General features: G+C 25.9%; 3 protein-coding genes across 3 annotated transcripts; all 3 read left to right on the forward strand.

Annotated features, from left to right (window-relative positions):
- The first annotated feature begins 5,572 nt into the window (after window positions 1-5,572).
- Window positions 5,573-12,637, forward strand: LOC145839065 (rho GTPase-activating protein 19-like). Its single transcript, XM_082946675.1, has 5 exons — window positions 5,573-5,626; window positions 7,300-7,592; window positions 11,074-11,632; window positions 11,819-12,006; window positions 12,293-12,637. Exons 1-5 carry the CDS (start codon window positions 5,599-5,601, stop codon window positions 12,635-12,637), a joined length of 1,413 nt encoding a protein of 470 aa, XP_082802801.1. The 5' UTR covers window positions 5,573-5,598.
- A 12,954-nt stretch (window positions 12,638-25,591) lies between these two features.
- On the forward strand, window positions 25,592-31,097 carry LOC145838602 (uncharacterized). Its single transcript, XM_082946221.1, has 6 exons — window positions 25,592-25,682; window positions 26,437-26,523; window positions 26,843-26,933; window positions 27,239-27,307; window positions 29,957-30,239; window positions 30,554-31,097. The coding sequence occupies exons 1-6, from the start codon at window positions 25,654-25,656 to the stop codon at window positions 30,739-30,741; spliced, it is 747 nt and encodes a 248-aa protein (XP_082802347.1). The 5' UTR covers window positions 25,592-25,653; the 3' UTR covers window positions 30,742-31,097.
- Window positions 31,098-34,216: 3,119 nt separating this feature from the next.
- LOC145838393 (stomatin-like) lies at window positions 34,217-37,988 on the forward strand. The gene is made up of 6 exons (XM_082945976.1): window positions 34,217-34,289; window positions 34,345-34,427; window positions 34,877-35,080; window positions 36,489-36,544; window positions 36,947-37,025; window positions 37,776-37,988. Exons 1-6 carry the CDS (start codon window positions 34,217-34,219, stop codon window positions 37,962-37,964), a joined length of 684 nt encoding a protein of 227 aa, XP_082802102.1. The 3' UTR covers window positions 37,965-37,988.
- The last annotated feature ends 34,101 nt before the right edge of the window (window positions 37,989-72,089 follow it).

Here is a 72,089-nt window from a genome sequence, read left to right on the forward strand (position 1 = left end):
ACAGCAATACAATAGGAATGTGAAATATTTAAAAATCAAACAAATTTGAAAAATCAGAAAAATAAAAATATTTTTGTTGCTGACAAAATAAGTTTGATTTTATAGTCAGAATTATGATAAACCTTCTGTTAAACATCATGGTTATTTTTTGTTTAAGCAGGAAATTATGGTATTTGTTACTACTTAAAAAACAACAAAAACACCAAATACTTATTCATTAAAAATAATATTGTTTTGTTAATTTTCAAAACCTATCAATATAGTTATACCAATCAAAGAGAGAGTAATTAAAAGTTTTTACTAAGTAATTTTAATGAAATTTATCACTTCAACAGTTTTAGTGTCAATTTAAAAGTAGTGTAATTATTTTTCTATTTGTGTCAACCACTGGGTTTTAATCTTGTAAAGTTCAGACAGAAAATTTTTGGTATTACCACTAGAACCCTTATGCCATCAGGTCACATCCTCAAATTTTTTAACATTGAAAGCATTTAACAAAGTTAAAAAAAAAGATTGTTGTCATTTACTGTGTAATATATTACTGATATACAGTAATATATTACTTATACTGTATAATAATTAAAACAAATTATTTGTTTTTTAATGTGTTATCTCAGTAATACATTAAAGTATTATAAGGTGTATGTGTCTTTAATGGTTCTACTAAAGCCACTGACAATGAAAGCAGTCAAAAGTTCTAAGAAGAAGTATTATAAGAATCAAACTGTTTTTATAAAAGACACTTAGCCAAAAATTAAGATAATATTACATCAGATGAAGATGAATTAATATATGCAAGATGGGAAATGTACTTTCAAAATAGTGAAAATTATTTCCCACCAATATTTACATAGTAATAGTTGAAACTGTAAATATTAAAATAAAATCCCTTTTTTAATTATTCTGTTACTGTTACTTTTTTATTAATTTTTCGTTTTTACCTGCACACAACAGTACTATATAATTTGTAAGGTGACTTGCAATTGTTTTTGATTTTGAAACCTTAGACAATATTAGTTCATTTTTTACTAAAAATAACTTTGGCTTTCATATGAAAGCTTTAAATACAACCTACAAGCCAGTTTTTATAGAATTCAAAATTATTATTTAATTTTTGAGATATTTTATTATATGTAAAAAGTTTCCGATACAAACGTATAGACCACAAATATTTCAGGGTCAATTTTCTATGAAATTTGAAAATTAACTAAAAATCTCTCTCCTCCTTCATTTTTCAAGCAATCTTCTTCAAATTTTCAGGAAATGTTTCTTAATATTAAAAGAAAAAAAACGTTACTTATGAATTTAAATATTTAAAAAAAAAATTTTTTTATTAATTCCTAATTAACACTTTTTGTTATAGTAAAAAGATTAGATTGTGAAAGTTTAAAGAAGATTGCTTGAAAAATGTAGGAGGAGATAGATTTTAAATAAAATAGTCTTTTATTGCTATTTTAGTTTTCCCTTCCCATAGGGAACCTATTATGCGGCCCGACTTTGACTAGTCATATCCTAAAAAATAATTCAAAACTTTTAAAACTATGAAAAGCATCTTGAAGCTTTGAAAAAACTTAATAAAATAAGATAAACTTGTAAAAAACATGGTTAACCCCATATGGCTTTAAGTTCCTTCCTATTTAAAAGAATTGCCTGATAACTTGATGAAAATTTATTTTAAAAAGAAGGTGGAGATAAGTTGTGTGAGTTTTTTAGCATTGTAAGAAAATTGGCCATATTTTTTCATTCCATACTGTTGTATTGGGTTTTTTGGTAATTACCTAGGTTGATGTCTCACCAATAATAAGCTAAAATTGTATTAAAATAAAAGAATTTTAACATTAATTTTACGCAAAAAATCAATGATAAAATCCTTATATGATAAAAATCCTAATATTAAATTTAAAAAGATACTTTGTATTAAACAAGCTATATAAATACATTGTAAGAATTAAATTTAAATACTACAAACTTAAATATTTTATTGATTTTATTTTACAATATAGTAATTGATATAAATGATTGTTGATTTATGTTGTAAAATAAGAGCGATTAAATATTTAAGTTTTATTAGTTTATGATAAATAAGTTTAGTTTTATTTATGTAATTAAAAAATATAATTTTCTAGCCTGAAATTATTGTTTAAAAAGACATTGAACAGAATATAACTTCAGCTTGATATTGGTGCGACATCATCTTAGTTAATTACTGATTTTTTACAAAACTAGTTATATTTAAAAAATAAAATTAAGTTTTTTGTTTGTTAGAAAGTATCTTATATTTTGCAATCTAACCTTTCAAATAATGTCAAGTGTTAATTTTTGAAAAATAAAATATTGTATACCCCTATACCCTTATGAAATCAAAAAAATAGTTGTAAACTCACATATTATATATCATATCCAATATTTTAAGAAAAAGTATTACATTAAAAAATGAAATTAACTTAATAACAAACTAAGTACAATTGGTATTTTAATTTCTCAGGAGTGAAAGAAAGTCACAAGCATTTTCATTTACTACTTCAAGAAAATTACTTATCTTTCAATTTGATTTTGACAAAATACTATTTCTATGCAACCTTGTTTTGCTATATCTAGTGCCAGTTTCTAATCTATGTAAGTTTTACTTAAGACATTTTTTTCACCATTTTAAATTCCAGAAAGTTTAAGTTTCAAAATTTGGTTTGACAGATCAGATTTACATTCTCATTGACCTCTTTTATCTTTTGTGGGCCAGATTCAACTTAAGTTTTGTAAAAATTTGCAGAACATAATTTCACTCTTTTGAAAGTACATTTGCTACCTTGAGTGTATTTTTTAATCCTCATCTGGTGTAATAATATCTTCATTTTTGGCTAAGCGTTTTCTATAAAAACAGTTTGGTTGTTCTAATATTTCTTTTTACAAAATTTCACTGCTTTCATTGTCAGTTCCTACGAGTTTATCAATATCTCAATGTGTGGCATTAATGTTGAAATTTTAAAAAAGCTCTAAATGTTGTTAACTAGCACTGTTTAAACTTTTCTTAAGTCTGCTTTTAGAAAGTCATTTTTGATAGTTACATCAATAAATTTCTTCCACATCTCTTTAGCATAGTTAGCTGATCTAGCAGAGTTGCAGGTCTGCCATAATGAAGGCAAACTAATTCTCTACACTACTCAAAACCTTATTTTAGTTAGTAGTTTCTAGTTTTCATTGTCTAGCTCATAGAATGATAAAACATTAAAAAATAAAAAAGAAGAATTTGTATCTGTTTCATTACTTGACAAACAACCATGCAATAACTCCCAAATTTCATGGTTATTTTGAGCTTGTTAAATCAGGAGGAAAGAAAATAAATTTATAACCGTTAGTGGCTTTTAACATACTTGTATAAGGTGTAGTTTAGGTAAATAAAGATTCCTTGACTACTCACTGCAATTCAAGTATGTTGTGTTTACAATGCTACTTATGCAGCAAGTTAGTATGAATGTTTTGAACAAAAACTTTTTCAAACTATAAATAAGCCACAAACTTTTATGCATTATTTTATTTTTAACTTGTAGCATTATTAACACAACATGACTTGTGCAAGCAAAAAGTGTAGCATGATGGCTTTTAAAACTCTATTATGAAGGTTGCAAGATCAAAGATTAGTGGTGGTCTCATGTGCAAACAAGTAGGGTTGCCAAAAAACCTTAAATAAAAGAAAAACCTGAAAATTGAAAAAAAAAACAATCTTGAAAAACCTTGAATTTCGAACAAAAATAACTAAAAAAACCTGAATTTCTCATCAATTTTAATATTTAAAATGATAAAATTTTGACTAGGTACAAAAATCTGTTGTATACAACAATTCAATTTATTTTAAAACAAATTTAAAGTAGCATTATAGTATCTTTCCAATATTTTATTTACAACTTAAGATAGTTTTTACTTAAAAATTAATTATATACAAAAAGTGTACAAAAATACTAGTACTAAGACCTTAAAGAAATCTTATAATCCATTGTCAACTCTGAAAAATTTAATCATTATTCCTTAAGATATTTAGTGAATTAGCATTAGTAAACTCAGAAGCTAGTATTTTTTCCAAGTCCAAAGCTAATTTTTTTGGTGAAACTTATTTGTAGGCAACATTTATTTTAATTAATAGTACTAATCGATATATTATCACTAATTTTAATTGAATTTTGTATAAAACAAGCAAAAATAAATTACTATTTAAGATTAATTATTAAATGAGGGCCTAATTTATGGTGGCAATTTTACCTGAAAATCTAGAATTCGAAAAAAAATCTCCAAGTAACTACAAAATTCTTTTTTTTTATTCCAAATCCACTATCCTTAAACCAAACCCAAATCACTATTGTGTTATACTTGATAAAGTTGTAATTTTTTAAAGCCACTATAGTTTGGTAGCAAATAAAACACTAAATTTGCAATAACATTAAAGTTTATTTGAATTAATATAATAATTCAGTTTTACTTTTTTAAAAAGTTTTTGATTCCACTTATTTTATAGATTTAGAACTTACTTTGTGCAGATGCATAACTGTTTATAATGTGTATTTGTATTAATCTGTATTAAAACTATAAATGTACCATTTTCAGTTCATTTCTTTTCTCAATTTAGTAAAACTGTTAAATTTATTAACTTAAATCATAATGGGTGTAGAGGGTAAAACATTATTTTTTACGAAGTTTACCATTGATTCTTATACAAAAGCTTAAGGTATAAACTATAAGTTAATTTTTAAACAATATAAAAGTTTTTATTAAACTTTGAAACATTAAGTTTTTTATGAAAAATTCTGATACAAAAGTTTTCGATCTAATGGACCCTATTTTTCATTGCCAGTTTTCTGATATTTATAACTTGACTATAAAATATCTTCTTCCTTTGTTTTTCAGCTAGAAACCTGAAATATTTAGAAAACATTCACTGCATATTTTAAAGAACTTTTAATGATTGAATTTCAAAAGTATTAGAAATGAAAATTATTACACAACAACAAAAAATAGTGTTTTATTAAGTAAAAAAATATTTTTTGAAAAACATTGTGTATTTAAAGAAATAAAATATTAATAGTAGAAATACTGTAAACATTTGAACAAAATTGATTAAAAAATCAAATATAAAATAGATTTATAATGAAAAAGTATATTTTTCAGGTTTGATCTCTGTAAAGTACCTATTGAGCTTATTGACTTTGATCACTTATATCTCAAAAATTACTTTGAGTATTAATACACTGTTAAAATTTCTTATATTTAGGATAAAACATTACAAAGTAAAATAAAATTGTAAAAGTCAAATTAGACTTATGCACTTAAATTTGCTTGTGATTAAATAATGATATTTCAAAAACTGAATTATCTTTATATTTTAATTATTTGTAGCTATCTACAAATTTTAAGAAAACAAAGATTAGTTTATGTAAACAGCAAAGAATAACACTTTTAAATATAGTAAAAACCAAATGGTTTTTAACATCACAATTAAAATTTTTCAAATGACAATCTTGATATTTTCAAATAGTATGATAAGTTTTTATTCAATGATAGTCATAAAGTCTGAATACAGGTCGAACTATTTTTAATTGTTTTAATTTTGCAATGGAAAGAATGGACACTCAGGATCAAAGTAAGTTTTTTGCTTTTAATAAAGCTATTATTTTAATCCTAACGTAAGTTAGAACTAATGTGCTGTAAAAAGTACAATATTTTTGTTGCCTTATTATATTTAAATGAAAGATATGAAAAATAGTTTTCTTTGTTTTTAGTTGTAGTAACTTGAAATTATTTAAATTGAAAAGTAAATTTTGAACTAATTTAATTAGTATAAAAGGAATTCACTTTGTTTTGTTAGAAAATAATCTTGTTTACTTAAAACTAATATTTACTGCGTTTAGCACCAGTTTTAATATTAATTGGTTAAAAGCTGTGAGCTTCTCTTTGATTGAAGCTAAAATATTTAAAAAATTTTTAAATCTTTTTAACAGTGAATTTATTTTTAATTAAAAAGCATCTCTTTAAAAATATTTCCTCTATGCGTCTACCCTTTGCACCTTTTCTCTCTAAAATGATATTTTTTGGTATTTTTAATTAAAACTAAAAAAAAATCAGCTGATGCAAATTTAGTAAAGTATGGTTATTATGTACTTACTCAGTTGCTATACCTCTAGTTTAATTAAAAAAATTGTATGTTAGACCTTTTTGAACAAATATAAACATTATATAGGTCTGTTAAATTATTTTCAACAACAAATGAAAAATATTCCTTCAAAACAGGTATTTAATATGGTAAATTAAAACAACAAAAATTTTACACCTTTTAATTATCAGTTTGTATTATTTTACAAAGTCACCTCTTATAAGTTGTGTTTTTTACAAGTTTTCTTTTAAATTTAGAGATGCAGTAGTTAAAAAGTAATATTTTGTTAAAAGTGTTTATAAAGTACATAAAGTGCTGCTAATTTAACTATAATAAACCACAACAGCAGTTTATTTATTCTCCAGTTTACTAATTACCCATTAACAAAATTTTAACTTTATCTTGCAAGTTAACCTTCCATAAGTTTATTTCATTTTAAGTTTATTAATAGTTCAAAATATACTTTTCAATTTAAATAATCAGAATGCCTATAAGTTAAAACACTATTTGTAGCATAAAGTTGCAATAACAATTTTATTGATCATTTTTTTTATGAAAAAACCTAGTAACATTATTAGTGACTTAACATTTAGCTGGTGATTGATGGTCATAGATGGTCATTGAAATACTTTGCTACTAGCAACAATATTTTTACACCTAATTCTCAGTTATACTACTTATACCAGTAAGCTAACCTTCGATACATATCTTGAAAAACAATACAAACAATAGTTGTAAACCTTACAAAAATATTTTCATTACCAGTAACTAAGATCTTTTTAAAGGATAACTCAGGATAACTTAGGGTATTTTGAATTTATGTTAAGCTCAGGGTAACTCAGGATAGTTTTTATTTTCTAATAAAAAAATCAAGATAGTTTTTTAACAGTTAAAAATGTTAAACCTTAGTTGATTTAGTTACAATATTTTGTTCTTTTATAACCAGTTTTGTTGAAGAATATGATTTTTTTAATTTTGAAAAATAAAAATAAAAAAATTGTTAAAACTCAGGATGACTAAAAACTGTTTGAGCTTGTTCATGACAGTTTTTGGTAACTCAGGACAATTTTTTTGACTCAAAGAGTGGCAGTTCTGTGAAATACTAAAGTACAAAAACTCTACTTTACACTTTTTCACTCTAAACATTTGTTTTTTTTTCACAGACACACCCCAGCAAACACCTAAAATGAGACGCCAGTACTCTGACCCTGACTTCCTCGTGATTAAACTCAAATACGAGAACTATGACGCGTTTGAAGAGCTGGTCATCAGCCACATAACCCGGCACCTTGACCTGCCAGGGACCATGCTGGAGACCATTAGAGGGCAGTACGACCCGAGGGTTGACAAGGTTAATAATGAGAAGAACGCGATGCAGAAGATAATGAGCAAGCTGACTTCAAAGAAGAAAGAGGATAAAGAGGAGATTGATATCAGCGAAGATGTGTTGAAACAGGTTTATTATTCTCCACTTATTCTAATATAGTTGTTTTTTTTTGATTATATACTTTTTGTTACTGTATTTGTAAATTGTCTTGAAATCCTTTTAAAATTAGCCATTTTAATAAACCTATCAATTCTAAGTTAACATAAATTAGAAACTATTGGAAAACTAAAATATTTTACACATTCAAAGGGTTTGATATTTAATAACAATTTTGGTATACGTTATTTATTTTTTTATTTTGAAGATTAATATTTACATAGACTATTGTTCAGTGAATTAAGTTAAATAAAAATTTCATTTTTTTTCAAATAAAAAATATTTTGATTTTAAATCAAAGGTTGTTTTTGACAGAAAAGTTTAACTTTTTTTACAATATTAATTTTAATCCCACATTCTAAGTAGTTTAAAATTTTATTGACTATACTAAAAAAAAAATCGAATTTTTATATAAAAATTTAAATAATTAATTGCGAAAAAGGCTTTACATAGATCAATTTTTTGAAAAAATTACTAGAAAAAATAGTTAAATGATTTACCAACCTTATTTTTATCATATTAGTACTTTTTTTTATTTAAAAATTTTAATTTATCTAACATATCCATTTATATTTTAAAATAGGTTATCGTTAATCCTACAATGTTTTTTGTTAAATATCATCAAACTAAAGCCATAAAGGGTCAACCATAGTTTTAACAAGTTATCTTATTTTAAGAGTTTTATTACAGCTTATCAAAATCTAATAAGTAAAAAATAAGTGTTATTTTCTTAAATTTGTATATTGTAAACTAGTTTATTTTTCTAACAAAATTACAACATGTGATTTATTTTAAATTTTTAAAGATAGTTTCCTTAAACTTTAGTTCCCTAGTTAAAAAAAAATGTTTTGCTTAATTTCAAGTTTTTAAGAAGACTGACTGTTATTTTTTTTTTGATACTTCAGTAATTGAATAACGAATATTAACAAAAATCAAAGAATAATAATTATAGAAGTTAATTAATTTTTTTATCAACTCTTAAAAAGTGACTTCTAGTTTTTAGTTTAAACTTTAACATGAAAGCCATTTATTCGTTTGTAAAAAAAAACCTTGGCCACCTAAATGGCCGTGAATCATTTTTAAACAGTGTTTTTTTTTTGTGACAAAATATTTTAAAGCCATAGGTTTAGGTGGACTATCTCAGACCAGATCCTAATTTTACTACATTTTTCAGTTTCAGGGCTGACTGTTTATAAAGGTAACTATTTTAAGTCTTCAGACCACAAACTCTTATTTTCTTAAACAAAACTGTTTAATTTTATTAAATATAATATTACGAAGCTCATGAACTAAAACAAAAATGTAAGTAATAAACTTAAAAAAAAAATATTAAGTAAAACATAATGTTATTAAAATGAAACTTGAATATGAAAGAATGAAAAGAATTAAGTTATATATGTCTAACCGTACAAACTGAGACTGTTAAGGTTGAAAAATGTTGCATTCTTTTTTCAAAATACCAAATGTTCAACTGCTTTAACAAGTAAGACTTCCTCTGAGCTCCACTTAAGTTTAATGTAATAAGCTTGCATCAGTTATAAAAGTCACTTAATCTAATTTGCTTATTTGAAACACGTAATTTCTTCTTTGTAGCTCGTCATTCAAAAAAATAGATAAACTTACAAAAGATGAAATTTCATTGCAAGTAAAAAAGCATGAAAGTTTTTATTTAATGTAATCAAAGTTTGATACTTAAATTTTAAGTAATTAAGTAACTTTTAGTTTTGATTTTATATTTTTCCATATTACTACAACTGAAGTCAAGTTAAATAAAAAGTATTAATATATATTTTTACTTACTTTTTTAACCTTAAAATCCTAAACTTTTAAGAAAACATACCTTATATACTTTAAAGAAATTAATGTTGGACTTACGAAAATATTAATAAATAAAAAATTTTGTTTGAAAAAATAGTGATTTTTTGATGAAGCTCTTCCTTTTTAAAATTAAAAGTATTCCTGCATTAAAAAAAAAATTATTAGTAATAGACTTACTGTGAAAATTTAAAGAATGTTGATTCAAAAATTAAGAAGAAGAAGTTATCTAAGTAAATAGTCTTTTTTCGCAATTTTTGTTTGCTTCTTCTATATGAAACCTCTTGAGCCGACAAACTTTGATCGCTCATATCTCGAAAATTATTTTGAATTTGGTAACAATTAAATGTATTTTAAAACTTAGATAAACCTCTACAAATTAAGATACACTTGTGAAAACTAACGTGAACCCACTGTGGCCCTAACACCAACATTACTTTCAATTTTTTTATTCAATTACTAAAGGTAAAATGTTAAATTAGGTAATATTACTATATTACTACGAGATTAAAAAAACTAAATTTTAAATTAGTTTTGATATGAACTTTTATCAAAGTGTGTTTTAAAGAAATATTGTTACGAACTGAATAATTTCATTATTACAATAGTAGTTAATAAACTTAATTTTATGATATTTCGTTGAGATTAATTTATGATAGGCACACCAAACTTCAAGTATACTTTTTAGAATTATATAATTTGTTTATTTTAATTAATTAAATTTTAGTTATAAAAAAAAGAAGTACTTAATGTACTTCAAGTAAACGCAACCAAGCATAATTTTGTGTATGAATTTTTACATGAATTAATATTCTAAAAAGTTGTTACTCATGCGGTTAATTAGTTTTGAATTAGGAATTAGGGTTTTATCCCTTATTTAAAACTAAGTATTTTCGGCTAATAAAATAAAGGATTAAAAGGTTATAGAAAACTTGAGTACAATGTATTAAGGGTTTTTGACCAATTTCGACTATGTATACAATCAAGGGGTTTTTGCAAGATTATCACCCGTGAAAGTTTTACAAATAACCAATAAGTATGTTATTCTACACAAAAAAGTTTTAAAAAAAGATCAAATTCATAGTAAGTATATTTTTTCTTTGTAAAAGCTAAATATAGTTTGTTTATGTTATTTGATAAAATAAATAGTTTTATTTTTCAAAAAGTTGTACATGTTCGAAACTTACAACTATAATTTTAACACTTATAAATTGTATATAGCCAAAATGAAATAAAATAGACAAGTTTTCTGGTTAGTGTAAACGATTCTGGTTTACTTAAGTTAATATGCTATTTTTATTATTTTTACTTCATACTAAGTTTATTTAATAGCGTTTCAATATCATGTAATTTGTAAAGTCTTTTGTTTTTCAATTCTTTTGTGGCACAAAATACTTTTTGCCACTTGGTCATTCATATTTTCAAAAAAAGCCCAAAAATATTTTAATTTTTTATATGATTATTATTTTATTTGTAAAACTTCTTGATGGATATCATACAATAAAAGGTTATGCCAGTAAAGCAATGAGGCCAAAATCTTATTAAACAAAATGTGCGAAAAGCTATTTAAGATGAAAACATTGAAAATAGTTCATGACAAGTAGTTTGAATAACACATAAATGAAATAACTTCCCACAGATCGGCCAACTGACGGTGTACTTGGAAGACCACCTTGACACCGAAGGCATCTTCAGGCAGCCGGGAAGTTCCAACCGACAGAACCAACTAACAACAGCACTCGGCACGAATGCCCACATAGACTTCAGCAAGTCGCAGTTCAAACCGGTCGACGCCGCCTCAGTACTGAAGAACTACTTGAAGCTGCTGAAGGAACCATTGCTGATCCCCACCAAGTACTTCGAGGCTCACTTGCAGGTGGCAGAGTTCAACAGAGCGGAACGGAAGGACAAAGTGACGGAGTGCTTGCAGCTTTTACTACTACTTCTTCCAACTCAGTACAGGCAACTACTGCAAGCCATATTCGACTTGCTGTACAAAACGGCAAAACAACAAAATAAGAACAAAATGTCAGCTGCAAATTTGTCTACAATGTTCGCCCCGCACATAATATGGCCTCGTAGCATGAAGGCGGAAAACCTGAAAGAGAAAGTCACAATCCTGAACATGTACGTGGCATTCATGATCAGACACTCCCAGAAAATATTCAAAGCTCCTGCTTACATAAGAAAATCAGCAGGTCAGTAAAGTGCAGTGTTATTAACAATATTTAATTATGTTTTATTTGATTAGTTTATTGAAGGCGGATTGTGAACCTGAAAACGTTTTAAAGTTATATATGCAATGAAATTTGTAGATTTTTCAAAGCAATCGTTGATTTTTTTAAACTGTTTGAGAACTGAAGTTGTTATACTTTTAATTTCAGGTCAGTTCTTCCCATTACCGGAAAACTGCCTTTCTCCCCAAGTGACGTCCACCCGTTTGGTGGCGCCATCGTCGGCGATGAAACTAAAGGGAGCGTACAAGCTCGAAAAGGAGAAAGCGACCAACGACGCCATGAGCACACTTTTAACAGAAGCGTGGAAGGACCCGAGCAGTCCGGTGAACAAAAAGGTTTGTAACATGTCTTCATTGACATATTTTCATTAAATAAAATTATATACTTTCATTATATAAAATTCATTATATAAAACTATATGCTTTCATTATATAAAATTTTATAAAAATCAAATAAAGTTGAATTTTCTAAATGATTACTTTGATGTTTATCAATGTTAATACAATGATCAAGTGAGTATTTTAAGTAAATTTTTGTAGATAGTTTTGCTATTTTTATTGCTATGTGTTGAGAATTTTAATGTTGAACTTTAATGCTGAATTCTCTTAATACCCTGAATAGGTGCTGAAGATATTCAACAAGCACGAGCAGACCATACTGAACAACACTCCCACCAAAGAGGTGAAGAAAAAACTGTTTGTGGACGAAAAGGACATCAGGAAGAAGAAAAATAAGTTGGAAAACTTGTCTGGTGCTAAAAAAGACTCCAAATCTGCGGAAAACTTGTCTGATAAGTCTTCAGAAGCAGCAGGTAATTTGAAGGAATCGAGGAAGCGGAGCCAGAGCACGCAAGTTTTGAGCAAATTAAAAGTTGCCAAGATTGATAAAACTAAAGATGAAAATTTTATAAATGTATCAGTTACTTCGGCTCCGGTGAAAGGGAGCAGCTCGAGCCTCGAATCTTGATTACAGTAAGTTGAATGATTGGAACATATTTTAGAATTTTTAGAGTATCTAGTTCAGTATGAAACGACTTTTCTTATTGATATTTGTTTTCACTTTTAAAACAAATTAGATTTGGATTATTGTTATCAAAAAATATACTAATAAATGTTATATAAAGAGCTTGTTTTTTATATGAAGTTTAATGTTACTAATGCTTTAATTTAAAAGCTATCTTTTTAATGTTTGTATGTATAATGGTTATAACACATACACAAATTAATTATTAAAGAAACAATTAGAGGTCTAAAAGGACAAAAAATATAGTTTTAAGATTAATTCTACTTTATTTATATAAATGATTTTGCTTCAACCATTTAAGAAAAATAATTTAATTAATAATAGACAAGTTTTGATTGATAATTTAATTTTTTTTTCAGCATAAGAAAGGGCCACATGACTATTTGTGCAAAGCTCTCCGTCCTCAAGGTTTAGAAAGGATTGCAAAAAACTCGAACACTTGTGAAATTTGTACATAAATTGCAATTTTTAATCCAGTTCTGTTTGTGCTACAAACCTCGTTTTGTTGTCTTTTAAATTAAAATGTTGCATAATATCAGTTTCATAACATAAGTCTTTTATAAAGCGTGAGTTTTCATTTTTACTTCGACATAAATTTAAACACGATATAACTTGCCCAATAATTCTGTTTGACTTTTTTTTGTGATAAGCTCTCAAATAAAGAAATTGTTTTTACGGAGTTTGTCTTTCGATTATAAGTTTATTTCTATCTGTTAGTAAAAATTCAGCCAACATTTAGGTATATTTCAACTTATTATTTCCACCACCTGCATTAAACATTCTTTATTTTCAAAAAAAAAGTTGAACTTTTTAATTGTTTTTGTTAAGAAATACAGTATGCTCTTTTTCAACTTGTACTTTTCATTTTACGAGTAACTAAACATGTTTCTTACTATTGTTTCTTATTTTTATCTAATGTATGTTTCCCAGTTAATCCTAAAAAAATATTGAAACACTTGAAATTAAATCAAATTATTAAGTTTTATGTTTGAAAATAAAAATAAATCAAAAATACTAGTCTGTATACAAAAAATAATTAACTTTTGAAAATGATCAAAAGTTTTTTTTCTTATCGTTTGCTGAGGCATTTAGTAGTTTTTAGACAAATCTTACCTACAGTAAATTTAACAAAAGTTAAATATGTTTGTTTCTTTTTCGAATAAAAACTGTTTACATTACTTAAAAGATAGTCTGTTTTTATTCATGGAAATTTTGAGTAAATTATTTTGTTCCGGAATTCTGTTCAGTTTAAGTTTTATACTGCTGAATAATTAAAAAAAAAAGCTGAATTATATAGTATTTTATTTATCAAGTAGTATAATATTTAGTATTTCAAACACTAACATTTTATGTTTTAGATTTTAGTATCGGTATTTCGTTTGTATGCTTATCAAAATAAAAGCAATAGTTAAGTTGAGATAAAATATTTGATAAATTTTCTTAAAGAGAATGTAAGTTGTACTTGAAAGTTTTGAATATGTTTTATTGAGTTTATGGCTGACACTAATTTACAAGCTGATATACTATTTTGGTAACCTTTCAGAACAAAGCCGAAAATATTATTCTGAAATATCTACAGGGTTGCCACTTTACCTGGAAAAATCTGGAATTTGACAATTTAGGCAAAAAAGAACCTGAAATTTTAACAATTTTCACACGTTCAGTAGTAAAATTTCAATTTGACTCAAAAAATCTATCATATAAATAAAAAATTTTTTCATCATCAAAAAATTTTTATTGAAAACATATTTAAAGTAGCTTTACAGTATCTTTTCTATGTGTTAATACTGTTTAACGCAGTTTCTTACCTTAAACTTAAGTTTAAACTAAAAATAGACCCAAAAGTGTGTACTTTCAAACACCATCCTGAACATGTAATTTTTTAAAAAATGAGTGGCAACTCTAAAAAAAGTTATGAAAATATTTAGACTTCCTTAGATATTACCTTTTTTTGTACGGAAATAGAAATTTTTGTGATAATATAAGGAATATATATATTTTTTTTTTATAAATTTTATGTATGTTTTAGATTTAAACAAAAAGTTGAGTTAAAAAACTATAACAAATCTAATAGGATATTACAAAATATTTTGTTTAGATTTATTTTTGTTCTCATTTTAAACTAAGTGAAATAAATCAAGAACAAAAAATAAAATATATTAGATGTAAAATAAACATTTTTAAGTTTAAGGTTTTATCAGGTGATGCGTAATCAAAAGAGTATGGTATTTGTCAAATTATTATTTATTATTTTTAATAGCTCTTTGTGTACTTATCCACTATATTGATATTCAGAAATAAAAAGCTGAAGTTTTAGAATTTTTAAGTTGGTAGATAATAAATTAGGCCTTTTTTACACTATTTTAAATGTTTTTTATGATAACTTGATTTACATAATGATCTACTAGAATACTCAGCATCCTGCATAGAGTTTAATACTGTCCATACAGGGTTGCCACTTTACCTGGAATTTGACAATATTGGCAAAAAAACCTGGAATTTGAAAATTTTTGAAAAAAAAAACATGAAAAAACCTACAATTTTGAATAAAAATCACTAAAAAAACCTGGAATTTTAACAATTTTCAGTAGTTAAATTTCGATTTGACTCAAAAAATCTGTCATATGAATAAAAAAAATTTTCACCATCAAAATGTTTTTTATTAAAAATATTTAAAGTAGCTTTACAGCATCTTTTCAATGTTTTTATACTGTTTAACGCAGTTTCTTACCTTAAACTTAACTTTAAACTAAAAATGTACCCAAAAATGTGTACTTTTTTTTTAATCTGGAAGAAATTTTGAAAACCTGGAAAAAACGAGTAACAACCCTGTATCTACTGATTAGTTAATCCAAAAGATTTTATTATTAAACTCATTTAATTTAAGTTTATTAACAGACCTACATTTTATAAAGCTCTAGTTAAAATTTAGTTTAAGGATATTCAACTTAGTGTTTAATAAAAAACGTTTAATTTATTAGTACTACACTGTCATTTTCAAAATTGTACTAGAAAAACCAGTCTTCTAAATGACTTTATTTTACACTTAAACCGGTATATTGTACACGTTTTAAATAGTAAAAATTTAAGCTGATTTGTTTACTTTTAAAAGCTTTTTAAAGAGTACTTGATGTTACATTTAGTACAATTTTGGTAAATACTGAGCATATCATATTATATTATAAGTAACATACTGTTTGGCTACTTGAACTAGATAGTTTTTGTTATTGTGCTATCAAGATTTAAAGTAACAAAGTATAAATTGAATATGGTCGTGTGACTTGACTTTTCTTTCAATTTAGCAATATGTTGTCACTCATTTGTCAACAACGATTTTACGCATTCTGAGTTTTCAATAGTTCTTACTAGTTCATGTAATTTTAAGAAAATATTATAACTATGTATATAAATCACTGAATAATTTTTTTACAACTTTTTTATTTAAAACATATAACTTTCTATTCTTAAATTATGTTCATTGAATTTAAACACTCTTGAACTTTGTGGGATACTATTTTGTTTATGTTATAAACCAAAGTAAATTTAAGTGAATTAGGCAGACTCTTGTCCTCTTCAAGTACTAGCTTTGTTTATTAAGTCACCTTAAATTAAGCTTAATGCAAACCAATTTGAAACTTATATGATTACTAATTAGTGTTTTGCCTAAAACGAACATAGCTTAGATCGTTGATATGATAACAAATTTAAAAACTATGTTGTAGATTTATACACAGTTTTTAAAATAGTTTTTGGCAGTTAAAGTTCACACAAAAACAATAATCTTAAATATTTTCTTACTACAAAAATTTTAAAAGTTTAAAGTGGAACTAATAATTTAATAGTATATATAAACAAACAACAATTAAATTAATATTGTTTTTCAATTTATTCTAGTTCAAAGCAAATAGTCTTTAATTATGAGGTAAACTATTTTTATACACATTGATCTTGGTTGAGTTGTTTAAACACTATTCATAAACGTCTTTTTGGTAGAAATTTAAAAATAATTCCCAAACTGTTAGGCATTGCCCCTTATCAATGACAGTAACCAAGTAACTTTTTGGCGCCATACTAGTTAATGTCCCTGATAGTCAAAAACGACTTTAAAAGAAAACATTTCCCGTTCTGGAAAAGCTTGATTGAAATTTCATCTAGTGCAAATTTGCCTTATTATTTATTGTTGAACGAAAAAAAAGCTCAAAAAACTTTGCCCAAGGACTCGGAGTACTAAATAACCTTTCGGTTATCGAGTCATACACCAGAACAGTTTAACGTCATGTCTAGGACCATTATCTGATTTATTTTAATCAGCAAACCCATTCCCAGGAGTCATATCGGTAGTTTTAAGTAGTTTATAAAAAATACTTAACTAGTACTCAAAAAGCAGTATAAAAAATTACTTAACTATAAGCACCAAACCTTCCTCATATGATTATTTTAAGCCAAATTATCATTAGGCTAAAACACATGTAAACTAGTGCTTGTTTTATTCAATATATTGTTTTACTTTGTCTAAAAGGTAAAAAAATGGTCTAAATTAAAAAAAGTAAAACTTACTATTAAATAAGTTTTTATACATTTAAAGACAAAAACTAAAACAAAATCACGACTTTGTGACCTAGAAGTCTTTTTGTACACCAGGTCCTTAGAACAATGTTGTTAAGAACTTTTGTTTTGTTTTTAACAAACTTGTACTAATACTACATTTGAAATTAAAACTATAAATTGCATAAATTCTGGTAATTGTTTGGAAATTTATTTTTAATAATTTAAAAGAAAAGTTTATTTTAAAGACAAAAGATTATGAATTAAGTTTTAATAAGTAGCAGTGTTTAATAGTTAATTCACAAATAATATGTAATTTAAGATATTTGATGATAAGTTTATTTGAATCTATAAAAATAGGCTTAAAAAAATACAATACATTATTTACTTTTTAAGCTATAATGTATCTAAAGAGTTTTATGTTGTTTAAATAAATTTATTTGAATTTATTAGAATAATAATCGCAGTTTTAGTATCCGAATTTTTAATAGATATAGTTTCAATAGATCTCTAAAAGTTATTATTCTTTACACTAGCTACTTTTAGTTACCAATTTTTATAATCAGCTTATCTAAACTATTGAACTTTAAATATTAAACTATTTATAACATTTATAAATATATAACTATTAAACTTTAAATATACAAAAGTGACAAAAACCTTTAATAAAGCAACTAATTATCAACTCTGTTTTCAATAGTACAGCTAAGTTGTACCTTGCATTGACTTTTTTTAGTATAACACTATAATTTTCATAATAACATAAAAACATCAATAATTTCCAGACACAAATTAGCTTAAATCTGATTTATAAATAACTATAACTGTAATAACAAAATAATGATCACATAAATTATACGTGTGAACTTTTAAATGAAAACGCAGGTAAGGCGGTAGTTTAAAAAAATATTTTTTAAAATATGTTATAGTTAGTTTTGTAAACTATATGCAAATTAAAATGGATTTTTATTTTTACTGTTGTTTTTATTATGCAGAAGTTTTTTATGCAGCATAAATTTAGAATATTGTTTTCTCGATTAGTCACTTTGAGTCAATACTAACTTAATATTTTCAAATGAAGTAAGTTTAATTTTTAACAGTCTCTTTCAGATAATTAACAAAAAGGCTCACTTGTTATAAAAGACGATTTAAAATTACATAGTTTGTTAAACTAATTTGCATGAAAATAATTAAAAAAAGAAAAAATAAAAAATAAAAACAGAAGTTTTAAATCTTAATAAGTGTTGATTAAAACATAACAATGAAAATTCGCAAACTTTCGTGATAATATGTATCTACTTTACTCAATCAATCTAGTTCTAAAACGGTTTGTAGGGACAAAGAAAAGAAAAGTATGTCTAAAACATTAGAGCTTTTGTAAAAATTTGAACTTCACAAAAATAGTTTATTCTATCAATTGAAAACCAGGCTATAGTAATAAGTTCTACTATGTTTAATTTTACTGTTTAAAAAATCACATTCCATAACTTACAAAATTAATTTATTATTTTAGTGGCGTACGATAAATATAAGTTTTATAAATCGTCAATGTGAGATTAAAATATTATACAATGTTTATAAAACGAGTTATAAAACTTTCATTAGTCTAATAGTTCGTTTTTAATTCAGAAACTAAACTTAAACTTCAAAACTATTATCAAACATCACCAACTTTATTTTAAATAATAAATTGTATACTTAAATGTTAAAATAGGATTGTAGATAAAATAATACCAATTTTTCAAACTTTAAACTAAAATTTTAATAAAAAATAAACTAGTTACCTTAAAATACTAGAATATTTAAGTAATAATTAAGCTTACTGAAAGTACTTCAATATATATATACTGTTTATTGAACGACAAAAAAAAACGCTCAAAATATTTGTTCCTAGGACCTGGTGCACAAAGAACCTTTCGGTTACAGAGTCGCACATCACGGATACCTTTTAACGTCTTGTCTAGGACAAAGATATACGACAAAGATGTATAAGATACAAAGACAGTTAAATTGTTTTTATTATAACTAAAAAGAAAAGTAAAAAATAACTGTATGTTTTATTTTATAAAAATTGACAGAGGTGTTATAAGACCATGATTTGTTTTCTTTTATGTTTTTGCTCACCTTTGTCGTATTGTTAGCATGTTAGCCTCAAAAAAACGCAATTCTTTTGTGGGTAAACCAAGCCAAACAAAGTAACAATTGAATATTTCCAGTGCATAGTTGATACAATTCAGTTTTAGAACTTTAAGCAAAGTACATAGGTTATGAAATGTGGTTGAAATACAGTTTTTTTTAAATCGTACTTAAATAATAATTTTAATGGTTTTAGAATGTTTTTTGAAAACTTAAACGAGAGTACAGTTTTTTTTTGTCGTTCAATAAACAGTATATATATTGAAGTACTTTCAGTAAGCTGAATTATTACTTAAATATTCTAGTATTTAAAGGTTTATTTTTTCTTAAAATTTTAGTTTTAAACTTGGCAAAAAGGTATTATCTTATTTACAATCCTGTTTTAACATTTAAGTATACAATTTATTATTTATTATTATTTAAAATAAATTTGGTGATGTTTGATAATAGTTTTGAAATTTAAGTTTAGTTTCTGAATTAAAAACGAACTATTAGACTAATGAAATTTTGATATAAAATACCAAATTTAAAAAATAATCTAATTAAAAAATAGTAATTTTTTTTTGTTTACATGTAATTTGCTCGAGATTTATAAGTTGTTAAATTGTTGTTTCATCTTGTTTTAACCAGAGCAGTCATACAACACATTACATTGAAGAAGATATTGTTTTTTGAAAAAATACATTTTGCACTGATGTTACCTTAGAATGAAACAAGGTTTTAAGTTATGATAAATTTTAAAATAATAATAATGTACATTATCTTTTTAATTTAAATTAAGAAATGCTAAAGTATAATTTTAAATTTACAAATTGAAAATTATTTCCTGTTAGCTTTTTAAAGTACAACCTAAATTAATGTTTGCATTAATTAGAAGAATAAAAATGGTACGATATAAGAAACTTTTATTTTAATTAATTTTATCGTATTTAATCACTACGTATTTTAGAAAAGATATAAAGTAGAATTAAACTTAGCTTATTTAATAGATTTGTAAACTAGTCAAATTTTCAATGTTTTGTTCTTTGAAAGTCTAATACAGGCTTTTGTAACAAAACAAAATATATGTTGTTTAAAAATTATTATTAAATGTGTTAGGGTGATTGTGGATTTTGTTGTAAATTAGAAAATTTAACGGAAACGTTTATTTAACATACATTGATAAGTTAAAAAAATGCAGATACTTACTGTAAAATTTTAAATATTATTCCTAAAAATGAAGGTATTTTTTTGATACTAAAATAATAAACGTTAAGTTTTAATTCGTTATGTAATTAAACTGTTTTATAAAATCAACATTCTAAAAATGACAAAATACAAACCTACTTAAAGTTGTTTTTAGATGTTATCAAGTATAATTAGAGCTAAAAATAAAAAATTCTCATAACAATGTTACATTTAGCTTTTGTTAAATAACAATGAAACATCAATATCAACGATGACAAGTTTTAAAAGAAATACGTAAGGCGTTTGTGTAAGGATAGTCTTTATTTTCTTTATTTTGTTAAAGTAATTCAGCTGATTAAACGCTACATTAATCCAGTTATTTTATAGTATTTTAGGTTTACAAATGTTTTAGTCTGAACATTGTAAAGTTTTGAAGATTTTTTCTTCTTTAAATTTAGTAGAATCTTGAGGGAACTTCATATTAATTTTAATTTTGTTAATATTTGTTTTTAGATTTAATTTTATGTTTTAAATGTTGAATTGTTTTTAATGACGTATATAAATTAGACAGAGAATCAAAAAAACAACACTTTGAACATTTTTTTAACTATAATTTTTTTCTTCAATTCGTTTAAAGTTTAAAATAGAAAATTTAAAAAAGCTACAAACATACTATAGTAGAAAACCACAGTCTAACGTTTCTGAGTTGTATGTATTTATTGTCTTTCAAACTGCATACTCGATACACTTTTAATGATTTATATTTAAATAAACAAAAAGTATGTCGTTATATCAGTAATTTTTTATATTAATTTTTTTATGAAATCAAAATACTGTTTAACAAGAAGCAGAAAATTCACAAAACACTGCTAGAAATAAACAACAAAATGATTTAAACTTGTTAGTTTATTTAAATTTCAAATGAAAAATTCTACTGCAATGTCTAATTGTACCTCGATTTCAACAAACAGCAAGTAAAAAAGTGCAAAGGTTATATTTATACAGCGTGTTTATTTAGCTGTCGTCGTACAATAGCAAAATTAACCTAGTTTAAGTAAAACAACTAACATAAGGAGAAACATGTTTGTTTAAGGTTAGCCCTTTTAATTAAACTTGTTAGACTAGTTAATGTTGATGTAGACAAAGGTTAGTTATAATTATTTGCTTTAGATGTATTAAAAATTCTAACAGCACAAATTGAGTTAGTATAGTATAAAATGTTATCAGTAAAAGCAGTAATTGGAATAAATGTTAAATTTATAAGCTAGGTGTTTAAGTTTTCAGTTTAATAGAACTGACCAATTTTGTTTGAACCCAGTAAACAACATGAACTCGGTTGTAAGTGAATTTTTACTGCGCAAAAATGAAAGCTAAGTTGTTGAACTCAAACCACTCAAAGCTATTGAAATCTCGGTTGTAATTTTAAACCACCTTTCATCTTGAGTGGATTGCTTTATTTTTGTATTTTTTTTCTTTTCACAGAGTACTTGAACTAATTTTTAAGAAATGTTTGAACGTTTCATAGTAGTTCTATTATAATTTTTATGCTAGCCTTATTTTTTACTGACTAATCGTTAAGCATTAAGAGATGATAGAATAGTTATAGTATTATTATTGTTGTTTTTATATTAATAGTAGTATGGTATTGTTGTTTAAGATACACAAACAAATATTAAACCCTCTTACACCAATAGAAAGAAAAACGTTTGATGTGTCTAATTTTTAGTTATAGCCTCTTTACAACAATTTTTTTTTCTGCAGTAAGTATGTATGTTTTTATTTAAAGAACTAACAAACCTTAAAGTAATTATAGTTAAAATAACTTTCTAGTATATGGTTGTTTTAAAAATTACAAAAAAAGTTAGTTACTGTATGATGGATATACGAAGTTATTTTAATACACTAACACTTTTTCAACTGATTTTTGTGTTAGATAACTTTTTTCAATTAAAGTAAATTGTTTTTAGAAAAAAAATACATTGGTAATTTAAATACTTAAGATTATTTTTAAAATTTTTTGTTGCAATTCACTTTAAAAATTAAGTTACCCAGAAAGGTAAATATGTAGGTTTTAATTAAAGAAAGTTTACGTTTTTACAATAATCTTTTAATTAATAACTTTGGTATAAAACATTTATTAACTAAAGTAAGTGACTTTAATTAAAAAAAGAGATAATTGTCTTTTAAGATAAATGTATTTATGTTAATTCAACTACTCAAGTACTAAGTACGTCAAGAAAAAGTATATATTTGTTTTCTTAAGTGTTAAAGTCAAACAAATAGTTAATCTTACTTAACATTTATTATAATTTAGGTGACAAGGTTTTTGAAACAATTTTCGATAACAAAAGTATAATATTCTTATTGTTTATACAAATTTGATTCAAATTTTTTTTCTAATGTTTTAAATTTTGGAAGTGAAATCAAGTAGCTAATCATATTAAATACTAAACAACAAATTGAGTAACTCATGCTAGCACGAAAATATTTTAAAAAAGTTTCAAAGTCATGCATTAAATAGAACTTTAAAAAAAATTCTGTGAGTAATATTGATATTAGTACATATTTTATAGATTTTACTTTGATTCGCTTAATCTTAAAACGAAATTTCATTATTTTTATTATTTTCATGTTTTGTGCTCAAACGTGACTTAAACAAAAATAAAGAAGATTAAAATAAAATGTGTTCAAACTGAGTTGTTTTAAGATGTTATCGGGTAAAATTAAAGATTAAAAAACAATGGTTGTCATTTCAATCTGACATCTAGCTATTGTTAATTAAGGACGAAGTAATTCTTAAAGAAACATGGCAGTTGCTACAAAGATACGTTTCTTATGTTTGTATAAGGTTGGGCTATTTGTAATAATAGTTTAGCTGGGTGAATTATATGCTTAAATTATACTTTCACAAAAACAAATTTTAGTTAATTTGTGTTCACTTCTTTCGTAATCAAAAAGTTTTTTGAAAAGCTTAAACTATTTTAGTTTTTCGTTTTTTTAGTTTTTTTTTTATCGAAATCTTTATCAAATTAAAGTTGTGAAATTTTATATCTGTTTATAACTTTTTCGATATTTTTTTTAATAAGATTGATTGTTTATAATCAGAAGTAAGAAAAGTTTAGCTTTAACATTAACTGAGCAAAAAAACTAGTTGTTGCAAAGCTGAGTTCTAGGTAGATTTATTTTTGTTTACAAAAAAAAAACATACATTGTACGTAAATAAGATTTAGACAAGTCCGCATAGAGTACCCTTCCCAATCCTACTAAACAAACTAAGTTCATCACTATAAACTATTTCAAAAATTAAATAATAAGTCATAACAAAAAAGGTTTATTTTAAATTGAACTTTAATGTTTTTTTTTTTCATAATACAACAGCAACAATATCTTTTTTTGGCTGAGATTAGCAGTTTGAACTTATATGAAAACATGAACCACGCAAAGATGAAAGCTAAACAAACACTCAAACCTTTTGTATATTCAACCCGATACAATTGTACATTTAACTCGATACTATTGCACAATTTCAAACACCATATCGATACTATTTTGTAATTTGGTTGTAATTTTAACCGCCTTTTGTTTGGAGTGGAATGCTTAGTATTTGGCAAAGTCTGTGTTAGAATAAACTGTATTTGTTTAAGTTTTGTTGTAAGTATAATCAGTTCAATATTTTTTATCTAAATTTAAGCTTGTGAGTTAAAAGTATTTGAGAAAATAGCTTTAATAAGAAGAACTTTATTACTTTAATGTAATTAAATTTATTACTTAAGTTCTGTAAGTTTTATTTAAACTTGTTTATAAAATTTTTTACTACTTACTTTTAATTGAATTAAACCTAGATTTAGTTTTATTTAATTAGTCGAAAGAATGTTTTTGACTTGTAAAAAAATGTATTAAACAACAGATCTTTACTTTGTAACTAGAAACCTTAGAATAAAAAAAAATTCTTTTAACAAATTTGCTTCAAAAACGTGATAAACCATTTAAATAATCTCCATAGTTTACTCTTATAAGCTGAAAAATTTGCTTTAAAATTATACTATTTATGTATATATTCATTTTCTAATTATTTCAACCATTAAGTTTTATATTCATTAATTTAGTTTTTATAACTTTAAATATTTACGTAGTTTTGTCACGCTTTACTGTTCTACAGTACTTACCACAAAAATGTTTTTGTTAAGTATAATTTTATAACTCTCTTTGATAAAAATATTACCTCACTTTAACTATTAAAGAAATATAATATCTGTTTAAGAATTTTTATATTTCTAAGAAGCAAAACGATTTAAAGTTTGAACAAATTCTATAATACAAAACTTATTATATTTTTCTTTGCGACAATTAAATCTAGTTGAATGTTTTTCACAATGTCGAGCTACAATACATATTTGTTTTAAGAATAATAAATACAGTGTATTTCACAATGTTTGTTTTTACAAGTAGCTACACGACTTTGCTTTGATTTTGTTTGTTCAAGTGAAATTAAGTAGCTGCTAAATACAATGTAAACAAAATAGAAAACAATAAGTTGTTAGACAAATAATACGTGTTAGCAACACGAATAGAAATAAAAGGTGTAAATTGTTATTCAAGATTTGTATTGTTAAAGTGTTTGTAATGTTTTAGCTTACGGTTTAACTTTATTTTTAATCAGATTAGTTTTATAATGATCGTTTGATATTTTGCTTTTGCAATGTATCAAGTTTTTTGTACGTTTTTTGTGGCATTTACAAAACAGTGGTTAAACATTAAAAAGAAAACAGCAAACTAGATTTATTATAGCATGATTTTATTTTCAAAAATAGTACAAGTGTAGAAATAAATTACAAAAAACTATTACTTAACTTGAATGTAAAAGTTAACAGAGCCGTTTTTAAAATAATTTTACAGATTTTAAAAATACTTTAATAAAAAGCATGGGTTCCCAACGACTAATTTTTAGCTCTATAAGGCGCATCAGAGAATACAAAGACGATTATAAAGACCCACATAACAACATTACAAGGTACAGACAAAATGAAAACAACAAAAAAGAAATGTTCCCAAACATCGTAATTGAAAATAAACAAAAACCGAAAATAACAGAAAATGACAAATACAATGACATGCAAGAATACTACTCGACAATACTCAAGTAAGTTTAAAATCTAACTACTTAAAATATTTTAAGGGAATAATCTTGGATTTTTATAGATGAGCTTTAAAAAAACGAATAAGCGGTTTTTAATCTCCAAGCGAGACTACAGTTTTATTTTCTTCTCAAGCAACCTTTATTCGGCTTTGACGCAAATACTTAAAGGCCAAAAAGGTTTACTACAAAGTCCCAAACACACTTAAGCGACAATCAGCCACAGTGAACTTGGTTTTGTTTTATTTCCTTTAGAGAAAAGTCAACTTCAAGTGCTTGGAACTTACTTTTAAATTTTGAGAGACAAGATAATCCCTTCAACTGTGTCAGTTATAGGCTTCATTAGCTCAGTATTAGTTTGTACTTGAAGAGTTTTATTTCAGCTTACTTGATTAATTGAAGTAATCGTTGCTTAGTAATAAGATTAAGAGAATTGTGTAACATAACTACAAAAATCAAATTTTATGATAAAGAATTAATAATTTTGAAAGTAAATTTTATCAAATACAGTAAAACTAATAAAATAGTTTTTTAGTGTAATATTTTTTGATATTATTATAAAAGTTTTTTTTTTCAAATTTTACGTCTTATAACCTGTAATACTTATATTAGTTTAGCATTTGTCCCATACTATTAAGTTTTTATAAATATTTCAGAAGGAGTACAACTGTTACATACTAAGAGTTTAAAAAGTGTTCATTGTGTTATTTTTTTCACCAAAAGCGGTTTTGTTTATTAATGTTTTATTATTTTTTAATAGAAATCATAATACAAGTCCATATGCATCTTACCTACGCCACTTTATGAAAACAAGAGGCTCGAGTGATATCAAAAAAGAAGAATTTAAGTAAGTTTTAGATTGTTTATACATGTGTTTTGAAATTTGTTAAGGTTTTTACTGTACAGGACAAAGTTTTCAAATATAACTTAATATTATTTGATATATAATTATAAAAGTTCTTAAAATATGTTCGAGTGTAAACTTCAGCTTAGTGAAATAGTTAAACTAAGTTTTTTCTTAGAACTAAAAATCATTTATAGCAACTAATCGTAATTAAATTTACATCAAAAAATTAAATTTATAACATAACATTTAACTAGAGTATTTATTTCCTAAATTGTTGGTAAATATTTTTGCAAGTGAAACCTTACAGTTATTTCTTTAGAACAACTAAACAAGTTCGACCTTATTCAGTACAATTTCATCCAAAAAGAAATATGACTTCTCTAACAAGAAGAAATCAAAAAGATTCAAAAGTTTGTTTTATTGTGTATATGTGCAACAAAGTATAAAAACAAATGCAGTAAATGATTTGTAACTACAAAGAATTTCAAAGAGTGTAACAGCTCGCGTAAATTGAAACATTTTACAAGTTTTAAAGACTTTTAAAAGTTTTACTTAATCTTTATACAAAAATTACTTACTTGTTAGTACATATTTGTACAATGTACATCGATAAGCAAGGAGAGTTTAAACAAGATTTTAAAAACAAGCTATTTAAAGTTTAAATTTTATGGTGTTTAAACAAATTAAGTTAACAAAGTTAAAAAAACACTTGTAGGCATTACAAAAGAAACCAAATGAAAATAATCATGAGAGACCAAAAAACAAAATGAAATATTTAGAAAAGGTTAGAGAAAATAGTTTTTACTAACTAACCTTTAAACATTTTATATACTTTTTTGAAACTTAGTTACAAACTTTTTTTCTAATGTTAATTTATTTCAAATTTTTATCAAGTATTTGCGATTATATTTTATATTACATAGAATGCTTTATAAAAGTTTAAAACTTGGAAATAGTTTAAAAAAGGAGCTAAAAGTTTGACGAAGTATTAATGCAGTTTTATTATGAATAAAATTAATAGTATTAGTAAAAACTTATTCTTATTTATTTTATACAAAAGACTCAACCAAAAAACTTCAACTTCTTATTAGCTTTTTGTCTAAGATGTTTGTATCTGTTTAGTAAAGTAGTTATTTAAAAAAAAAAACAAATTAATCTAACAAAATATTTTTACAAAGTCCCAATTGTTTGCTTAATGATTAGAATTTATTTTTCAAAAAATCTTTCAAATGGATAAAGTTTTTCTAGATAAGTTATAATTTTTTGAAAATGAGAATATTTAAACTTTAAGCTACCAAAGCAAAACTTATTCTTAAAAACTTATAATGGTGTACAAGCAGTAAATGTTTAGTGTAAAGGTCACGAAAACTTTATAATAAATTTAAAAGCTGTCATTAGTCAATTAATTCGATCGTATAAGTCATAAATAAGTTGCCTAGTAAATAAACATTTCTTTGTTTGTTTAAGCATAACTGTACCTTGAGAAATTTGATCAGTTATTAGTTTGTTTGTATTTGTGATTAGTTTGTAATTGAAATTAGTTAAAAATATATTTGTTCGTAAAACATAGCTATACTTAAAAACTAAAAAATTGAGTGAAAATAGAAAACAAATTTGACCAGTTTATTTTGAGCATCTAACATTAATATTTTGTGTTTAAAACATCAAAGTTCTAATAAAATATTTTTGAAACTTTATAATTTTTTTATTTTAACAAATTTTATAAAGATAACTGTTGCGTTGTTTCAAAGCCTTTTTATACTTTATTTTATATTTTAAACAAAATACACTAAAAATTCAAAGGGAGCTTCTAACTATCAACCTTGTTTGAATAATATAAAGCCCTTTGATTCACTGATTAATAAAATTTATATATTTAATATTCTAAATTAATATAAAGTAAAAAAATATTTATATATAAGTTATAACTGTTCAAAATATAGGTTTAATTGTTTGATAACAAAAGATCCTAGTGAAGTAACTTCACTGGAATATAAATAAAATAAAAACAAATTATACAGTAATCTTCCTTTATTCTACCAACATATGTTTCTGTGTGTTAACGAATCAACACACTTCAACTGGGTTCTGTAAAAAAATAATTACTGTAATAAGAGAATAGAAGCATAGAATAAAGTAGGTGTATACATGTTTTCATTAAAATAAGATATTTTCTACAGATAATAGTTATTAATAGGTAAAGTACTTAATTTTAAATCCGACTGTTATAAAACTATATAATATTTGTGATTATTAAGTCTAAAATAAGTAAAGTAAGCTAAATTACACAACAAAACAACAAATCATAATATAAACAAACAACTCACGTTAATGGGAAAGATAACTGATTCAAATTTTATTGTTGTTAACTAATGAAAAATACATTCATTACAACTAACAATTACGTCACAATGTAAATGAGGTTATTTAAACTATTTAATTTGTATTGCAAAGAACATTAATTTAGTTTTTATGTAATCTACTTTGAACAAAAATAAAAAAATAAACATTAGTTAGTGAATCAATAGAATTTAATAAAACTTAACGACGGTGAAGGCAATAAAAGTCACAGAAACTCGATGTAACATGTATATTATATATAGAATGTTTGTAATGATTGAATCAAAGTTATATAGAATTAGGAAGCAGATTTAGTTCAAATGTAAAAATCAAAAATGAAAAAACTAAACTTTAAGAATAAACAAAACACAAAAAAACAAAATTGTTATTGGGTTTACAATGTTCTGACCGATAATTAATTTACAGCGACATATTTAAAATTATAATGACCTAAATTAAACATATATTGTATTTTATAATTAATACAATAATTAATTGGTAAAGTAGGAGTCGGCTGTTTAATTTAAATATCCCATACAGATATTTTAAATATTTAATAAGTAAATTGTGTTATATATGAAAGTTAAAATGTAAAACAACAAGGTAGTCATATGCTAAGTATAAACCTGCAGTAAAAAACCTACTAGCTCTCTTGGGCGAAGTAGGTAAAAAAGCACGGTTTATCTGTGATTTGAATACAGGCTTCCAATTAAACTTGGAACTTAACATAAAAAGGTGTGAAGAATTATAGTCGGAGGGTAAAGTGAATATATGAAATTTCGGAGAAATAAACAATAAATGAATAAAACTATATGTTACTTAGGATATATAATTATATTAATATATGTTAAGTGAATGTGAGTGTATGTGGAAGGTGAATGAAAAGTATGAAAGGTGAGAAGGCGCCAAGGTGTTATTTGAAGAAGAACCGTCGGTTGTGTGCACAGTCTATTCACTCATTACAGTAATTATTTTTTTTACAGAACCCAGATTAAGTGTGTTGATTCGTTAACACACAGAAACATATGTTGGTAGAATAAAGGAAGATTACTGTATAATATATATAAGTTATATATAAATATTTTTTCCACAGAACTCCTCGGAAATCTACTTGGCACGCCTCAACACTCCCTGGATGACAATGAAGGGAAACCCCCTGAAACTTCAGCACCCGGCCCACGTTGCCAAGTGCCTCCGTGGCAACCAGGTCGGCAGGGCGACCACCAGGTCTGCCCCTCCCCCAAACACGTCGCGTGTCGGGGTGTACGTGATGACGTCACGTAACGATGTGACGTCACAAAACGGTTTTCATGGAAACCGCGAAGAAGCGTTGCAAGCAACGAGGCTTTTAATGAAGCAACAGCTGCCACCTAACGGTAAGAAAGTTTCTGTTAGTTTAATGTTTATGGTATAGTTTAATATAGTAGATTGTAAAAAGCAGTAATGCCATAGTTTTAAATTAGTTAGTTTTTCTAAAAGAAAAATATCTGGGTTAGCTGTAAATCTAGAAATATTTCTTAGTTTATAATTTATTTTTGATATATTTAAACTTGCTAAAAATTTGCAAGTTGAAAGTTGATTGTCAGCGTAAAATGTGATATTTGATAAAAGTTTTATAAATTTTAGCGGTACACTTTAAAGATGTTAACTATAAACTGATCAACTATAATTGTTATTCTTTAAATTTTAGGTAAAGATTACAAGTACTCGTCACAGTTAAGAAAATCTTTAGAAAAAAGCAACGTTGTTGATTTTAGTACTAGGAGAAATAACCTTAGAAGTAATCATGTTGAAAAAATTCCTGAAAGAAACAGTCTTCCTGAATTTAGGAGAAATAACCCGAGGTCAATAGTAGTAAAACTGCCTTCGTCTTTTTAGTCTGCCTGTTTTAACAATTGTTTTTAGTAATTTAAATTTATAACACATTTCATGTTACTTTTTCTTAAAAAGGTGTTTTATTGAAACTTTTTTAAGTGTGATAAACTTCAGTTTTTTTATATTTACAGATAGTGTTTAATAGTTTTAAAAAAGATACAGCGATAGAATGTTCAACTCTTTAATAAAAGAATGTATTAAATAAACTTATTTAAGTTTGAAAAATCCAAACACAATCATTTGTTTATCGAATTTATACATTTGTAATGTAATAACTTAACTAGATATAAAATGTTTTTAACTTGATTTATTTAAATGAAAAAGTTTTAAAAACTAATTTTAGTATTAAAGCAGTACTTAAAACGAAACCAACTGAAAATTGATTTAAATTTTTTTTTTCTGTTCTTATATTACCGTGCTTTAATAAAGCGCAACTTTAATATTTACTCATTTAAATGTTACATGTTTTTGTTATAATACGTGTTAGCAATACTTTTTTGTTTTCTTTCAATCAATTTGTGATTAAAAAAACCAAAAACATTTGTAAATGTCATATATTCAACAAAGTAATATACAAAAAAAAAAATTTTCATGTAGTCAAATTTTATGTCGTACTAATGATGTTTTAAATATCTATTTTAAACATTAAGTATATTGAACAGTATAAAACTTTCTTTAATAAATAGCAATAAATTTGTGCTTTTTTTTATATGATACTTTTACTCATTTACTGTCAAAAGCAGATTTATATACATTTATTTAAATTAAACATCATTGTTTCACGTCGTAAAGTTTTGTCATTGCATCAGTTTTAATTAAAACTAAAAACTAATCAAATGTTGCACTTTTTCTTTATTCTTAAACAAAAATATATTTAGCTCAGAAGTTTTGATTTTCTTACTAAACTTTGATACCAGCATTTTTTTTGTTTATACGAAATGAATTGAACCTAAACAAATTGTAAAAAGAATTACAATATAATCTTGAATATAGTAAGTACTTAGAACGAAATTTGTTTATGCTTTTAAAATGCAAGCTCTCAATTTTAATAAGTGTTGATAAAATTAATAGAAATATGTTTAATGTGGAAAGCCGAAAGATAAAGTTGCAGACAAAGTAATGAACTTTTAAGTTCAGCAGATGTTTTACTTGAAGAAAAATGAATATTTTTTTTTGTCAATTATGGATATGTATATGTATTTATCAGCCAAACTATATTAAAACAAAGTATAATCAATCAAAGTTTATATTTTTGAATTATAAACTTTAAAGGATTAATAGAAAACTATTGCTGAAAATCAAAGAAAAGTAATAATCTTAAGTTAAAGTAGAATTGATAAGAATGCTAAGGATAAACAATAAGCATAAACAAAATATTTAAAAATTAAATAAAGTATAATTAGAGCTTTCAATTTTTTTAGTTATCTAGGTATGAAACCTAGGTAGTTTGATCTTTTGAGATTTGTTTGTTCAATTGAAAACTTTTAAAATAATTGTTTGCAAAAACGAACGTAGTTCGACTATTTTTATTTGCTAGTCTTAGGTTAAATGATTTAAACTATTTCATCTATTACTAATAGTGCAGAATATTATTGTTGTTTTTCCATGAAACTAAATCAACTTCTAAAGTTGAATCTTTAAGACATAATATTTACTGACATATATATATATCTAAGTTTAATAAAACAGTTTTCTAACGCCAGGTCATATTTATTATTCAAATATCAAGACATACATCTAATCATGTTAAACTTTTTAGTTTTATACAAAAGAAAAATTACAATTTAATTTAGTAAAAAAAAAAACTTTTTTAGACCACAAAAACTAATTTATAAGTGATAATGAGTACTTTTTTTTTTCAAAACTTTGTAAAATAAGTTACTTAGAAAGTACAAATTCATTTTTTAATTATAACATTTTAATAATATATTATTTTAATTATATTTCCTGTTAAAAGAGTAAAAAAGAAAGTCAGTAAAATAAATGTGTTGCTTTTTTCTCACACAATTACTTCTTTTCGGTGAGTGGAAAGTTTTTATAGCTGTAAAAAAGTACTGTAGTATTTTGAAAAGTTTTTACAGCAAAATAAATTACCGAGACTGTAAAATTTAGAAGAGAACGTTTTTCCTTTTCTAACTCGTGACTGAGTTCTAGTAACAATCATAAGACATATCTTTTATGTATCAGTTCAGTTTCTAGATACGCTGTGCTTGCTAGTTTGTTATATTAATTGTGTTAGTTCTATATTTAGTTTAAAAGCTCCAAGCCGTTATGGAAATTTCCGAGTCGCATAAAAAGAAAAGAAGAACAAGATTTAATCCAAGTAAGTGTTGATATCAAATGTTAATGACTTACGTTTTGCTTATTCTGTATAAAATAGAAATTTTTGGGTAGTTTTATTTAATAATTTTTCATTATTTAATTAAAATATTTATTATTTTTCACGCTGAGATGTTTAACTTACAAATATTAAAATGTAATAAGGTTTATACACAATTTAAAACACTAGTAACATATAAGAAGAAGTTTCGATTAAAAATAAGCAACCTGCTATATAATCTGTTGTACGAAATTTTAAACACTTTAAATGAATAAGAAAAGCACCGTCGAAAGTCTGCAGGGCAGAAGCCTGAACTTTTGTATGCCGTGAGAAAAGCTCTAATTTAACAAACAAGTTTTTGAAATTCAACTAGTACTTTCCTAGAGTTTTATTAACTTTATGTTAAACAAGTTTACTTTTTACTTTTATATTAAAACTTTAATTGCAGAATTAGATCACTAAATTCACTATAAGCGTTACATAAAATTAAAAAGTATTAAAAAGTTTCAGCAGTTTTCTAAAAACTCTTTTTTTTACAGATAAAACGTTGCAAAAGTATGGAGTGCTTGGAAATATTATTCTTGGTTTGAGCTATGTAGCCGCTTTTATTGCTTTCCCGTTTGGTGCTTGTTGCTACATTGTTAAGGTTCGTTGTTTTATTTTTAACTTCTTTTGGACTTGAACAAGTATTTTATATTTATTTTTAAGCACAACTTTCAATATTTTATCTTTTTATTTTACTTAGATTTTATAAATTCAAAACAATATATTTGATAAAAAAATATAAGTCTTATCGCTAGTAGAATTTAAGTTAATATGTCTTAAATAACTTTACGCTTGTCAATTAATCTGTACTAAAATTACTCTAACCATTGATTTTAACAATTTTCCCAAAAAATGTTTTTGTGTTGTTTTAAATATCCATACAAAATACTAGCGTACAGTACATATAAAATAGTTGCTTTTTTAAACCTAATTAGATATTAAAAAGTTAATAACGCGCTTTCAAATAAAAATAAAAGGTTTTTAATCTGTTTTTACGAAAGCGTCTGAAAGTCTAAACAACTCTAATATTGTTATTTTAAATTCGATAAACTTTCTTTTTAAACTGTGTTGCATTTTTTTTGGAAAATATTCTAAACAACATTTTTGTTGTAGATGGTTACGGAGTACGAACGAGCAGTTGTATTCAGATTAGGAAGGTTGCAGGGGGGTGGGGCGAAGGGACCCGGTAAGAAATATAATGAATATTTGTGTTTGTTTTATTATTTTATAATTATTAACAGGTTTGTTTTGCATCCTTCCGTGCACTGACACGTTCACATTAGTTGACCTCCGAACCAAGTCTTTCAATGTCCCGCCCCAAGAAGTTAGTTTAAACAATATATATCCAACTTTTTATCACACAACCGAATTTAGCTCTAGGGTTATGAAAAGTTTTTCTTTAGTTTTCAACCATCTAAATAGACTATTAGGAGTACATAAACTGTTTTTAAACATTCAATATATCTAGAGTTTAAGTATACAAATACCTTATCTGTGTTTAAGCTCTAAATTAATTACTTGATGTAAATGTATACTTTTACCTACTATGTCCCATCTTTAAAATAGAAATAACTTTAGCTGGAAATAACGTACTTATCAGGTTTTTAATTTAAAAGTTTGTATAATTTCTATAAGTTTTTTTCCAAGGTATACTTACACCATTTCTATATAACAGCTATACAGACGTTGTAAAAATATTATACTCGTTTGTTTAGTTGCTTAATAATTGTGCAACTACAAATAGTTCTAAAGTTAATGCAACTATTTCTCCAGATTCTGACAAAGGACAGCGTGACGATCAAGGTGGACGCGGTGGTGTACTACAGGGTGCAGGAACCGCAGAAGTCCGTGGCGAACGTGAAGGATTCGGACGGAGCCACTCAGATGCTGGCGCAGACCACGCTGAGGAACATGCTGGGCACCAAGACCCTCCTGCAGGTTCTGAGCGACCGGAAGGTCATCAGCAGTGGGATGCAGGTTTGTGTTTAACAATACATTTGCTTACAATTAATCGGTAACAAAAAATCTTTGTTTTGTATTGTTTTTTAATTCGTTGCAGCTCCGAAGTTGATATACAAAGTTGATAAAAATCACTAAAAAAAAACGATAAGTGTTATAAACTTTATTAAGCAATGGAATGTGTAGTTGAGTAGAATGGTTTTTTTTCAGAAAGTTGAACAGAAATATTTGGTTCCGTAACTTTTCGTAGTAAACGCTTGCTGATATCAAGCTGTCTTTTTAAGTTGACTTAAAAATGTTTAAATCTAAAACCTTTAAAGCACGATGAGTGTAAAATTTTTTTCATATTATGTTTTTATAAAAAAGCTTTTTGTTTATTAGATATGCAATAAGCTGAATCACTTATCAGGTAGTTTTAAGCTTAATATTGTGTGTATAATCATACCTCGTTTTAAGTGTTCAGTTAGTTAGTATCTTCCACAACTGTCCAGAAATGTAGTGTTAAAAGAACTAATTGTTTTGTAAAAAAGTAAATTAAAGTTATAAAATCAGTTAAACAATTTTCAATAACTAAAATAACAGTATTTTCTAAATGTGTATGCTTACAAGTATGTTTTTAATTCTTTTTACCTAAACAAAATAAATTGAGTCTTTAAAATAGTTAAATAAACTTAATGATAAAGTTTGTTCTCAAAACAAAGTTTGTTAATATTTTTTTTAACTTGCAAAATTCAATTAGTTTTTTTTTTCGTGGTTTTAACGCACAACTGACAAAAATGTTTAAAACATTTATTTATCAATCTTTTTTTTTCTGCTCGTTTCTGATTTTAAAGTATAATATAGATTATTGAAAACTCTTTCCAAACTCTCTGCTTACCTAATTTTGAGTACTGTTGTTTTTGTTACATACAATCAGGTCAATTTGAAAAAAGAGGCTTTTTACAAACTTAATTTTACGACGCAATAAAGCTAAAAATAAATAAGCAATTTTTAGAATCAATACGATTTAATGATTTAAAGTGGCAATAAAACCTGTAAAAATTTTTCGTGCAGCAAACTAATGACTTTACGCGAGTATATATTTATTACTTAAATAATATTTATGTTTTTTCTTTTAGCTTAAGCAAAACAGTAAAGCTTGTTGTGAAAATAATTTTTTTTTCGTTTTAATGCTCATGATTAAGTTGTCGCTGAAACAACAGTAAAAGTTTTTTTATCATGGTTTCAAATAAAATACTTTAAGTAAAACTAGTAAAAGTAGTTCGAGATCCAGTTTATTTTCTCATTAGCCAACCGTGTAAGAAAACATAAATACTGAAATAATTCTATAATTAACCTAACAAGAGGTTTCATTTTTAAATCAGTTTTCGACTGTAAAAACATTGCTAGTATACATTTTAACTAAATAAAAAAAAATCATTTCCAGTCAATATTGGACGAATCAGCCGATCGTTGGGGAATCAAAGTTGAACGTGTTGAAATGTAAGTTTTATAATAATTATTTTTTATTATTAAAACAGTATAAGAAAAATGCTTATTAAAATTTTACAGTAAAGCATTATAAATGCTTGTATACTTTAAAATAATTTAAAACTATCATGGCTTACCGTTAAGCTTTTTTTATTTTAAAATTTCTAACTAAATTTAAAATTTACACAAAATATACGTCTGTAATAATTAAGTTATGTTTTAAACTTAAAAAACTTTTAAACGTTTGTTTAAAACTTAAATAGTTTAAACAGTGGAACACCTAAAGTTTCATTTTGAATTAAGATCGTACTTATGAAGTTATGAAGCTTTTGCTGGCATTTCTAATGACCAAACTAAAAGAATTGACAAATACAAATAAATTGCGGAAACTTAAATATACTTTTTGTTTTACAGAAAAGATGTTAGTCTGCCAACGCAGCTACAAAGAGCTATGGCTGCTGAAGCAGAAGCTGACAGAGAGGCCAAAGCTAAGGTTAGTTAAACATTTTTATTAGTGAAGTTTGAAACTATTATTTTTCATTCTGAGTATATTTAGAAATATAACTTAGTTAGTTTTCATGTTTGCTAAAAACGTTTTGCTTTTGCCAAAAAACTACTTGAGTAGTACAAAAAGCGTATAAGTTTTACAAATATTGAATTTTAGTTTTACTTTAGCAGAAGCACTTGTACATTTTGGAGTTATACTTTAAACTTTCGAGTTTTATTAATAGATAATAAATAATTAAGAAAAATAGTTTCAATTTTTTTAAACCAATTTTTCATTTAAAATTAACTAAGCGTATTAATATAAATATAATCTTTTGAATTAATAGTTTAAATTTGCCTGTGATTCTGTTAAAACACTAGTATGTATTTATAATTAGTTTTATTAGTTTAAAGCATACAAGCTTATAACTTTTAAAAAGTGTTGTATAGTATAAAATACACTATTATTCACTTAGTTTTCAATTTTCTTATACTAATATAATACACTAAGCTGTGTATTTTCAATTAAATTTTTAATTTTAAAGTCAAAAAATACTTTTTGCTGATGTTTGCAATCAGCTATTTTGTATTCAGACAATTAAAACTTTACGCAATTACTGAACGTAAAATTAAATTTAGGGACACTCAGTCAGTTACATTAAGTGAGAATATCCAAAAAGATAGTTCAATAACAAACAACTTTATATGTCTTAATTGAGTCAAACGAACTTAGTCACCGTACAAACAACAACTACAGGTGATAGCAGCAGACGGTGAGATGAGGGCAGCGAAGAAGTTGAAGGAAGCAGCGGACGAGATGAGCAAGAACAGCAACAGCATGCAGCTGAGGTACCTGCAAACACTGACCAGCATCAGCGCTGAACAGAACTCAACCATAGTGTTCCCCATCCCCATGGACTTGATGAGGGGTCTTGCCAATAAGTAGGCGCTCTACCTTGAAATATCCTTTTTTCAACACTCTTGCTGTAAACAAGAAATTCCGCCTTCCGTTTTACTACTAATGATTCTAAATAATACTGTATATGTATCTGTCATTCTGTTGATGAGTAGAAACAAAACTTTTAGTTTTTGTCACCTTGCTGATTAACTATTGTAAATATGATAAATAAGTTTATATAAACTTATGAAGACGCCGAGCTGAGATTGCATATTTTCAATATCCACTGCTACATTGATATCATTTCTGCTAAAAAGTAGACTTATTTTCTACTGTCTATCTGGTAGACTACTATTGTAAATATTTGATAGCTTTTGTAAGCTCATCATTTAATTTTCCCAATGATCTAACCCCACGGTCATTGCTGACAAGTGGAAACTTCCAATATTGTTTTTGTCATCCTGCTACTACTACTACTACTACTAACAATAATAATAATAACAATAGTAATAAAAAATACAATAAGTAAAATCAATATTTTAAGTTAATTTTCTACTTCTTAAGTAGAAGACAAAAAACTTGTTATCGTTATTATTTTTCTGATTGATATATTTACTAATGTAAAAATAAAATAACTGCAAATTTCTTATATACTTTAAAATAAGTAGAGCTGAGAGTACTTCTTGTCGATATATTGTTGATAAATACTATTTCTATAGAACTGTTTGTCTTTCTTGTAAACATAAAATATTTCCAAATTTTGAAAATGTTTAACTTAAGTTTTATTTTTGACGAAACACTCGTTTTATTTTTTTTTAATTACTTAAAAATAGTTACGACTAAAACAGTTATTTTTATAAAACAAAAAAAATTTAGAAAACTAAGCTTAATTTACTACAAAATTAGTTATAGTAAATTAAAACTTGTAGGTTTTACTTTGCTTTTGATAAAAAAAAACAAGTTTCTACAGTGTTTAATCGTTTATAAGTTTATTTTTTTTTGAGATGCTTGTGTAAATTTTTTCAAAGTGCGCTGTAATAAACAGCTATTTCTGATCATATAGTTCAAATGTTTTATTTTTTCATAGTCTAACGCCATACAACAATGTTCATAAAGTTCGCACTTAAAAGTAATTATTTTGTTTCACCACAGAAACAAACTGCGTAACTACCACATAAAATTTACTAGTATAAGCGCTTTGTAGCAAACTATTATTTTAATATCTGATTTTAAACGATAGACCATTTTTCACCTAAATTTCCCAAAACCGTTAAATATATAATTTAAAGCATAAGTGTAATCGATTTACTTTTGCGTAGAAAAGTTTCGACTTTTATTTATTTAGATATTATTTGTTTGATTAAATTTTATCGTCAAGCTAAACTAAAAAAATAATTAAATCAACAGTAAACGTATTCAATATTTTACTAGAAACCTAAAATCACCAACAAACCGATAGCATGTACAGTTAAAACAAATAAAAAAATTACTTAGATTTTATTGCTGTGAAAACTAAACTAGATTTTTGAATCTAATGGGAAACACAACTATATGGTCTACAAATAACAATTTTAGCATCATTTAGACAACATATTAAACTTACGTTTGTTAAGCTAACATGTGATTTTTAAGAATTTGAGAACAAGAAAAATTGTATACACAAAAAAAACAAAGTTTTATGTCAAGTTTCATACTAAGTTGGAATATATTTAAAATTGTATTTAAAAAATAAAATAAGTTAAATAAAAAATGTTTCCACAGTACCGAAGCTAAAAAAAACTTTTTGATTAAAGCTTTTATTATATACATTTCAACAGCTTAGAAATAAACTTAGCAAACAACTATTATACAAATTGTACATAAATTACAATAAACTTAAAAAACTCAATACACTTCTTGTCCAAAAAATTTAATGATCAACAAAACAACAACTTGTTGTTGATTTATGTATTTGAAAATTATAAAATTGAAAATAGTTAGCAAAATAACAAAATAACATAAAACCAAAGTCATACATTAGTTTTTAATTTTAGACAAGCAATTTTTTTTATGTTAGTAACTCTCACTTTAAGAGCATGATTGCTACAAATAATAATATAAACACTTTTTATGTGAGCAAACAAATGTATTTTTCTCACAAGTGTTAACAACTCTCAAGAAAGAGTTGTAAAAAGATGCTTTTTGTAGATATTAAAATGCCTCCAGGTATCACAAGTTTAACTGAATTAAAGTAAGAATACTAAATAAATTTGTATGTATTAAGTTTTGTGTTTTTTTAAACTCTAAATTAAGTAATGGTTATATTTTAGTTAGTAATAAAATTAAAAAAGAACAGTTATATTATTACTAAACAATTTTTCTAAATAATAGCTAAAACATGTAATAAGTTAATTTTAAACCATTAATATTTTTTTTTTATAGAATGTTCAAGTTAGTTGTATTTTATGTAATTTTTAGGTACAAAAAACTAAGTAAAAGTTTAATCTAAAAAAAAACAAAGTTACTATTTTCCTTATTAGTTCTTTATCAAATAAAATTAGTAAATATTTGTAAAAATTAGTTGAAATTTATTTATTTTTTTTTAATTAAGGTAGCAATTTTTATTGCTGATTTTAGTAATATGATTAGTAATAACTTAAAAAGTTAATAACTTACTAGTAAATACAGTGTTTTTCAACCTAAGTACGAAGCGAAAACAGTTAACGAACTCAACCGGAGGAAGTGCTTTATTTTTAAAGCTCTTATTAAGTACAAAACTAACTTTGAACATTGAATTATTTAATATTCAAGTTCGTACCTAAAAATTGATTACTCAAGCGTAGTGTTATTATATGTTTCAGAGTGTAAAGCATTTAACACCGTATTATACCCAAGTAGGTATTTTAACGATTATTACAAAATATTCTTTAATGTTAGTTAAATAGTTTCGCTTAGCAAGCAGAAGTATTTTTTCAAGTATAATTATCTAGTTTGTAGCTTAAAATTTTATAGATTATCTCTTAAAATAACTTTTTAATTTAATTTTTGGTTTTTTTAACCGATTAGTATAAGCTCTATTTAAAGTCATAGTGGTTTTCAGATATATTTATACTAAACAAAAAATTAACTCAAATACCTGTTTATTTCATTTGTTCTTTAATCTTTTATATGTATAGATTAATATTACTTTTTGTTAGTAACCACTTAGAATCGTTCGTTAAATACTTTTTTGCTTATTTGTAGCGTGATAATTAAAAAAAGATAGTTTAAACTAACACTGTAATCAAATTTATTGACTTTTTTAACCGATTAAAACAAGCTGCATTGACCGTTATAGAATTTTTTAGATAAATTTAATTTAAGTATAAGATTAAGTAGAGTAAAAAATCAATAACTTTGTTATGTTTTATTTATATAAAGTAACATTTATTTTCTGTTTACAATAATCATTACAGTATATATTGTAGTCGCAGGTATCACTTGTTCAATAAAAACTGTTTTTATATTACTGTTTATGATAAATAACTGTAAAACTTTTCAAATGTTATAGTATTTTTCTACTAATGTACGCACTTTGACAACAGCACCAAATAAGAGATTAGACGTGCAATAAGAAAAATAATCTACATGTTTAAATATGAATATAAACTATGAATTTATTGTCTCAAAAGTGCGTACCTAAATAACGTACCTAAACGAAAAGAAAACATTCTAGTTAAGTAAAAGTAAAATTTTTTAAAAATATATATTCGTGAACAGTTTTGTTTTATGCAAAAATAGCTTTTTATTGTTTTTATAGCTTTAGTTTGTTAAACCGATTCTTTAAACTTCATTTATACAAAAAAGCACCTGTTAGGTATTAAAAAATATAAGTTATTTATATTTTTTTTTTAATATTTGTAAATAGCTTCTTAATTACTTTTTAACAAAGTAAGTTAATGTTTTTCTACTTTGCAAAAAATATACAAACGTCGTTAAACTTTGTTCTAAAATTCTTAACATTAAAGTGATATACCACTTCATTTACACATAGCTACATTACACATCAAGGAATATATTTTAATTAGTTTATTATAAATTATTGTTTCTAGAGTCTTACATGCTGATAATGTCTTCAAAGTACAAAGAACTTAACAAAAAACCAAATTTTTTGCATGTAAACAAAACTAAAGAAAAAAAAACTCTGGTTGCATTGACTGAAATTTTAGAATCATCATCTCAACAGCTTAGAAATAAGTGGTGTGAACAACTACTGTACAAATTGCACATAATTCACAACCAATTCAAAAACACTGAATGCGATGTTTGCATAGAAAATTTAAGGATTGACAAAAGTAACAATTTAGTATTGATCAATGTGTTTGGAAACCAGAAAATCAAACTTGTTACGCAAGATAACATAAAAACAAAACAAGATACAAAGTTTGTAGCTCCTGAACTGATAGAAAATAAAGAAAAGACTAGAGCAGGTGATATTTGGGCAGCAGGAATTTGTATCTTTTATATATCTAATTCTACGTTTCCTTGGGAGACTGCTGACAAGAATGATAAAAGATTTTGTGAGTGGGCTAACAAAGGTATATTTCCTAAAAGTATGGATAATTATTATACTAAAGCAATTAAGAAAATGCTTTGTGTGGATCCTAATGTGCGACCAAATATAAAGGATGTGATTCAAATAACGTTAGATGCGGGAATAGATAAAAAAGTTATAGGTAAGTAAAATATAAAATATTTATAAGTTGCATAATATGAAACTTTAATAAAAAATCAATCAAATCTTTAACTTTAGGTAAGCTTATTTCAATGATAGCAACTGACTTCATTAAACGTAGAGCTAATATTCTGAGAGCGACAAAAAAGCTTCATCGACGAAATTATTACAATCAGCAGAATAGATTAACTAGTCCTAAAAAAGGTTTTTTAAGTGCTTATACTACTTTTTTATAGAACTTTATTTCTGAAAGATTTCATTACTCTTAAATATTTTAAAAAACTGTTACATAAACATATATTTTTGTCAGACAGTTTTAAAACTTGCGTGACAATTCAATCTGTAAAATTATATTTTTCGAAAGCTTAAACTTTTAACTTTTACTCATATTTAAATTTATATTAATAGACATTCTTAAACTTAGTTTTTAATATTTATTTCAATAATTAGATCTCTTTTTTCAAATCAGAGTTATTTTTGAGAAAAAGCTAAAAAAACATTTAAAACGTACTAAAATATGGTTGTTTTTTGAGCTTTTTTTTCTTTGCAGATGTGGTACCTAAAAGTTTTTTTTATAAAAATTGTAAGTCAGAAATGATATTGTGCTAGTTTGAATATCAAAGTAAACTGTGTCAATTAATTTTATGTACTTTATATTTTATAAATTAATTCAATAAAAACAAAATATTCTTTAGAATCACTATAACTTTAAAACAAATAAGTATCTTTTAATTTTATTTATAAACTTTAATTTAAGTTTTAAAACAGTTGCAGTTGAATCCACTGAGAATGAAAAGCATTTGGTGAAAAAGACAATAGAAGTTGAGACGGCAGAATTGGAATCTGAAAAAGCTGCCTTTGTTAATGGTTTAATATACTTAAACCCAGACTTAATATCTAACCCTGTATGGAGACATCCCAACTACAGATTTGAAAGATTTAATAACAAATGCGACGTCGAAAAAGCGTTTCCCAGGTTGAACCCAACCAGTGTAAAAGAATTTCTCAACAAAAATGTTAACTTCCGCTTCAATTTTTATGACGTTTTTGAACACGACTATAATGATCCTCTCCAACCTGCTTTCATGAGAACCTTCGACGCCACTCTTGACCGAGTTCACCACGCAGCCGAGATTCCAACTAATTCACAAAATAACCTCTGTGACCTGTCTAAATGCAGCCCTTGGTTGAGCAAAAAAGAACCTAAAAGTGTAAAACACAGTAAAGACAACCCCGGAGAAGGAAACATTTACACAAATATAACAGCCACTCACAATGTGGCCAATGACTATGTCGTTGTGCAAGAAAAGTGTGAATACTTTAATGAAACTCCAAATTCCATTGGTTACTGTCCCTCTGCTGTTTTGGTCAAGTCAACTGTTGCTTTCCCGCCAATTTGCGAGGGCGAAATATGGACCATTGGGTGGATACAAGGAATAAAATATGATTTAGCTGATTATTATTATGATAGAAACAAAAGGTTTGTTGTTTATAAAAAGATCCATTTTAGTTTATCAGTTTGCATATGAAAACTTGATTTATTATTACTGCTATACTTTTAGTGTTAAAACTACAAATAAAATGGTTAACCCTTTTATGAACTATTTTAAAACGAAAATAACTAATAGCAAGATACAAGGTTAGACAATCTTTACATTATAATACTATTTACAGATCATTTACAAAGATTATTAGCCTAGATAACAACATGAGGTATTGTAATGACAGTGACAATATAGCTTTTCCATGGTATGGTAAAGAACAAATAACTACTATAGAAGGACCAACAAGTAAACATACCATTTTTCAAGCCTTGGTTAGAGTTTTACTTATTTTTTTAACAAGTAAATTATTCTTAATAAAATAACTACCCTACTAAGCTAATTTATAACAACTTAAAATTTTTTTTTATTTTTAAAAGATAATCAAAACTTTAGACCACTTTTAGATTAGAAGTAGAATCTTATTACACTTCATTATTGATTAATTTATTATATTTACCTTAATTTAAACAAAATCATCAATTTAAAATATAATAAGATGACTAGCGACATTTAATATTTTTAAATTTATTGCAAAACCAGGTTTTAATGAAAGGTAAAATTAGTTACAAACCTAATTTATAAATTGTAAATGGTTTTAACAAACGTAGAAAAAAAGTTAAATAATACTTAACAAAATTTAATTAAGAAAACTTAAACTTAACTCACAAAATAATTTAAAATAGAAAGTATATTACAATTAACCTAAATTCAAACTATTGAAACCTACAGCATTCCCTATTAATATTAACTAAACAGTGTTTAAAAAGTCAACAAAATTTAAATTTAATAAAGTTTAGTGATATGCCTGGTGGATCCATGCCATCAAGGGAAGATGACGGTCGACTGCTCAAAAAATTTCACAGAGATTTCAAAGCTGAATTGATGCTGGCTGCAATTGAAGAAAACTCGGGTCACATGATCATTCTGGCAGCTGTTGATTGGGGAAAAACAGTTGGGTTGAGGTACGATCGAACGAGAATTGAGCATGATAGAATTAGTTTGACCAATCATACTAGCTACTGCAATATAATAAATGGTTAGTGTGTTTTGTATTAAACAGACTTTTAGTTTAACAAGAAACATAACTAAAAAGTTAAAATAGTTAAAATAGACTGTCACATACTTAGCTCTCTAAGAATAATTAAGTCCAGTTTTAAATCATGAAAAACCTAGACCAAGTGAGGCTAGTGTTAATATATTTACAAAAACTCAGCTTGTCTGAGACTATTTATAAATTTATCAAAACCTTGGGTTTATTTTGATATCTTTAAAAATTCTTTAACTGTTGCTTTACTGGATTTTTTTAATTGGTAATTAACTATTAATATTTAAAAAATTCAAGATCTAAAAATGTCTAGTTTTTAGTGTAGTTTGAATTATTTTTTTGCTTATAAATATCACTCTTTAAGGCTAGCTTGTGTACTAAGTCTTAACTTAACTAAATATTTAAATTTACCATTTAATAAAAAATACCAGGCCAAGACTACTGGTTGTTAATTTGGGTAGTGGCAATGTATTATTAAATGAATCTAGTTAGTATTTTAGACCTGTGTGATACAAGTAAAATGTTATTGTAAAAGTAAAATCATCGATTTTAAAAGTTTATTGAAAGAAATGGATAGGGTAAACTGGTAAATTTAAAGTTAGCGTGTAAAAATAAACTGGGTGTTACCAAATTATTAGTACAAAAACAACGATTAAAAGTGTTTACATTTTCTTAAACACTAGCGGCGCTAAAGAATACAAATTGGGGTGCATAGAATTTAAATTTTGTTATTTAGGGTTCACGGATTCGAAGTAGCGTGTCGACCACTGCTTTAATCTATAGTAGGGGTAGGCAACGTACGGCCTGCGGGCCGGATCCGACCCGCAGAGTAAAAATGAACGGCCCCGACCGTTTTTTTAACTTTAATGGTATCCGGCCCGCAAATGAAAATGAACTGCCCGCGAGCAAATTCATAGGCCTCCAAAGGATCAATATTTAATTTATTCAATAATTTTGTATCATATTTTTACAACACAAAACTGTAAGAATTTGACTTTAACAACATGCTAAAAATTTACTTTATAAATTTATGTCTACTGATAAATAAACCATTTTGTCCTTATATTTTGTGTTGTTCTAACTTAGTTGGAATATCTTTTTGTAAAATTACCCCAAGCAAAGTGTTTTATTTAAGTACGATATTTTACATACGTACCTTTGTCAATTATAATGTCAATTCTTTTTATAGACAATATTTAAACATCTGACATGTCTCAATCTACATCTTAAGTTGTCAGACTTGAGAAAATTTTTTGAATTCGAAGGATTTAAAAAATTGATCATCTGTTAACCATAAATTTATATTCCGGCCGGATCCGAAACTTTTATTAACATTAGAATCCGACCGGATCTGTATCTCGACTTAAAACTAGTTTCTAGTCGGATTTGGATATAAAAAGACATTATTCGGCTGGATCTGGATACTGGATCCGGTAAATCAATAATTTGAAGTGTTCCGGCCCGCAAAAGACTAAATTTTTCCGAATCCGGCCTGTTGATTGAAAAACGTTGGCCACCCCTAATCTATAGATATGAGTAGGTGTCTAATTCGCACGAGCGAACAAAATTGCACGAAGACAAAACTGCACGACGACACTTTCGCACGAGGGGATATTTTGTACGAGTAGACAATTTTGGACGGAGACATGGTATTATATTTTTGCACGGGTCGAGTTTTTTGTTTATTTTTATTTATTTTATTTTTTTTATTAAACTTTTTTTTTTTCTATTTTATTTAGTGTTTTATTTGTTATATTTTACTATCACTGTTATTTTTAAGGTATAATTATTTGTTTGTTTTCTATATCAGTGTTACCACTAACTTTTACCCTCGGTCGGTAGTTTTTTTTTAAATTAATTAATTATTATTATTTATTTTTATTTTTTTGTGTTTACTATAACTGTTACCCCTAACCCTTACCCTCGGCCAATAACTTTTTTTTTCTTTTTGTTTTTTTATTAATTTAACTTTAAATTTTTTTCTGTTTTTTTTTACTCTCTTGCAAATAGACCCTCCGTACAAAATGCTAACTCGTGCAAAATTTACCCTTGGCGCAAAATTGTCTTCGTACAAAAGAATTTTGTGCAAAATTTACCCTTCGTGCTACTTTATCTTAGTGAAATTTTGACCCTTTCCCATAGTATATATATGAAATGTTTATATTAATAGGCTACTTTGTAACAAACAATTTGATAATTTATAATTTGTTTTAAATTTAATATGTGTTTACTAACTTTTTACTTGTTGTGATAGTATTATTTTTAAAATTTTGTACAAAAATAGAATAAGTACTGATTTTTAGAGTTTTGTGGTCAAATGCACTTAGTATAAAAATATATTTCTTAAAAAAAGAATCTTCACAGATCCAACACCTTTGATGTCTAAAGATCCTGCTTACTTCATCAGCAATCTTTCTTTAGCATTGAAAAGACCAAGATCTGGCGAACCCATATACACTGCATTGCACGGACCGTCGGCCAACGGGCAAGACATTAAATATATGATAGACGATAGAGGGCGTACAAGAGTGGAAGATGACGAAATGATGAGTAAATGGAAAACTCCAGGCGCTTTGTATTTGTATCACGGTGCGAGGTATTGTGTGGAGAGAAGAAATGATGCTAATCATGAATTGTTCAGTTCTTATCGCGACGCTTCAAAAGTTAATTACCCAACTCATCAGCAAGAATTTGACCTACACGATGGCACGACTTGGGGAGCGGAGCTTGGTTTGAGAAAAGGTTTGCTGGACACACTTCACATGCCTCAATTTCCAGTGAAAACTCTTTTGGCTAGGGACATAGTTCCAAATGCTGACGATTAAGATTTAGCGAGGGACATAGTCGCTGTGATTTGGATTTACTGGATTTCAATTTTTTAAACTTTTTCGGCTAGTGATGGTAATGATCCATTGGGATTTCCTTTTCATGTTCTGAAAATTTAATTTTTTGATAAAGAAAAGGCAGAAGTTTTTAAAAGTTAAGCTTAAATATTGTTTTTTTTATTATGCTTTATCTATTCGTGATATTAATTGAACGTTTTATTAAGCAAGATAATTTTAAAATGTAATGCTTCGTTAGTAAAACTATATTAATTAATAACTTATATTCTTAAATTTTAAACTGTTACTTATTCTAACCACTTGTATGCTATAAACAGTTTGTCAGTTATGTTTTATTTTAGCCTAATAGATAATAACATCAGTCAAATGAACTATTTTTAATCCCTTGTTTTCAAAAAACATTAAATTTGAATACTTTAAGGAGAAAAGAAGTTTTAAACGATAGTTTTAAAAAAAATTGTAAAAGAAATTGCAATTTGTTTAATGAAAAATAGTCAATTAGTCAGACAGAAAAATAGTAAAATAAAGTTTGAAACAATGTAGGCCTTAATAACCATAAACTTACCGTAGTAAATAAATGCGTGTACATAAAAAAACAACATTCAAGTTCTAGTTAATAAAAATATTTTAGACAAAAAGACAAACAATTTTTTTTTACTAAGTATTTATAAAATAAATTCCTTATATGCGAACTATATTCGAAAGGATTAGTTTGTTTTTGAACGCTTTATGATAAAGATTTTTAATCTTATTTTGTAAATCAAATACTATAAATATCACATCTTTAAAATTAAGTAAAATTGGAAATAAACTTTTAATATGGTAAAATATATTAGAAAAAAAAATCTTCTTTGATTATTGTTATTAAACAGTTTGAAACTTTATAAGCTTATTTGTCTCGTTAATATTTAGTTAAAAAAGTTTATAAAATTATAAATACTAGCAGTAAAGAGCATTTACAATACACAAGTGAGTAATAATTTAAAAAAAGAAAATTTTATTAAAAGAATGAATATTTCCTTTATTATAAGTTATAATTTCAAAACGAATTTCACTCATGATACTTTTGTACAGTCTTTTTTGCGTAACTTGTTTTTAAAGATAAATATGCTTGTTTTACGCCATAAATTAAACATGAGAATAAAAAGTCATATAACAAATTTCCAATAAGTTTGTTACAAAATAAACTATAGCTAGTTTTTGAAAAAGCAACACCGTAAACTAAACTAAAACTAAAAATTAAAAAAGGATATTTTTGATACGAATTATAAATGTTTAGCAAACAGTTTATTATTATATAAATAAGATAGAAAGCAAAGTTTTTTTTTATTGCTGTTAACTTATTTGTCTTATCACGACCAATTTTACTTCTCTCTGTAAAGCTGATTTTCACTTAGTTCATTTTTTGTGTTTTCCAAAGTTTCTTTCAAACTCTTCTTTCTCTTCAACAACTCAATCTTCTCATTCTGAGCGTTTTTCTTTCTCTGTAAAGTTTTAAACTCTTTCTTCACATCTCTCTCCAACATTTTTGATTTTTCCTCAAAGTTATTTTGTATCAAGTCATGCAGTAAAGCAACTGAATCAACATTTTCTTCATTCATTCGTTTAACTTCCGATTTCGTATTTTCAAGATCGGCTATCTTCTTTTCATACGTGAACTTCTGCCGATAAGAGTAAATTTTCTTGTTTTTATTGAGATCCTGCAAGACTTTTTCCACTTTTGATTGTTACTTGTCCTCTCTGTTTCCAGTCCAATTAAAAACTTTTGTGAAACTTTCCTGTGTTCTATTGTACAGTTTTATATCTAACTCTGCTATGTATCGATTGATTGTTTTGATCTCCCTGCTTATATGCTTTATCATGATTTTTAAATCTTTTAAATCAAATTATTTTTCACTGATATCAGTTTGGTCTAAACCTAAGATATCTAAACTTTTGCTAGATGTACTACTCATTTATTTTTTTTATACTGTAATAACTATTCTTGTTTTTGTTTGTTTTTGAAATAGTTATGATAAATTAATCTCTAAATGATTAGTTTAAAGTCTAAAGTAAAATTTTGAAGAACTTAGAAAGTATAAACATCATAAAAAGTCTCTAAAGTTATTTCAAAATTTGACGGAAATACTTCATAAAAAGTTGCATTTTTCAATAGAAGCTAAAAATTTTAAAGCTCAGTTTTTTAAAGTTAAAAAACATGAACTGGAAGTTTTTAAAAGAAAGTAAACAATGTACATTAAATACAGTATTATTTGTAGGTTTACAATATTTATAGAAATGTACAGAACTAAAACAAAGTAATCTCTAAATTCTTTACAATACTGTTTTTACGTAATATTTATCTCCCAGTAAGTTTATAAGTCATTATCTAACAAATTTTATACTTGCTTAGAATACTTTTAACAAGTACTATTATCATAAAATACAAAATTAAACACAACTTGAATACTATACTAATATACTTGTAAAAAGATTAGTTTGTAAAAGGTATGTTTTCCAATATTTTTCTAACTCCCATATCTTTAATGTTTTGTGAATTTAACAATTTAAACGGTTATACCAACGATTATCTTAAATTTAAATCATTTGTTTTTACAAAATTTGTAAAAGAACTTCCACCAACGAAAAAGGTTAAAACGGGCATTTGGTAAAATCTTTAAAATATGCTTACTTTTTTATATATAAGACATTTTACTTACATTAAAAAATACAAAATAGTTCTACATATCGACAAAAACTGATGTAACTATAGGAAATTATTTAAACAGATTAGTGTTTAGTTTTAACTATGTTTTTTTAATCAATTAAAACTACTTACGATTGTTCATAATTAGATAAAAATCACTAATATTTAGCTTTACCTAATTATTGTACTGTTCACTTGGGCATAACGGTATTAATTGAAAACTTTGACATTCTTGAGTTTTATATATCACATATATATTACTTAATTTTTGCCTACAACACCGAAAATATCAAGTCACTTTAACAAATATTTTTTAAGACTAAATAAACATTAGTTACTATTTATAGACATAAAGATTAAAGTTAAAAATATGCTTTTATTAAAATTTACTATGAAAACAAAATATATAGACTTATTAAAATTTTTGATTTGATTTTAAAAAAGTACTTCTTTAAATTAAACGTTGTTTCGTAAAGTAAATTTTATATCTTTGGACTAAATTAAAAACTAACCAAGTCGAAATACATTAAATATGTCAACTAATATTTTCTATGTAAAACTACTTTAATTATATTAAAGTAGTTTTAAACTTCTTAGATTCAATTAAGTTAACTCAAACAAATTTCATTTGTGAGAATATTTTATTGTTTTTTAATTATTTTACAACTTTAAGCTATAAGTCTTTAAAATTCCTAAATTAAACTTTTATTTCAAAAGTTTGTAAAATTTTTTAGCTCATAAAATGAATATTAAAGATTAAGAAAGGTGTTAGTAGAGCTATATGAATTATTTTTAAAAAGTCTAAAATGAGTCAAAAGTTTTATTTTAATTGAAACTAATTGTTCAGTAACTTTATTGAAGTAATTAACTACAATTTTTGTAATAAAACAGTTTTTGTTGTACTTTAAAACAGATATTTATTACAAAAGTTAGATTATAACTTAATATAAAGTAAAGATAGTTTAATTCAAAGATTAATATTGACGAAATAATACTTTGTTTTGTTTTCGGACATCGCTTTAGTTAAATCCAAATATATTTCTAGAAAATTAGTACGAAGTATACGATTAAGGTTTATTTTCAACTTAAGCCAATTTAAGCTTTTTAAATACAATAAGTTGCTATTTGTTAATTGCAACTAAGTTTTTTTAATTACTTTAGGTAAAGAATCTCATAAAGTTGTTTGTTATTCTCATAATTTTTATTTTTATTTTCAACAACAAAAAATTTAAATTTTTTAATGTTTACAATTAAGTAAAACTTTCAAAATATAACTAGTTTAGTTCAAAATTGTTATTAGATACTGTCATCAATGTTTTCTTCACTTATTGTAAACTTTGCACCATCCATACCATCCATAGCTATTGACTTTAATTCAATCTTTTATCTTAAATCTTATACTAGTGATAGCTTTACTAGAAGCAAATATTAAGAAAAAATAAGTTGCAAACCAATAAGCTTTAGTTAAAGATTTCTCGGATAACTTTCACTCTTATTATCTTTAATTAATATTCATTACTGTATACTTCACGGAATCATTTATATTTACAGCATGTTGCATTTTATTAAATAGTTTTATATTTACGACACTGTTTAAACTAGTATTTTTAAAAGGCATTCGGTGCAACGACTAGATATATTTCTAAGTGTACACATAGCAAGGAATAAAAGAAAAACTTGTTTTAAATAGTAACAGTAATAATCATCATAAATAAACAATAGTAAAATACAAAGTAAATTACTAAAAGCTAATCAAAATACTATTTGTTAAGCTGAATAAATACAAACATATAAACATTAATAAGAACATTAAGTAAATAAAGCAACACTATAGTCAAGTTTTTATTGCCTACAAAGGGTAGGTTTTTATTTAAAATACATTTAGCTTCCATTTTAATTAAATCAAACACGTTATAACAATTTTTTATTATCTGAAATCTCTCTAAATTCAGAATAACTCTGATTGTTCACCAAATGTTCCTCAATAGCAGATCTTTTTATTGCATTCTTAATTTTATTAAAATTATTTACTTTTTCTTTTTTCGCTAAATTCAAAAGCTTATTGATACAAGCAGGTATGTGTTATTTGGCTTTTTTCTTCAGCTGTCTAGTAATAAGACCGGTATAACTAGTGTCGCAATAGCATTCGTATTGGTATATAACCATGGTTTTATTAAATGTGGGTACCTTGTTTTTGCCTTCATGTGCCAACATAGGACTTGTAGTAAAAAATACTCACGGTTTTACAGCTGAAAAAGTAGAACTTGGTAGCAGCTTAATATTCTTCTCTAAATAAGCACATTTTTTGTTTATCTGTATAATTTACAAGTGATTACACATTTTTGGTTCGATTTCCTTTTTTTTAAACATCAAGGTGAATTTTTTTGTCAGCAAACAAATGAGTATTTGTTACAAATATTGACAATTCTCAAGTGCGAGTTATGTAGAGAATGTATTATGTAAATTTTAAAATGCCTCCAGCTATAAAAAATGTGACTTTAACTTTATTTGAATTTGAAAAAAGATTTTGTTATACATTTTAGGTATTATAAACTTAAAATAAACAATGGTTATAGGTTAGTTATTATTTAAGTCAAACAAATACGTTGTTTATGCTGAGTTAATTATCTAGCTTAAAGCTTAAAAATGCTGTAATTTTTTTTTAAGTAAAGCTGAAATTGAAATATTTTCTTTTTAACTTAAAGTTAGCTTTTGTTGCAGTTTTTGTAGTTCTTATATAGAAAACACGTAATAAAATATTAGTATGATACTAAACAAGGTTAATGTCTACTTTTATGAACTCTACATATATCAAGTTTAGGTTTCGTTAAATATTGATAAGAATCTATGTAACTTTAATTTCAGTTTAGAGTAAACTTTTTATTTTTGGTCTTAGTGGTATGAGTATTAATGACTCAAGAAGTTAACAACTAACATAAAGTTAAGTTTTATTTCCACCAAAGTACTTTGATGACACTACAAAATAACTTACTAAACTGGAAATGCGTAAATTTGCGTTAATTTAAAAATTTGTACCTAAGAAATGCTTACTCAAGCGTGGAGGGTTACTATATGTTTTAGAGCAGTGCTTCTGAACCTTTTTCTGGTGGCGGAACCCTTTTCCAAAGTTCAACTTTTCTGCGGAACCCCTAATTTAATTTGACATAAAATGTTTAATATAATATTTTCTGCAAAACACAAAATAATTCCAGTGAAAAACGATTTTTTTAGCAAAACTATATCATTGTTAGAAATCATACCAACTGTAATAATATTAAGTCGAGTCAAACTCATAGTGCGCCAGAGGCAATAGGTATTTTATGATTCTATAATAAATAAACGAAAACAAACATGATTAATCGCAACGTCATAAAAATTTTTACTTGCATAATAAAAACAAAATGAGAGCTACAAACAATAACGAAATGAACATGAACCTAATCGAATTCACAGATTAATGTAATAAACGGGTAGAATGCCTAACCAAAAATAAATAAAAAACATTTAGTGCGAAACTTGAACTTGTCTCTTAGCAACAAGCGTGTCAATGCGCGGCTGGATTTTGGATAGACTGAGACGGAGACAGGCAGATATGATGGAGTCAGCATACAGTTCCTTTGCTTCGTTTTAATGTTTGTTACATGCGAAAAGCCGGACTCGCAAAGATAAGTGGTGGTGAATGGTAAAAGAAATTTTACTGCAACGCTTTGCTAAGACGGGGTACTCTGAAATTGCACATATCCAATAATCTAAAAGCTCCTTCCCTTTGAAACTCAATTTTAAATTGCTATCTTCAGATAGTTGCAGCAATTCGTTTTCTGTATTTGTAGGAAGATTCACTTCTTCTGAAGCAATATCACACATAAAAGGATTCAAAATCCATAAATTTCCGATGCGAACATTTTCAGGAAAATAATGTTGAAACTTTATAGACAACAGATCAAGGTGGTTGTATATTTTGTCATTAAAGTTGAGTTCTATACATTTTTCATGAGCCTCATCAAACCGGTGAAACATCGCAAAATTACCATTGCTAACCTTTTTCTTCCAAAAGTTAATTCTATTTTTAAACGCTTCAATCTTGTCTGTCATGACAAAAATAGAATTTTGCTTCCCTTGCATGCTTTAGTTCAAAGCGTTGAATTCTTCGAAAATATCGGTGAGATAGCCTAGCTAAAAAAACATCATCTCCAAAGAACTTCACTTATTCTGAGCCTTTATCTTTAAGAAAGGTGAACACCTGCTTCTTTAATTCAACGAGACGAACCAATGTCCGCCCCTTCGACAGCCAGCGAACTTCGTTGTGATAAAGAAGTCGCAGATGGTCAGCATCTAAACTTTCACATAGGTCTTTGAAACATCTGGCCTTTGTGTCACTTTTCTTTATAAAATTAACAGTTTTAATCGACGCTGAGAGAACTTCTTGTAAACAAGAAGGAATATGTTTTGTTGCCAAATTTTCTCTATGTAAAAAACAATGTATCCATTTAATACTCCATTTTATGTGTTTCATTTTTTTTTGAAGTTTTATGATTTATGTTTATTTTTTCTTTCAAATTTCTTTTTTAAATTTCGAAAGACTTTGCGGAACCCCTGAGAGGCGTCGCGGAACCCTAGGGTTCCGCGGAACCCCCTTTTAGAAGCACTGTTTTAGAGTGTAAAGCTTATAACACTGTATGATACAGAAACAGACGAAATGTACAGTAAATGCTAAATATTAAATATTGTTAGCTTAAAAATAAGTTTAGCTTACCTATAAGAAGTATTATTTAAACATAATTTTGATTTTCAGCTTAAAGTTTTAAAAGTTGTTTTTAAACCTGTTTTGTAGCATAAACTTTTGGCTTTATTTAAGCGATGTATGCTGTAGTTACTCTTACTACTGTTATAGTATTTTTTAAATATATTTATACTAAATAAAAGATAAACGTAACCAACAAATTATTTTATTTGTTTCTTTTTTTTTTATTGATATAAATTAACACTAGTTTTTGTTAGTTACCATACAAAAACTTTTATAAACACTAACTATTTAGAATGTAGCTTAAAATTGTAAAAAATTTATACACACCAAACGTGTAAAATAAATTTTTGATTTTCTAAATTCAATTAAGCTGTTGTCACAGTTATTTTAGATATATTTAAAATAAATATAATTTTAATATAAAATACCAAAATTATACTTTTTGTTAGCTTTTATGTATATAAAGTAAAGTTTGTTTTCGTTTATCAGTAATCACGTCCTATAGAATAAATACTTGTGTTTGAGGTGAGAAAAACTTATTTTAAAAAACTTTGTTAACATTCGTTTTAATAATTGAAAACTGTCAAACTTTTCAACTAATACAGTGTTGTTTCATTGAGCAAGCACTTTGATAGCAGTACAAAATAACGTACTTAACCGGAAGTGTGCACTAAAAAACAAGTTTAAACATGTTTAAAAATAGTTTCTAAACAAGGAATTTATTAGTTCAAAAGTGCGTACCTAAGCAGATGAAAAAATGTTCTAATAAAGTTGTTGTAGAATTATTGAAAAAAATAATTATTCTCTGTCAGAACTTTTGTTTTGAGTATATACAACTTTTTATAAATTTTATAGCTTTTATTAGTGTAATTGTATTTTAAATTTATTGTATAAAAAAAATTACAACTTACGTTTTTAAAACTAAAAAATTTTTAAGTTTATTTTAATCTATTTTTATATGAGTTGGTTAATTTTTAATGAAGTTTTTTTTATTTTTTATTTACTTAACTAATACTATTAAATTTTGCTAATATAGTTTTACTACTTAATAGAGTTAAAGCTTTATTTTAACATTCTGAGCAAAGAGTAATATAAGACTTTTCCTCTACTTAACTAAATTACATATCAAAATATACATTTTGATTACTTTTATTATAATTCATTATTTCTAGAATATTATACACTAACAATGTCTTCAAAAACCAAAGAAGATGAAAATAAACAGAATATTTTGCATGGTAACAAAACTAAAGAAAAATACACTCTAGCTGATTTGACCGAAGTATTAGAAACATCAACTCAACAGCTTAGAAACAAATGGTGTGAACAATTACTGTACAAACTGTACATAATTTACAACGAATTTGAAAACACTGAATACGATATTTGTCTTAAAAATCTAAAAGTTGACAAAAATGACAATTTAGTATTGTTTAACGTTTTTGGAAAACAGAAAAGCAAACTTGAGGCACAGCATAATATAAAAACGCAACCAGATATAAAGTTTGTAGCTCCTGAACTGTTAGAAAAAAATGAGAAAACTGAAGCAGGTGACATTTGGGCAACAGGAGTTTGCATATTTTACATTATCAGTTCTAATTTTCCTTGGGAGGCAGCTAATAAGAGTAATAAAGCATTCAAATCGTGGGCTTACAAAGGTAATTTTCCTAAAATCACAGACTATTCATATACACGAGCTCTGAAGCAAATGCTTTGTGTAAATCCTGAAAAGCGACCAAATATAAAAAACGTGATTAGAATGACTTTAGATACCGGAACAGATAAAAACGTTATAGGTAAGTTGAGTACACTTAACATACTAATCAAAATACTACTAAATCTCAAATTTTAGGTACGCTTATTTCAATGATAGCAACTGACTTCATAAAACGTAGAGCTAATGAACAGAGAACAGCAAAAAAGCTTAATCAACGAAACAAAAACAACCAGAAAAATAAATTAGTGAGTCCGACACAAGGTTTGTAATGTTTTTAAATATTACTTGTTTTTGAATTTTTGTCAAAAAATTGTTCCAATATCCATAAAAATTTTAAAAAATAACGTATTTTAATCTTTTTTATCAACAATTTAAATGCTGTCAATTGAATTTTCACAAACTTAAATTTTCGACGCTTTGTTATAGCTTATTTTTTTTCAGCTTTTTTAAAAACAACAACAACTCTACTAACTAGATCTATAAAATTTATTATTTATTTTTCTTCAGGTTATTTTTTGAGAAACCGCTAAATTAAGTTTTTAAGCGTAATGAAACATTGCTGCTTTTAGAAACTATTTTTTTATGTTTTCTTATTATACTTCTTAAATAAACCTCATTTTTTTAAATATACTTTTGCAGATGTGATTTTTACAAAAAGCAATTGTCAGATATAATTTTGTTTTAATTTAAATAGTTTTAATCATGTAAATCGTGTCAATTAGTTTTACTTATTTATTATTGTATTAACAACACTAAAAAATCACAAACACTAAATGTTAGCAACATAAAAATATAACACGCTTTTATTTTACTATTTACACGTTTAAACAGTTGATGTTGAATGCACTGAGATTGAAAAGCTTTTAAAGAAAAAGACAGTAGAAGTTGAGACGGCAGAATTGAAATATGAAAAAGCTGCATTTGTTCATGGTTTAGTATACTTGAACCCAGATTTAATATCTAACCCCGTATGGAGATATCTAAACTACAGATTCGAAAGATTTTGCAAGTCTTGCGACGGTCAAGAAGCTTTTCCGGGCGAAACCGACGTGAAAGGAATTCTCGGGAACCGCGTTGGTTTCAGCTTCAATTTTTATGACGTTTTTCGTCACAACTTTGAAAATATTCTTCAGGCTGCTTTCTCGAGAATCATCGACGCCATGCTTGAACGGATTCACCGTGGAGCCGAACTTCCAACTGATTCAGGAGATAACCTCTGTGACCTGTCTCAGTGCAGTCCATGGCTGAGCAGAGAACAACCTAAGAGCGTAAAACACAGTAACGACAACCCCGAAAAAGGAAACATTTATACAAACATAACAGCCACCCACAATGTGGAAATGACTATGTAGTTGTGCAAGAAAAATATGAACAATTTACTTTTAACTCAGATTTTATTTGTTACTCTACCTCAGCTTTTCTGGTCAAGGCAACTGTGGCTTTCCCGCCAATTTGCGAGGGCGAAATATGGACCATTGGGTGGATACAAGGAGTAAAACATGATTTAATTGATTATTACTATGATAGAAACAGAAGGTTTATGTTTTAAAAACATCTTTAAATTGCAAGTATTTTTAAAATTACCATTCTAAACAAACATTAACTTTACTTTAACAGTTTTAACACTTGGTTTTAATCTAAAATGTCTTTTAAATAAAAACTATTTCACTTCAACAATCTAATTAAAAGTCGAACAATTGCTTATATTTAAGTACAGAAAAATAAAACATATTTCATTTTTTTACATAAAAAAAATCAACATAGAAATAAAAATATTTGTACAACGTTTTTTATCATAAGCTTAAAAAAATTATTAAAAAATATAAAGTTAAATTAAATATTTAATTTAATTGAGATATACTAACTATCTTTTTTATACTGTATTATTGTTTATGCTTTGAACTTAATAAAGTCTTAAAATAAGTTACTGTCTTTGGCAAATCAATAAAATTTAACATAGAGAAAGAAATGTATTTACATATCAATAAAAAGTAATGTAGTATCAATAAATTATTTGTAAAGTATTTCAAAACTAAATAAATAGAAATATTAAGACAGATTAAGACAACATTTGAATTAATTTAATTTCATTTAGATCATCTATAAAGATAATCAGCCTTGATAAGCAAATGAGGTATTGTCATGACGGTGATAATGTATTTCCATGGTACGAAAAAAAAATAAATAGTTACTATAGAACAGGGGTCGGCAGGCAGTTGGTGCTCGCGGGCCTAATTCCAAGTTTTCAAAATCTTCGCGGGCCACAGTTTTAGTTTTAGTGATCTTTGAACAATCTTTTGGTTTTAGTTTTGGTCACACCAGAGATAATCTTACTTTTATATACTTTTAAACTTAAAATGACTTTTAGCTACACATTGAATGCCTATTTAATATACAAAAATCTATTGGAATAGAATTTACATTATTAAATACACTTAAGTCTTAATAAAATATATACTTTCTAAAAAACTTAATTAGTTAAACTTAATAAGTTATTTTTACTATTTTACTTGCTACCTAACTCTCTATAAAAACAGAACTTGAAAAACATTTATAGGTCTTTTTTATACATTTTTTATATTATGAATAACCTTTTCGTATTTTAAAATATGTTAATTTTGAAAATAGTTTTTGCGTCTTAAATAGTTTGCACTCTTTTGTAAGTTCAGTAAATAGTTAATAAAATAAATTCAATACCTATTTATACTGAAGAAAAGCTAAATATATTTTTTTTTAATAATTAATGCTTGAATACTTTAGAAAAATTTATAGGTGCAGTTCCAAAACAAAGCACAACAATAGGTAAAGAAATTTTAAAAGCAAAGGGGCAATGCACCAGTATAAAGTTTTTTTTAAATGCAACTTTTTGCTTCTATTTTAAGTATAAAATTAAGTTAAAGGTAAAAAAAATGTCTTAAATTTTATAGAAAAAATTACAAGATACTGTTAGGCTACTTTGAATGTGTTTTTTAATAAAAAAGATTTATATGTCAAATCAAAATTACATTACTTAACATGTAAAAATTGTTTAAAATTCTAGATTTTTTCAAAAATTCTCATACTCAAGGCTTTTTCAGATTTTATAAGTATAAAATTTTAAATTCCAAGCTTTTTCGGGGTTTTTCGAAACACAAATTGTTCACACTTATTTGTATACAATTAATAAGTAACATTTAAAATTATATCAGCTGCAAAACTTAAAATTTAAAATAGATTTTAATTCAAACATACACTGTGCATTGAACAAAACTTACGTCATAAACTTAATTTACTTCTCTTTGAAGCAAAATAGCCAGTCTAAGTGACCAAAACTAGCCTAATATTTTAGCATACAAAATGCAATTCAAGCCAAAAACTGAAAAATGACTAAATTTGCCTGAGATTTGAATTCTATACACAACCATAGTCTGAGTGTGTGGCAATTTTTTTTTCGGTCGAATTTGAACTATTATGATTAAAAATGTACAAACTTAATATATTACTATTTCTCAATCTAGTTTATATTAAATAGGTTATTCCAAAAAACAGCAACTGTTTATATTAGTATGCAACGCATAAAAGTTAACTTATTTTGCCAAAAAAAATTATTTGAAAAATCAAAAAGTATACCTAACAAAAACTTTTTTAATTTATGTCATATATATTGTTTTAGGTTCGTCTATGCACATTTAGATATTACAAGCAGAAACAATAATGTTAAAAAATTGTGCAATAATTAAATTTTATCTCGTTAAGTATTGAATTAAAAATGGTTTAAAATATGAGCATCTTTGTTAATTGGTGTGCAGAGGAATTAGTTAATAATGCAAGGAAACCTTTAAAAAAATTAGAAGTGTCAAAATCAAAAAAGAAACTTAACCTTATTTCTTCTTATTATGTTATATTAAATGTTTTTGTGCACAATAAAATATAAGATTTAGTGATAAAACATCTGTAATAGAAACTTAGTTATAAAAAAGGTGTAAAAAACTAAATTGTTTAGAAATGACATTTTAGTAAATTACTGTGCATTACTTTTTTACAAAATGGAAAAAAAATACATTTAGTTTATTTACTAAATAGGTAAAATATAACTATTTTACTAATTCGAAGCATTTTTTACACTGTTTTATCAGAAAATAATTTGCTGTTGTATTAAAAAAATTATAATGAAATAAAGAAAAAAATCCTGGTGGAATGCTGTCCTGTCTTTTTTACAACTTTAAGCTAGTTCAGTAAAGTCTTTTAATTCTTTTAAAATGTTATACAGTGACTAAAAACTTAATTAATTAAAGAAATTTAACTTAAAAGATATTTTTGCTCAGCGGGCCACATTTACATGCTCGCGGGCCGCAAAGTTTTCTTTCGCGGGCCGCATTCCATTTAAAAAAATAACGTGCTCGCGGGCCGTAGATTTACTCTTCGCGGGCCGCATTTGGCCTGCGGGCCGCAGTTTGCCGACCCCTGCTATAGAAGGACCAACTTACAAACATTCTATTGTTCAAGTCTTGGTTAGAGTTTTACTTTTTAAAACATGTAATATATTCTTAGTATAGCTATTTGTCCTAATACACTTTAAATAAGAGCTTATATAGTATAATTTATATCAATTTGTCCCCTCATTCAGTTTTGTACGCTCGTTAAAATTTGACAGCTACCCCTATAACATATTGCTTGTAGTTTCATTTTATGACTGTATGATACTAATATATACAAATAAATTTCAATGTTTTAAAGAACAAACCTCTTACAGTAGATTTTAAATTTAAATCAATGACACATACAGTTTTTCAAACCCGATCAGATTTTCTTTAAATTATCGCTCCCATTTAATTATAAAAAAAAACAGTTTGACGACATACCTGGGGAAGCCATGCAGTTGCGTGAAGACGACGGTCGAAACCTTGAAAATTATCATCGAGACCAATGCTGATTTGATGCTGGCTGCAATTGAAGAAAACTCGGGTAACATGATCACTCTGGCATCTTTTGAGTGGGGAAAAACAGTTGGTTTGAGGTACGATCGAACGAGAATTGAGCATGATAGAATTAGTTTTACCAATCACACCAGCAACTTAAATAAATTTAATGGTTAGTTTTTTTTGATAATGAGTTACTTTAAAAAGTAATACAGTTTATTATCTATAAAAGAGTAAAAACGTTAAAAAGAATATTGTTTTTTAATATTTTTAAAACTTTTTTAGTCTAAGAAACAAGATGTTTTAATTTTATTTTACTAGAGCACGTCTTAAACATATTTAATTAACAAAAAACATTTCAAGTTTTAAACTAAAAATCAAGTTCAATCATAGTAAAAATTTTACGTATTGTATACAAGTTTTAGAAAATAGAATAAAAACCGATTTAAAAAGGTTTTATTATCAAATAGACTTGATATAAGAGTGTAAGTTTTAAAAAAGGAATTCTTTCAGATCCAACACCTTTGATGTCTAAAGATCCTGCTTACTTCATTAGCAATCTTTCTCGGGCAATGAAAAGACCAAAGCCTGGTAATCCCATATACACTGCATTGCATGGACCGCCGGCCAACGGGCAAGATATCAGGTACGAATGGTATTTTGATGGCAATGCGTGGCAAACGAGAGTGGAAGATGACGAAATGACGAGAAAGTGAAAAGTTCCAGGCGCATTGTACTTGTATCACGGTGAGAGGTATTGCGTGGAGAGAAGAAATGATGCTAATCATGAGTTGTTCAGTTTTGATCGCGACGCTTCAAAAGTTAATTACCTGACTCATCAGCAAGAATTTGACCTACACGATGGCACGACTTTGGAAATCAACTTGAGAGAAGGTTTGCTGGAAACACTTGACATGCGCCAGTTTCTTGTGAAAACTCATTTGGCGAGGGGCATAGTTCCAAATGCTGCCAATCAGAATTAACAATCTCGAAACACGGTAATATTTTCCGGCAGATGAAAATAAAGATTTAAAAGCAAATAATTATTATTCTGATTAATTACTTTTAATGTCTACTTGTTAATAAAGAGTTATTAAAAAGAAGGTTTATATTTTTATTACTCTCATTTATCCTTTTCATAGCTACTTTTAAAAACTGAAAATAACTTGTTGTTTGATATACAGTATTTACCCAACAAAAGTAGTAAAAGTAAAGTTTCAAAAAGTTATTATGTTTTTTTTTAGTAGTTAATAAAAATAAAATATTAGATAAACAAGGTTTTTTTAAACAATAAAAATGTTTATTATAGTTCTTACAATTTTAACGTTTTTTACAACTTAATAATTAAACTGATTGTTTTTTAAATATGTAGTTTTATGTATTACCTAGTTATTATGCTTTATTTAAACGTTATGTTAACTGGTTGTTTAAAAAATACTTATAGTATAGCATAACCAAGTTTGTTTAAAAAATTAATGTTTTGTTAGTACATTTATACTATTTCATAACTTGTGTTTGTTCTGATTTTAATTGTTACTTGTTGAAACTATAATAAATTACATAAAGCTCAAAAAAAATTCAAGTCTTAAAGGTCATCATAGTTAGTTGTTTATAATTAACCTGTCGGTAAATAAAATTTCCTAATATTATGTAGTTTTCATTGTAGTGTTTAAATGTAATTTAATGAGTTTAAATCGAACTTGTAATAATATAAATTTTTAAGTATATTGAAATAAAAATTGTATACTGTTGGATTAATTTTTGAAATCTATTTTTTTTTTTAATATATAGCTGATAATCAGGCAACTTAAATATATAGAAAGAAGAAAAGTTAATTCAGCTTCATAGCGAGGGATAGTGCAAAAAACATAACATGTGTATACAAAGTTAAAAAAGATATTTGAAAGTTACTAAACTAGTCTTGTTTTTAAAAAATTTAATGAAAATTAGAATGTAAATGGTTTAAATGTTCCATTTTTTAAATACAGAAGTCTTATTTGAAAATTTACAAACATTTTTTTTTCCAAAGTTTGAAATAACTTTCCAACTTTGACTCAAATAACAAATAGTGACTTACTATCTTAAAAGCAATAAACTTAGTTAAACCAAACAAACGTTGATCACATTTTATTATCAAATTTTAAGCAACTATTAAACATCAATAAACCAAAGTATTGATTCGTAAAACAATAATGCTATAGACTTAATAGTCTTAATTTTATGTTAGTCTTATCTATTTTTTATAGTTATTAATACTTTTTAAATATAAGACATGCTATTTTATACACTAATTTAAAATACCTTTTTACTTATATTAAATTATCGCATAAATAAATTTGTGGTTCAATAAAGCTTTTGAGTTTTTTAGAAATAAAAAATACCTCATAATAACTCTGCTAATACCTAATAAATTTTGTACTAATTACACTAGTTTAACATAATTGACGAAATTTTATTGTTGCACTTTAAATGAGATTTCAATAAGCTTATGAGTTTTTAAATGTAAAGATAAAAACAAACAATAATTTATTCTAACTAATAAAACTTATTCGAGCTAAGATCTTTTAATAAACTTTTAAGATTAATAAAGGTTTTTAGTTATTTTAGACATAAATTCCAGTTTATAATAACTCTACTCATACCTGTGTTTTATCTTTTTGTACTAATTACACGAGTTTAAACATACTTAAGAAGTTTGAAACTAACTTTTAAAAAATAATTTCAATCTTTAAGCTTTTTATTTGTTAAAAATAAAAGATTTTATAAAATATTTTTTCTTTTATTGATACTTTATTTTCAATTTTTTTGACTACTTTAGCAAAGAAGGTATTTATTAACAAACTTATTGCATTTCGTTTTAAATCGTTTATTTAAATTTGGCGAATTTTGAAAGCTTACGTAAAGAAACAAGGTTTAATTGTTATAAGTATTTTTCTATCAAAAGATGATAATAAATAAATTTACATATCTAATTTAAAATATAATTTTAAATACAGTACGTTTTAGAACTCTTTTTGTCTAGCTAAAGGTAAGTACTGATTATTACGTCACACAAAAATGTATGTTTAGTTAACCCAACATTTTTGGTAGTCTTTTTGATGTTGCAGGCTAGAGTTAAATAGGTAAATTTTTATATAGAACTCAAGAATGACAAAAGTATAAGTTAACTATGCTTCGCTGTACAATGTTTTTCTTTATAGTTTTTTTTATTAACTTTGTACGATCATGCCATGAGTAGTTTTAATTAATTTTTAGAGTTTAGTTTAAATTAAGTAATACTCTGTTTAGACTATTTATATCTGTTCGTACCAACTAACAATAAAATTAATATTTAATACTAATTAGTATTTTTTTTGTAAAATTATCTTAACTCATACAAGTCAATATAATTCGAAGTTATTATAAAGTTCTTGTTTGAGTTTTATTAGCTTTTCAAAATAGAGCTATAGTTTGTATTAAACTAAGTATGTTTTATTAACAGTAAACCCTTAAACAACTGTTTTTATGTTGCAAATGAACAAAAAAAGAAAATTAGTATTCTTAATTAAACTATAAAATAATTTTCCTTCAAACTATGAAAGTATAGTATGAGTTTGAAGTTTGAATTACACAAATTGTGTATATTTTTGTATTGTGTGATTACAAAATTTTTGAAAGAAATTTCTATAGCTACAACATTTTTTGGATAAAAGCTGAAAAAATATTTTGGATAGGTTTTGAATAAAAAAAATTTTTTAGAGAAATCAAACACTAGTGTATTTTTGATCTGTATGTTCGTATAAAAAAACTGTAAACATAGAAATAATGCTTTATATAGAATACAGTGATTAACATCCTGACAAAACTTTTAGTTTATATTTTATAAGTTAAAGAATCTAAACGTTAGTGCTGTTTTCAAAATATTTTTTGACTAAAGCTTATATAGTTTTTGAGGCTTTTTATAATTTTTCCTCTTTTTTTTACTTTAAATAAAGTTGAGACTTTAAATTATTCATTCAAAATTAATAAATTTAATTTACACTCAAGTAAGACTAAACACTGCAGCTAAAATAGTTTAAAATGAGCAGTAGTTCTTCCAAAAGCTCTGATTTCTCAGTTTTGCAAAAAAACAAATTACAAGAAACTGAATTTGATTCAAACAATGCTCTAAGGGATTCGAAAAACGACATCAAAAATGTTAACAGACAACTCAGAGAAATAAATCGCTACATAGAAGAGTTAGACTCAAAACTCCGCAAAAGAACTCAAGAAAGTTATATGAGGATCCTAAACTGGGTTGAAAACAGAGAGGACGAGTTTCAATCAAAACTAGAAGAGGTCTTGCTGGACCTCAATAAAAACAAGAAAATTTACTCTTATCGGCAAAAGTTCACGTATGAAAAGAAGATAGCAGATCTTGAAAACACGAAATCGGAAGTTAAACGGATGAAAGAAGAAAATGCTGATTCAGTTGCTTTACTGCATGACTTGATACAAAATAACTTTAAGGGAAAATCAAAAATGTTGGAGAGAGATGTAAAGAAAGAGTTTAAAACTTTACAGAGAAAGAAAAATGCTCAGAATGAGAAGATTGAGTTGTTGAAGAGAAAGAAGAGTTTGAAAGAAACTTTGGAAAAGACGGAAAATGAACTAAATAAAAAGCAGCTTTACAAAAAAGAAGTAAAATTGGTCGTAATAAGACAAACAAGTCAGAAGCCAAACCAAAAATTGAACTGACTTTCTATCTTATTTGTATAAAAATTAATTGTTTATAAAAGGTTCATGAGTGAGATTAAAAGTATGATTTTAAAACATTTAGTTTTAGTTTGTTTTAAATACTAGTATAAAATTTATTTTGTAACAGATTTCTAAGAAATTTGTTAAAAAAATTTGGTTTTAATATTTCGTCTATGACGTATAAGCAAACATATTTATCTCTTAAAGCAAGTTATATAGTTAAGACCTGTTGCTTCTTGTATGTCAAACTTTATAAGATTTTTACTACTTTTATTTATGTAGACTTGGTGGAGAATTAAGTTCTCAGTTTCGAAGTTCTACTGTAGGTTAATTTTGTTATATATTAAAACTTTGTTCAAATTTTTTTTTCCGATGCAAACAAATACTTAACTTATTTTCTGTTACTAAAGACTAAAAAACTTATACTTAAAAATAAGAAATGTTAAAACACAAGTGGTTGGAATAAGTAATAAAAATAAATTTTGAAAATAGGTATTATAAAATAACATAGTTTTACTAACAAAGTATTACATTTTATAACAAATTCACTTTTTCTAAACGATTAGTTAACATCACGTATAAATAAAAAACAATGTAAATAGGGAAAACGTAAAAATTGTAAAAAACACAAAAAATTTTCTTTTTGTTTTATTTAACTTATAAAGTTGAAGAAAGTGGTATTGTTTGAAAAAATTAGTATTTAACTGCTTCGTTTTAAAATCGATTTTTCGAGATTTAAATTAAAGAAACCTAATACGAATATCTTTTTAAATTGATTTCAAGTACTTGCTTAAATTTTCAAATTTTTATTTTTTCAAAAGCATAATTTACAATCTGAGAATAATTTTTAAATGAGAACAAGAAACAACACAAGATAAAATTATTACAACTTTTGTTTATTACTTTTCATTGAATTCAAGAACATGAATTGTTTGACAATGAATCCATAATAGTGTCATCCAGAAAATTTTGGCGGGTTTAGAGATTGAAATCCAGTAAATCCAGATGACCATCGACTATGTCCCTCCTCGCTAAATCAAGGTAGTCATGATCATCAATTATGTTCCTCGCCAAAAGAATATTTACTGGAAATTTAATTCTGATTGGCAGCATTTGGAACTATGTTCCTCGCGAACAAAGTTTTCACTGGAATTTGAGGCATGTCAAGTGTTTTCAATAAATTATATCTCAAATTAAACTCAGCTCCTTCGGTACTTCCATAATATGTGTTTAATGTTTTCTGATGAACGGGATAATGTTTTTTTGAAGCATCACGATCAAAACTGAACAATTCATGATTAGCATCATTTCTTCTCTCCACACAATACCTCTCACCGTGATACAAATATAAAGCGCCTGGAACTTTCCACTTTCTCATCATTTCGTCATTTTCAACTCTTGTACGCCCTCTATCATCTATAATATATCTGATGTCTTGCCCGTTGGCCGGCGGTCCGTGCAATGCAGTGTATATGTGTTCGCCAGGTTTCGGTCTTTCTATTGCTTGAGAAAGATTGCTGATGTAGTAAGTGGGATCTTCAGACATCAAAGGTCTTGGATCTGAGAGAATTCATATTTTTCAAACACTAACAAATTTTATGCACAATACCTTATATATGGTTATCATCGTTGGGTGGTGGAAAAAAATATTTAGTATGCTTAAAAAAAATATAAAACATTATGTCATGTTTTACCAAGTATTCTATTAAAATAAACTTTAAACAGCCACTTTTTTAGGTTAGAATATATGATTTAAAATATAAGTTAAGGTTTTATATTTACTTCTCAACCATGTTTCTATGGTTTATACTTATTGTTATACTTATAAAAATTACTCGTTTTTCAAAAAACACTAACCATTTTGCTTATTGCAGTAGCTGGTGTGATTGGTCAAACTAATTCTATCATGCTTAATTCTCGTTCGATCGTACCTCAACCCAACTGTTTTTCCCCACTCAAAAGCTGCCAGAATGATCATGTGACCCGAGTTTTCTTCAATCGCAGCCAGCATCAAATCAGCTTTGAAATCTCTGTGAAAATTTTCGAGGTTCCGACCGTGATCTTTGGTCTTCATAGCCCCACCAGGCATATCAAAAAACTGTAAATATATTTTTATTTTTAGAGAGATAACATATTTGAAAACAACATTTTTGGCTTTGATAGTAACACTCTAGGTTTCGTTTACTTAAATTTAAAGTTTTTTGTAGACGGGTTGTTATTTCACTACATTATTTTTCTTTTATATTATTATAAAACAGTCATTAAAATAAGTTATCAGTCAATGTTTCATAGGTAAAATATAGTGTAAAATAAATAAAGTAAAACTTTATATATTTAATAAACATAAGATGTAACGTTATAAGGCGTTAAATCCTGGAGATCCTGATAAGCTAAGCTTATCGGAATGTGTATCACAGATGTTCTTGTGCTAAAACTTTATTTTAACTAACGGCGTTTCACTGCTCTCAAATAAATTTAAGAACAGATCTACGGAGTCTCAAAAAGCTCTAAGAATTTTGAGACTCCGTAGATCTGTTCTTAAATTTATTTGAGAGCAGTGAAACGCCGTTAGTTGAAATAAAGTTTTAGCACAAGAACATCTGTGATATATTTAATAAACTATATGTTTTTTGTTGTTTTCAGCTTATAATTTACAATTATAACTTTTCAAAATGAAATATAATATAATTTTTTGAAAACTATTTAAACTGTTTTTTTTTTACTTCTTTACCGTGATTATCAATCTAAGCTAGAGATAGGCAGCCTTTTATAAGTTGCAGGCCAATTTTTCTAATAAAAGTTATAAAATACATATTTTGCGGGCTACAGTTATTTCAAATTATTTGTAGTAATCAACATAGAAATACTGTTTTTTATCAATTATGTGATAAAATAAGCAACAGTAAAGCAGTAGCAATGGATAGTTTTTAAATAATTAACCCAATTTTTAACTTTTACCACAAAAGTTCTTTAGTTAATGTTTTCAAAAAGTATAGTTTGAGCTAAAAATTACCTCACGGGCCGCAAATCTAGGCTTTGAGGGGCGCCTTTTGCCCACGGACATTACTTTGCCAACCTCCGATCTAAGCATTTGTCAAAACTTGATTTATTATTTTTTTTTTCAATTTTATATTTCAGATTAAATTTTCAAGTTACTTAAATGTATTTCAACAAACTTTATTCATATTGGGGTGGTTTTTAACATGGCTATTTCTTTTAGTAGATAAAATGCTATTAATTTAAGCAATTGTAAATTTTTAGTGGAATTTTAGCTTAGCAACGTTTGATTTATTTTTCTAAGATAATGGTTTGTTTAAGTCTAAGCCAAATTAAGTTCCAAAGGATATTTTATAAGGCCCTCGTTTAAAATTCAAATTTTTTAGAATAAACGATATAAATATTGTATTTTAATGTAAATGTTATAACGTTTTATTAATAATTTGGTAAAATGGTAATTTTCCAACAAATATTGTCATAGCTGCTTTTATTTATTTAAAGAGGGCCTTATAAAATATCCTTTGGAACTTAATTTGGCTTAGACTTAAACAAACCATTATCTTAGAAAAATAAGTTCTAAGTTTTAATATTTAATAATATATCGTGGCAATCACCTACACGAAGAAAAAATTAATTATTAAAAAAAGCAAAATGCTAACCAAGACTTGAACAACAGAATGTTTATTAGTTTGTCCTTCTAGAGTAACTATTTCGTTTTTTTCATACCATGGAAATGTGTTATCACCGTCATGACAATACCTCATTCCATTATCAAGGCTGATTATCTTCACATATGATCTGTATATAAATATTTAGTTTAGAATTTTTTCCTGGTTTGTCTCAATATCTTAATTTTAGATTGTTTGCTATTACTTAAACATTTCACTAAGCATTAGAATTTTAATGAGTTTTTTTTATAATTTTTCTTAAATATATATTTATGTCGATAAAAACATTTTATTAGTCATAAAGTTGTTTAAGTTATATTTTTTAATACTTATTTATAATTAACTATTCAACTATAAACAAAATAACTGATGTAAACTAAGTTTACATTAGAAGTCATTTTGATTTGAAACCGAAAGTTGAACTTTTTGATAAAGTAATCATTTATTCAGAAAAATCTTAAAATCATTAGAATTTAAAAAAAACTATAATTACTTTAATGATTTTAAAAATAAATAACCTTCTGTTTCTGTCATAGTAATAATCAATTAAATCTTTTTTCACTCCTTGTATCCACCCAATAGTCCATATTTCGCCCTCGCAAATTGGCGGGAAAGCTACAGTTGCCTTGACCAGAACAGCTGAGGGACAGTAACCAATTAAATTTTGAATGAAAATAGATCTATATTCATACTTCTCTTGCACAACGACATAGTCATTGGCCACGTTGTGATAGGCTGTTATATTTGTGTAAATGTTTCCTTCTCCAGGGTTATCTTTACTGTGTTTTACACTTTTAGGTTCTTTTTTGCTCAGCCAAGGGCTGCATTTAGACAGGTCACAGAGGTTATTTTGTGAATTTGTTGGAATCTCGGCTGCGTGGTGAACTCGGTCAAGAGTGGCGTCGAAGGTTCTCATGAAAGCAGGCTGGAGAGGATCGTTATAGTCGTGTTCAAATATGTCATAAAAATTGAAGCGGAAGTTAACTTTTTTGTTGAGAAATTCTTCTACACTGGTTGGGTTCAACTTGGGAAACGCTTTTTCGACGTCGCAAGTGTTATTAAATCTTTCAAATCTGTAGCTGGGATATCTCCTTACAGGGTTAGATATTAATTCTGGGTTTAAGTATACTAAACCATTAATAAAGGCAGCTTTTTCATATTCCAGTTCTGCTGTCTCAACTTTTACCGTCTTTTTCTTCAAATACTTTTCAATATCAGTGCATTCAACGGCAACTGTTTTAAAGTTTGAATAATAATAAATACAGATATGCCATATTTGCTTGATTTTAAATTTTAAATTTTGTAAAAACTTCAAAGCTATTAAGTTATATCATACATAACGCTTAAAGTTAATTGACACAGTTCACTTAACTGTTTAAACCAGCACATAATAATTGACAAGAAAGTTTTTTTTTTCAACTTTTTTAGTCACATCTACAAGAAAAAATAAAAGCTAAAGGAGGTTTGAATGACAAGAATATGACTGTTAAATAAAATATGAAAAATATTTAAATAACAATTGTGACTATGAACAAAAAAAACTGTCATATTTAGATACGTTTTAAAACTTCAGATACCCATTAACATTAAAATAGTTCAAGTTTGAATGAAAGATCTAATTA

The sequence above is a fragment of the Thalia democratica genome, chromosome 6 (genome assembly GCF_965202585.1).
Source record: "Thalia democratica chromosome 6, ktThaDemo2.hap1.1, whole genome shotgun sequence".
NCBI classification, from domain to species: Eukaryota; Metazoa; Chordata; class Thaliacea; order Salpida; family Salpidae; genus Thalia; species Thalia democratica.

What these genes read in the sequence shown, in the direction of transcription:
- LOC145838393 (XM_082945976.1), top strand. Translation starts at nt 34,217, where the DNA reads ATGGTTACGGAGTACGAACGAGCAGTTGTATTCAGATTAGGAAGGTTG. An exon ending in TCATCAGCAGTGGGATGCAG is followed by an intron (nt 35,081 to 36,488) that starts GTTTGTGTTTAA and finishes AATCATTTCCAG; the next exon opens with TCAATATTGGACGAATCAGC. An exon ending in AAAGTTGAACGTGTTGAAAT is followed by an intron (nt 36,545 to 36,946) that starts GTAAGTTTTATA and finishes TTTGTTTTACAG; the next exon opens with AAAAGATGTTAGTCTGCCAA.
- LOC145839065 (XM_082946675.1), top strand. Translation starts at nt 5,599, where the DNA reads ATGGAAAGAATGGACACTCAGGATCAAA. An exon ending in AATGGACACTCAGGATCAAA is followed by an intron (nt 5,627 to 7,299) that starts GTAAGTTTTTTG and finishes TTTTTTTCACAG; the next exon opens with ACACACCCCAGCAAACACCT. An exon ending in GCAGTCCGGTGAACAAAAAG is followed by an intron (nt 12,007 to 12,292) that starts GTTTGTAACATG and finishes TACCCTGAATAG; the next exon opens with GTGCTGAAGATATTCAACAA.
- LOC145838602 (XM_082946221.1), top strand. Translation starts at nt 25,654, where the DNA reads ATGCAAGAATACTACTCGACAATACTCAA. An exon ending in TACTACTCGACAATACTCAA is followed by an intron (nt 25,683 to 26,436) that starts GTAAGTTTAAAA and finishes ATTTTTTAATAG; the next exon opens with AAATCATAATACAAGTCCAT. An exon ending in GAAATCAAAAAGATTCAAAA is followed by an intron (nt 26,934 to 27,238) that starts GTTTGTTTTATT and finishes AAACACTTGTAG; the next exon opens with GCATTACAAAAGAAACCAAA.